This window comes from Teleopsis dalmanni, chromosome 1 (genome assembly GCF_002237135.1).
Source record: "Teleopsis dalmanni isolate 2A chromosome 1, ASM223713v2, whole genome shotgun sequence".
Classification (NCBI taxonomy): domain Eukaryota; kingdom Metazoa; phylum Arthropoda; class Insecta; order Diptera; family Diopsidae; genus Teleopsis; species Teleopsis dalmanni.
The window spans coordinates 195,887,792-195,959,880 of NC_051846.1; the positions used below are offsets into that span (position 1 = coordinate 195,887,792).

The window sequence follows — 72,089 nt, forward strand, 5'->3', positions numbered from 1 at the left end:
TATACAATTTTTTTTTTATGTTAAAGAAGTGTTAAAGTTGCAATCTCGGCGCATAGCATTTGTAACGCTTGAAAAATCCGCCTGTGAAATCTTTTACCCTCGTGTAAGAGTAATTTTTTGTGCAAAGCGTTAGTGTTTATGTAAATTTTATTAAAAGCCATGCTTAATTTACCAAATGCACTTTTAATACATAAAGTGACAGTAGCAAAGAAACAGATGGAAAGTCAATTCGACGAACAAATTGAGTGACAAACATGGGTCAGATCGAAGTTGATTACTTTTTTCTTCAATTTTCTTAAAATTGGTTTTGAATTGTTTTAAATTTTAACTACCAAATCATGCTCGTTTGTCATGCATTCATGTTCTGTAAATGGTGCAGTTATGGCTTGTTTAGTTTGTGGTAATTGTAACAACGTCAGTGCCAATAATAACCATGAAATCAATTCGACGGTGTTTTGTATTCAAGTTCGTGTCTTAAGTCTTTTGTCTGGCATGGTAAAGGCTTCGGTATCGATTCAGTGGAGCTTCTAGGAAATTCGTACATTGTTTGTGAGAAAATGTAAATGAGTTTTTGATAGTTGACATTTCTAATTGTTTCGACTTATGAACATAGACAATCGAACTTTCTTGTTAGAAGCAGTAACAAAGGTGTAAACATGATTTATTGCTTTTGGCAATGATTTCGTTTAGTAAATTTTGAGCGGATTTGTATGTAAGCTAATTTGTAGGAATAATTATTTGTAAGAAGACTTATAAACACTTCTTTGAAATAAAATTCAAGACAAATAGTTCACATAAATATACGTGTATATAAAAAAATTTGTATTTACTTTTATTTACATGAAAAATTAAAAAAGGAAAAGTTCTTTTGTAAATGACTTTAAAAATTAAATTTAATATAGAAAAATTCTTTTTTAATTAAAAATGAACAAAATGCACTCAAATAATCCACACATTATTGATAAAAGGTAAACCTAAAACAATTAAATTAAATAATATATCAGCCCAAATAATAATATAAAATAATAATAACAACAAAATCAAGTAATAAAAAAGTAGTGAACTACAACAACAAAAATTCATTTTTATATCATTTTTATTAATTGAATTTTTGGTCGAGTATTGTCAAATACCCAACATCAATGGTTTTGGATATAATTCTTGTATTTAATTATTCGTAAATAATTATTTGAGACTGCAAGTACCTGAAATCAAACTCCTGCTCTGCTAAATTTGAAGCTCAGAGTCAGCGCTCTTTAACCAACTGACTCAAAGCCATACTTGACTTTTATGTTCGCACATTTTTCTGGAGTTCCGTTCATTTGTTGTGAAAGTTTTTTTAATAAATTCACTTGCTGTGTTTATATTAAAACAAAATTATAAACCAACTGAAAAATAATTGAATTAATTAATTATATTAATAATTAGTTATAATAAAATAATTAAAATTTGTCTGCAAGAAATATGTATTGTGAATGCATGATATTTTAAATGATTGTCATAGTAATAGTTTAGTTATTATAAAATTAATATGTACCAAGAAAATGTTTGAGTTGGAAGTACAAGAAGTATTGTAGAAATAACGTAGAAATAACTTTCTGTTAACACTTCGTTGATGAGAAAATGGGGCAGATTCTACTTCGGCTTCAAACATAATATTATATGTAACGTTTTTCTTGTCCAATTGGGTAGATTATGTTAGGTTAATCTAACTGGTTGTTAGCCACTCATAGACCTATCGGTCTTTAGTGATATCAGAAAGAGTTAGGCCATTATGTAGATTATATAGTAGACTCCATATTATATGGAGTGTCTGTAGCTCTATTTCAGTGATGGAGTCATCAAGCTTGTTCTCTGTATTTTCAATTATGTTTTTAAAATGGACATTTGTGGGATTTGAACACGGAGCCAGTATACCGAAGTTCTATACGTCTCATATACCGACAAAACGGGTCTTTTGTAAAATAATATTCCAAACAAAATTCTTCGAAATCACTCGAATAGTTTTCAAGTTCATGAGCAATAAACCAACACAATATAGAAATTGCAATTTCTATTTAAATAGATATATATCAGTAAACTAAACATCATTAAAAATATATAATATTTAATAGTTTTGGTTACATATAAACATCATTATAAATGCATATAGTTATTGGGAAATAATTTATTAATTTATAGTTCTCATTAGGTTTAAATTACCTTATTTCCACCACTTAACCTTAGTATCACAAGTCTTGTTTAAACAATAACAAAACCCAATTACAATATATATTTGTCTGCTAAATTATTTTTTTTAGTCTATGATTTATTAAAAAAATATTTATTTTGTGAATATTTATAAACTATTTAACAGATCTAAAGTTTTTGTTTGTCTAACACTTCATTAAATGATTCAAGGCACTTCCAACTGAGGTTGTGTGAAACCAACCTTAAGAGCTTCAAAAGTTTTTTGTACGCAGTTCTAAGTAGATTTTATTCTTTTTTTTACTTGAAATTCTTTAAATCACTCAAAGTAAATGAGTTTAAAGTTAAATAAATTAGAAGAAAAAAAAAATAGTATAGAATAAAAATAAAACTAGAGCAAACAATTTACAAATTTGGTTCAAAATGTTTTTTTATCTTAAACAAAAAAAAAAAAGAGTTAATGGTAAATACTGATTTACTTGATCAGTAACGTTAAGTTCTTCCAAGCGGTTTTGGTCTGTGGTTCCAATTATGTGCACTTGTCTGAGATTTTACAGTACATTTTTGACTAATGGCCCATGGCTGGCTGCTGTTTTCGTTATTATTCGTAGCCATGAAATGTCGGTTGAAATATTTAAGTTTGGTATGCGGTAGAAATTAAATTCAAAATAATTTCAGTATAAAAAAATATGGAATAAAATGAATGAAAAATTGGCACAAGGCTAGCGCAGCATAAAAAAATGAATTCATACATAAAAATACATTTTCATAGCCTATCTGAAATAATAAAAGTAATTGCTTCAAGACAACAATTTAATGTTATTTGATTGCGGATTGCAGTAAACACTTGGGTGCCTACATAAAAATAAGTATTTGTCCATATCTGAGGTATAAGAAAGGCCGAAGTCCAGCCAATTGATTATGTAGAGTAAAATAATGTTGTGCCCTGCTGTTATTGTTTGTAATTATTATTAATTTTAGTCGCCTTGTAATTCTTTATAAATTCAATTCTTAAAAGCAGTTAAATTGAAATTTGAAGCGGAAATGTTATATGTAGAATAAGAAAACTTTTATAGAACATTATTTTTCGTGAACTGACTATGCACCCCTGGATGTAAGCGGGTGCATTTATTAACAAATAATTTTTAAATATTATTCAATAAATTTTAGAATTATGTTCTTGATTAAAGTACAATATTCATAATATAGACATGAAATAAAATTAAAAGAAAAAGGAAAAATAATATGATCATAATATATTTTGATATATATTGTGTATTATTTTGATATAAGACACAAAATATCAGAATATGTTGTTCAAAAGGTTGCACTTCTCTTGATCGTGTGGTAAGTATCTCATTTTACTGCGTTTATTCATACTAATTTGCTCCCTTACTTGTTGAATACTTTCGACTAATTCTATATTGGTGATCTTGTCAATCCAAGCTTTGTTAAACAAGCGGCGATAGCACCACAACTTAAAAACGTTTATTTTCTTCAAGGCAAAAGTTTTGATCATCAAAGTACCTACTTAATATAGTAAAACTGCTGATACATACAACCTCATAAACTGCCGTCTTGGTTTCAGATTATATTCTTAGCTAGTGCTCTCTACATTTGTCTTCCCTTCCACAGAACCTTCGAATATTATTTGCACTGCTTTTATTTCGGTATAAGTGCAATGCGTTCTGGGTAAGCCTTTTGTCTGCGTTTAATTATTATTTTTATTTATTTATTTTATTTATTTTTATTTATTTATTATTTGTTTATTTGTTTTTTGCTAAATTCCTTCGAGTAACTATATATTGCTGATCCTGCCTGTTCAACGTTTTTTACACAATTGGCAATATATAGATCTTTACGGTGTTAATGGCTAAATTTTTTAGCTTCCAACTATATCGCAGTTTTAGTTTCGAAATATAAAAACTCACTTCGGGGTATCTCAATTCTGTATATTATTTCCTGATATGGATGGCACGGCTTAAACAGCATCGAATTTTGAAATAAACCATTATTTCAATATCAAGAAATCCGAATATCTTTATAATCGATACCGATAGTAATGATTACATTTCTAAGTTTACAGAATTGTATCTCATCAAAACCTTTTTCATAGTTTATAAAGCATAGGAGCAATGTCTGTTTATATGTCTTCATATTTTCATGACAGAAACTGCAGATTGAGTATCATTTGTTGTGTTCAAATACCATCGTTTAATTCAAAATTTATGCGACTCAAGATTAAATTATTTAACTTCTTCATCTTTCTTAGTATAACAGTCCTGAGTGGACCAGTGCTTCATCAACCAAGTTTTTCCAATCGTTCTGGCATAGGCAGACCTCTTTCTCCCTCTTCTTCTGGTTCCAGTTAGGTTTCTTACAAGTGCTTGTTTTGCTGATCGAATTCGGTTGATATACTGAACATGTCCTAGCCATACAACCATTTTCGTCGTTGTATTACCTTCTGCTTGTCGGTTGAGTTCTCTAATTCGTGTTCGTGGAGAATATGATATGTGTCATCATCTACACGTATTGGGCTTACATTTTTTTCTATTATTGAATTAATTTTTAAACTAATTAAACTAAATTCTGAACATTCCCTGGTATTACTTTTACTTGCTATTGCGTGTATTTTATATAAAAATTTGTATGAAATCTGTGATTTAAAGCAACACCTATTACTAATGTATTTAAGTACAATAATTTATAAGAATTCTCTTAAATAAAAAAAAAAAACTTTAAAATCAAAGCCGTGCGCTGTGCAGTAATCGCGGCGACGGAAGTGTACTTAAGTAAAAGTACAAGAAAAGCTATAAAGTTGGTAAAATCACGGAGAATTGCTCTACTTACAAATGTTAACATATCGAAGACATTATCGAAACGGAAATTGTTGAACATTAGAATTTTGTAAATGAAAGTTGAAAAAAAAAGTGTACTTAGAACGATAAAAGAAATCAATTAGCACGTGACATGCAAGCAACATGGAAAATAAAAATAAAAAAAAACTCTATTAGCTTCGAAACCTTAAAATTCTTTAAGTAAAAAGTAAGAAAGTAATTGTTTTTTGAAAAATAAAAAAAAATATCACTTATGCATTAAATTACATAAAAAAATGGTCTTTTTAAAGTGTACTGAAAGTTACTATAAACAATGAAACAATAATGAATAACATTTGAAAGTATTATATTGATTCAAAAATCGATTGATTTATTCAGTGTGGTCTATTTAATAGCAGTAATACACCCACATATACGCAAGTTTCTAATACACAAAAAAAAAAATGGATAGCCTGCAGCAAAGTTAGTATCATGAAAAGTATCTCAAAAGTATGCTGGTTCCTTAAGCTAACTCTAAACAATACCACAATATTTTATTTTTCAATTCGATTTCATGCTTGGTAACAGTTCTCAGTTGTGCTCCATTTGTTATATACTGGGTTGAGATAATAATATTACATCAGTTGTCATTTGCCCGCAGCTACGAATACAAGTAAACATACCACAAAACAATCTGCTGTTGACAATAATTTCATAAGAGAATCAATTTCTCATTTTTTACTATATTTATTTTTTTAAATATTTCGTAAATCAATTAGAAAGATTTTTTTTCCAAAATTTCTTTGTTTAACTCTGCTCTTGCTGCTTACAGCTTAAAAGATTAAATGCTGCCTTGATTGGGTTTCTTAAAAAGAAAAACAAAAAAAAAAAAGATACTTCTTTATGCCTTAATGTGGATGGATGCCTTCCCTACGTTGCAGTGCGCGTATAACGATTAATCATCCATTTTTTTTTTTTAAATTTTTCCCCAAACCTTTATGCAATCTTACCTTACCTACGTTGGTATATTAATGCGGTCAAAAGCCAATACTGAGAGTGTTAGGAAAGCAATCAAGTGTGTCTGAAGAAAATTTAAGATTTTAATACTTTTTTCTTCTTCGAGTCTTCGAGATAAAAATAATGTATACAGATACGTAACTTTTTTTGGGTCATAGTTTGTATAATTTCAAGTCACTTGGTTGTGTGTCTGTGGTATTAAGTTGACTTAAGTTGCACTGCAAATGGATATTTTGTTATAGTTTGGCTTTTACAGAGTACTTCGACTTATAGGTTTTAGTAACTTAAATTCGTTTTTTATTGTAATAAATTAAATTTTGAATTTTATACGCCCATAAATAAGAATTCTCATAGTCAGAAGTTTTTTTCTTTCTTTATAATTTTATTACTTTTACACATTTTATTGCTAATAAATGGAAAGACTATATATGTAAAGTTATGATTTTGTATGCATTTAGTTCGAAGTGTCGTTGATTATCCACCCTCAGGGTAATAAATTGTTTATCTAATACTAAACTTAAAGATGAATCTATTTGGATTTCAACTTTAAAGTAATTAATAATAGGCTTATGCCATTAATTATATTGGCTAGGTGTATGCTATCCACTTCAGTGCTAACATAAATAGCTTTTGTTTGTGCATATAATGCAATGGTGTATAATATATTATAATGTCATTAATTTTTTACTCCAAAGTAAATAAAATTGTAATCTTTTACCGATAATTCGAGCGAATAGTCGAGAACAGATTGATCAGTGGGATATCCAATACATAAAGGAGTATAACAGTGGCGTCTCATCCAAAACAAATAAAAGAAATATAAGTTATATTAAATTCAAATGGAGTTACATTCAAATGTACTCTATGGGCTTAGTCTGTTATTGGATCTTTTTGAGCTCATCAGCATATATAATAGTTGGAAATTGTTTGGCCATAACTTGGCAGATGTACATCAAAATAGCTTGAAGTATTGACAGTTTGCAGATTTTCCGTATAAAGACGATCATTTATATAAGCCCACTGAATCCTTTTGATATAATTCTTGATGACAATCCTTTACATTAGCCTAGAAAATAAATCTCAGTGTTAACTAAACGGATCTGAGTATCCAATCTATATTGTCAATACATCCGAAAAATGTTTAGTGTAGTAAACATTCCGACAAAATATGACGGGTTGTATGATTTATGGTACTGCCCTTTGCCAGCCATATATATTCCTCTCATTCATATCTACAAATTCATATTAAAAAATTGGTAGCCATACGGCTGTAAAGACAAGAACCCACGATAAGTGTTAGTTTGTGTTATTTTCAAAAAGGGTTGTTCTATAATATTTTCAGACCAAATATCATACCATACAGCGACTGTTTCAACAACTACTTGTATATTTTCACTACCATCAAAGCGACAATTTCGTTTGTAGATATTCCTAATAAAAAAAAAATTAGTCACATTACTGTAGAAGTATCAATCTACCCACAAAAAAATCAGCATTTCTGTAGTAACCTTAAACTAAATATATTTGACGTCTTGGATGATAGTTTTGTTTGATCTATCTCATTGAAGCGGTGCTGTAAATACAAGACAACAAAATAGTAAATCCTTTTTAATGTATATCACATTTAATAGTACCACATATTCGTTTCTTTCCTCCTCCCTTGTAGCATGAGCTTATCATTTTATTTTATTATTTTATCGATTTGCTCTGCCTGGTTTCATAAAAGTCTCTTCATTAAATTATATTGGATGAAAACAATGAAAACAAAAAAATATTTACCAAAACCATACAATTTATATTAAAATATTTACACATACATATACATATGTACTCAACCAAGGTTTCCTTGATTGAGTGACAAGCACCTTAATAAACATAAGCCTTATTCAAAATAATGTTTAGTGTATAAAAAACCACTTCCATATAAAAAATGTAGACAATACATCTTTATATCTATTTCTTTGACTTTCTTTGAAACCATAATGAAGCTAATTTCAAATGCGCAATCATTTAATTACCTATCAATACGAAAGACTCAAGCAACAAACTTAGCATGTATGGGATTAATAGCTTTGAACTTGTACTTTTTACTTTAATGTATTTTAAAACATATGCCTGAATATCATAATGTCTACAGAGTTAGTAATAATTTGCTGATGACTCTTCATAGATTAGGCCACACCTACTGTATGAATAAAACTACACTGATTTAACGGAAATCTAATCAATAAAAATGACTTCCGATTTCGTACACATAATTTTATTTCCGTTCTTCTCCATACGCAATATAACTAATATTAAAAATAATTACATATTGTCTTCGAGTTGAAATTATAATGTATAAATCTCTAAAATACACGCTATACTAGGAAAAGTGCTGTGTTATATTTTCTAAATGAAATAATTATACTAAAGTGTTAACATGTTCTTTCCTGGCTGCCCGAAGATGTGGTAAGTGCAAGTAGAGGAAAATAATTTTCATGTTATTTTATGTTGTGAACTTTGTTTAGAAATAAAAGCATTTATTGGAGCCATTGTCTAAGTAGGCTACATGGTTTAATATTTACATCCGTTAATTTTTAAAATCATTTCACTTAGAAGAATTGTATTATGCATTTCAATAATTATTAAAAGTTATAATTACTAATAAGTGCGACTGAATTGAGAGTGAGGTAATAAGAATTGTGTAATAATGTCATAAGATACTTTTAAAAATATGGAAGATACATTTATAGTCTTAAGTTTTGTGATGTTAAAGCTAATAATAATAATATTCTTGAATTCATTTATGTGTCTACATTAGTAACTTAATATAATTATAACTTCAATCAGAACACAAACTAAAATTTTTTAATATTGGCATTTTAAATTGATGAAATATTCCACAACTTTTAAAGAGGAATATTCGTATTGATGCAATACTTTTTAGAGTAATAAAATTATCTTTCGTTTTTCTTTTGCAAATAATCAAAAACCGATGTGTTGATTAGAAATTTTCTTCCAAAAATCGTTAGGATCGCTAATCTATCATGGATAATCTTATCATCCATGCTTCTAAGGTATGTAATAGGACAGATAAATTGAACGAAAGATAGTTACTTTTTTTTTCGCTAAGAGATGGGTCGACAACTGAACTCTCCAGTAAATCCATAACAAAACTTTTTGACAGGAGTGATTCTTTGCTTGATCTGATATTGAGCTGATATTGTTGTTTGTGTTAATGGTGATTTCAAAATATACAGTGTCCATTACAATTTCAAAGATTCTGTATTGGGTGTTGGATAAAAGATATACTGGTTTGTGTTTTATTACTTCATCTTGTTTCTACATTTAGTTTAACGAACGCAGCGCTAACAGTGTGGACATTATGACAGATGAGATTACTGTCGCAGACCTTTGGGTCTTTTGTTACGCAAATTAATTTATTGTAGCAACTTTCAATTTTACTGTTGAAATAAATAATATGCTAAAGAAAGCATTAAGCTAGCGAACCATGCCAGAAGATTGAATCTTTCTTTCAATTTTACCTATCACAGCTGTAGGAAAGACGATGAGAGTGCCTCTCATTTGCTCTGTCTTTGTCCAGCTCATGCACGTTGGCGACTCAACACTTTAAGAGCTCCCTTTCTTGAGGATCTTGTTCAATTATTAGACTTGCTACTAAACAGCATTTTGAGCTTCGCCAAAGATGGGTTCTAGATAGTTTTAAATCCTGAGTTTTCCACTACATACGGTAACACAATGGGCCTATAGGCCTAAGTGGATCCTTTAGGGATCGTTGGTATAACCCAACCTAACTTAAGACGTCAAATACATATTGAAATATTCGCGAAAAATTAAAACAATATTGTTGTAAATGCTTTTAGCTTATAGCCGATAATTTAGATATTTAATATATAATTGTTAATAGGATCATAATGTCAATATAAGGGTATACAAAATGGTGTTATCTCGCAAGGTTTCAGGATATACTTCAATGTTATGTTAAATAAGTCATAGGTTTAATTCTTTTGTGATCCAAATCATATTTTGGTATAAAAATCAGTTATTTTCAACTTAAATTGAGTTAGGGATGGTTTCGGGTATTGTCTTGCAAAGCGGTATAAGTGTTATAGCGGTACCAAATTTAGACATGGGTATATGAATCACTTTTTAAAGTGCTATCAAAGGTGTTGTTAAACAAAAAGATGTGTCAATTAGTTTTAATGAGGTGAAAATATTATATATAATATAAATAAATATAAAATCAAATTGTAAAAACTTGTTTAAAAGTAAGTAAGTAAATTATGAAATCGAAAAATGAATTATTACTTTAGGTAGGTACGTAAGTAGTGGCGGTCTTGTTTTCAAAAAGCCCACTTGAACTCAAATGTTGTTCTATTGTGTTACCACAGGAATAGCATTGGTACGTTTATAGATTTAAATCAGTATATAGCCAACGCCGAAAAAGTAACGATGCCAACATTAGGTAAAGGAAAACCAACCTAACAGTTCTATAAACTTGGCTAGGTCTCTAACATTAGAGAATGACAGCTCAATCAGATCGGTAAGAAAAAGGGATACGAAGATTTTTAATCTTCTAATAGCTAATGAAGTACACTGACACATAAGATGGAGCACGGTCTCAGGGTCACAACCTCGATAAAAATCATTATAGGTTGGACCCAGTCTCATAGCATATTTTATTATTTTATTACTTATCACTTTATTATTACTTATTGAAAGTATTTGGTAATAGATATGTTTTATAGGTTAGTGTAATTTTTAATGAACGACAATTGTCCACAGTATTATCTAATAATTATGTAAGATATTAAGTAAATGGAGACTCTCCACAGTTATTACTTAAACTAGGTTTTTCATAAAATATATTTCTTAATTGAAAACCTGTACTAAAACAGTTATGGTATTTCAAAAATTTTTCTACCATTAAGTGTATATAATTCATTATTATTTAATAGTTAAATGGCAATTTTGTGGCACATCAAATATTTACAACATTTTTAATTAGCATAAAAACTGAAAAAAGTAATAAAATTAGGTTGACGTCACTGCAAGCAGTTCCAAGCCAAGTACAAAACAAATATTTTGTATCTTAGCACGTGCCAAATAACTTGTCTTCTAACTTGCGGACAAAGATACATTTTGATCCTTTTCATTTACAAATATAAGAAAATACTACAAAAAGAGTAATAAACATTGGCAAAGAGGTAATATACAAGAGAAAAAAAGAAACAGCTACAATGTGGAAAAAAAAGCTCCAAACACGGCAGCTGTGTTTTCAGTGACGCTGCAATTTATTTGAGTTAAGCAGCTTAAAATTTATCTTTGCGCTACCTGAAGTTGAAATTGCATTTGGGCCGGCATTTATTGTGGTCCGAAATAAGTTTTTATTTTCTTCTCTTAGCTAAGCTAAAGTTTTACTACGGTGTCATGGCTTAAAGGCAAAAACAAATAAGCTGCGCCCAGCTTCACTTTGGTTCTGTGAAGCTACAATGAAAGTATCTACGGATAATAAATGTGCTTCAGTTTTGTGTTTTATCTTATTTGGTTTGATTTTTTTTTTGTTTTTGCAGAAGCTGATTTGTGTAAGATAAAAAAGTATTTACAAAGTGCAAATTGGTTAGCTTTTATAAATTCTTTAACTAATGAGTAGTCAAATTGTTTTATGAACTGATAAAGTTCTTCTGATTTCTATACTGAATAAAGCGGCGCTTTCCTATGACTAAGCATTAAGTAGTGTTTTTTATGATGAAATTTTTTTTTTGAACTTTTCTAATTCTAATTTCTTTTTAATTACGGTTTTGTTTGAATTCAAGCTCAAACTCATGCAAAGTTAATATTATAATTATAGTTTTGAGAAGTTAAATTCCTACTCAGTCCTCAGTCAAGCTGTCAACACCAAGTTTCTTGTTAGCAAAGCTAAGACAATGACACTGAAATTACGTCTTCAGATAAATCTTGAGAACAGATTATATTTTTTTTTATTTTATTTTTTTTTCTTTCTTGTTTGTTGCCTAAAGTTGTAACCAACTTGGAGCACAAAATTGTAGGTGTAGTTAACATGAAATCATAAAAGTGTCACACAAAAAATTTTATAAAAAAAATACAATAATAAAGTATCTTTGGCTGTAGAAAAAAAAAAAAAAGAAGCATGAAAAGGTACGCAAAGCGTAGTTAGATGTATGTCTAGATATATACTTGTTTGTATATATTTTATTATTTATAAACACGTTGTCTCCGTAAGACTTTATTTAATAAAGTAAAACCAAAAGCATGGATGCCAAAATTGTAAATAATTTTTTTAATGTTTAGTTGTTTTTTTTCCGTGTATTTGATTTTAACGAAACAGCAATTTTGGTTTGTAGAAAATTAGAAATTACGGTAAAGTTTGTGGTGTGGTGTGTTGTGTTGTGTTATACCAGCATGGATGGATTGCAGTCGTCAGATACATCAGCAGACAATAACTTTTTCATCAATTTGCGCAAATTCAAAAGTTTATTGGCCTTTCTGGCGCTCAAAGCTCAACGCTCAACGCCGAACAATCAGTTAATACGCGAAGTATCTGCTATCTCAACAAGTTTCGCAATAGGCAAATTTCAGTCTAAGCCATAAAAAGTGGTTGTTAGTTCTTATATCTTTTTTTCTATTTTATTTAATTTCATTAATTATTTGATTTTTGTGAAATTTGCTATTTCAGAGTAACAAAACATTTTAACGGCTCTTCCGTGTATCTAAGAGATTTTATAAATTTTGTTGAGTTTTCTTAATGCAATAAAGTAACGTACTTTTTTATAGACACTTTTTAGTTTTATTTTTTGAAATTTTTATTTTTGTTGAAATTCACATTAAATGAAATTAAATTTAATTAATTTCAATGACAAATGTGAGAAAAAAAAACCGTTGAAAACAATAACTTTAAAGAAGTTAAAATGAATGAATTGCAATCAAATTGTTTTTTTTTTGTTGGTTTGGTTTGAATTTAAACTGAAACTAAATCACTTTTGTCTTTCTTTGTAGGAAGAAAAAGCTACTTTTTAGCGCTTCTTAAGAACGATATTAAGTACCAGGAAATAAAATTGCGTAGTGCATTTTCGTTATGCTAAACTGAGTCTCTTTAATTAATGCAGCTGTACGTGCTTAACTAACTGAAGCAGATCAGCAGATCTGCAAGTATTGCAGTTAGGCAATTCACTAAAATGTCATTTCTTTACGAAAAAGTAATTTTTTAAAAATATGTTTAAGAATACTCGGAATTAATTAATTTAATTCACTGGTAAAACCAATTTTTTTAACTCTCATTCATTTTAGCTTGTTTGGGAAGTATTATGTATTATGCGATATATGTCAACGAAAATTGTTACTCAAGTTGAATGCAATATAATCGATGTGAATAGGTATTACTATATATCTATATATCCAACTGACATCTTTGTAGATTACAGTCAAATTTTTTTAAATAATTTGGTATAATATAGATTATGTAATATATATTACACCATGGAGATATGCTGGTGTTCAAAATATACTTCTATATGATCTGATCCAAATAACATATTATCAGAATTCAATGGAAGTCTTATTACAGTGGCTCATCTTATTGATTACAGACACTATTGCGTAAAAGTGATTTATATTCTTCTATAAAATCATCTGAATAACTTATTATCAGAACTTAACGGAGCTCTTATTACAGTGGATCATCTAAATGATCACAGACACTACTGACACTATAAAATCATCTGCATAACTTATTAATAGAATTCAACGGAATTCTTATTACAGTGATACATCTTATTGATCACAGACACTATTGCGTAAAAGTGCTTTAATAATCTTCTGAAAAATCTTCTGAATAATTTATTATCAGAATTCAACAGAACTCTTACGACAATGAATCATCTAAATGATCACAGACACTATTGGGTAAAAATGCTTCAGAGACTAACTCCCGTTTGATCAAGCAAAGAAAGAAAAGTGTATTAAAGAGGAATTATCCAATGAAGCATTAACCAACTAATTACTATACAGAGGATTAGGTAAAATTGTAGTGACATTCTTCATATGCAGAACAGGTGGACCCCTAGAAAGAACGTAGTGGTTAGACAAAGTAGAAAAGGAATGTTTCTACAGCAAAATTGAACCAACCTGCTAATTCTAAAACTTCGTTAGGTCCCTCTTTGCATTATAACAGCTCTGTAAATGAAGAAATTTTATGAAAATTCTTTTAGTTGGCAACGCAGAATAAATTTTTGAAAAATCAAAAAATATCAGCTTATTTATTAAACCTAAATAACTCAGATTTTAATGACTGTTTTAGAGAATGGTTTCATTGGCTCCAAATAAATAGCAAGTAAAGGAAATTATATTGAAAAAATAAAAAAATACTAATAACACTTTTATAACAGGAAATAAAAATAAAAATAAAAAATTGTGTGTTCAGCGAAATTTCAATAAATTAACTAAAATTTTTGTTGTCTTTTCATTTCTATTCGAACCCTTCTAACTTTTAAATGGTATCTTTTTGTCATAAGACGCGTCACTTTCTGTAAGAAAAAATTAATGTTAAAAAAAATTGTTTTACAAAACGTTTATTTATATTTGTTTTTTTTATCTTTCAGGTATGTTTCTGGATTTCACACCCATTACATATAAAAACACAGTATAAAAAGATAAGTACTTCAAACTGTTTATTAATTCGTTTTAAATGAGTACATATATATTGAATTTTATATATTTTAATTATTTTTAAAAAATTTTTTGAAATGTTTAAAGTACGTACTGGTTTGAGGAGTGAGGAAAAACTATTCTTAGCCTCTATTATTAAAGTCAGTAAGGACATCTTCTTTATGAAGCCTCACTCTTTCTAAAATGCAATAGGATATTGTACATTTATTGGATCAGACGCTGGAGAGAATAGTTTAAGATGCAAATTTGGGTAACAGATATGAGGTCGGCTTTTTTTATATGCTATCTTCATGTTACACGATCCCCAGTTCTCTCTTCGTTTATATTTGTGCATCGCATAACGTTTTTAAGCAAATTCTACCAAGTTTTCTGTGGTCTAGCTGCCTCTTCAGCTCTTTCATTTGCAAAACTCACCTCAACGTATAGTCAGTCGTCTACTCTTGTTATTATTTTATAAAATTATTTCTTTAGTTAATTATAACAATTTAAAAATTAAAATAAAATAACTTATTCCACTTTTAATGTCTAACTTGTAAACTTTTCAAAATGATATTGAGATTTTTTTTTCATAGAGAGATTTCGAATAGTTTCTATTAAGTAAAATAGACACTGCCATCATAGCTTATGTTAAAATGCAATTTAATTTTTTTTAAATGAATTTTATTTTTAAAAACTTTTTAAAAGTGATATTGAGATTTTTTTTCAAAAAGAGGTTTTGTATAGTTGCTATAAAGTCACTTCGTCATAACTGACGTTAAAATGCAATTTGACTTTTTTTAATGAATTTTAAAGTTCATATCTCAAGTGTACTCCAAACAAGCTTTATATATTACGGTTGTTAAGATTCACTAAACAAGAATTCATATCGAAATAATCATTAATAAGAAATTCAATCATTGCAATTTTAATGCATTTAATTAAATATGTGAGCATTTAAAAAAAATTGACTTCATTAAAAATTCAATACTTCATTGCATTAAAAGCTGTCTACTGTGAATGATGGCGAAGCTTGAAGTTTGCTGATTTACCTCATTTTGCATCAGTAGCATCGGCATCGGCATCGACATCGGTAACGTCACTGTCACACTGTCACAATAGCAAACTCGTCACTAGAAGATTAAAATAATTAATTCATATATGCGCCGCATACACAAACAGTAACAGCGACAAGCAAAAACACTAAATAAAAGAGTGTAGAGTTAAAAAATGATACGGCATTTATGAAAAATGTATTAAACACGCGTCAAACCGGTTGCTGCACCTAATTGCTGAGCAGGCACATCTAAGCATTGATGTGTCCATTAACGATCGTTTTGATGCTGTGCTGCATTAAATCGAAGCAACATTGCTGTACCGAACATGTGGCTGTCGCTTCGAAACATGTTGCAGCAGTTGTCATTGCATAATAATTAGCTTTACAGTTACTCGCAGTCAGTCAAATGCGATTTTATTAATTATTAATTTTTTAAATGAAGAAAATTAAAAAAAATGCCACTTAATTTGTGGAAATTTATTAACGAGCTGAATTTAGATACATTTACAGTAATATTTCATGTTGTTGGAAGCAGAAATAGTAGATACTTTAATGAAAACTTTTCTATTTTTAAGAGTGTATAGACAAACACAAAATTTGTGATTATTTTCTTTTTTTTTTTTGAAAGCGAACTGAAGAATGTAGTTGTCTTATAATAGTGAACTAATAACGGCAATAAGGGGGGAGGGGGTGTCAAGCTTCTACTGAATATTTTAAATAAATTGAAGTCAGTCAAATGATGTGTAGTATGGCATCAAAGACTTGTTCTCAGTTCTCCTAATTAAGCTAAGGATCCAGAAGTCTAGGGATTGCACTAAGTACTAACTATTCCAACCCACCTAAGTTAAATAGGCTTAAAAAAGTCTTAAAATGTAAAAACCTATGTATATGAAATATACATAAAGGATAGAGCCCTGAAATTATTCACAAAAACTGACAGGTTTACCAATACCACGTTATCGAATCTCAGAATGGTTACAGGTTCCTTGGGGAGTTATGCATATTTGAGGTCAGTTATTGCTTAGTCTGATGAAGTGATAAACAATAATCTAGTTAAGGCGTAAAGAGGCATTATGAAAAAACCTCGCAGTTAATAGAGAGTAAAAGTGCTCAAGTGCACTGACTCCACTAGTCTCAACATAATAATATCAAATATACTATAATTACTTATAAATGAATACACATAACAATTATATAGCATGAAACATTATTTTATATAATTGCATATTAAACAGTAGTTACAATGTTAATATAGTGGTTGGGGCTTATAGTGTACAGGCAGTCCTATCTAGAAATTTGCTTCGTTAATTAATATCAGATAATTTCGAGAAACAAAAAAATCATTTTTATCTTGACACGGTCATAACACATTAATAATGAATCCATAAAAGTCCTTTGATTCGTTTCGGGCCCTGAACTCAGTCGTTCAAACTCTCTCACATCATCTATCACTGGTTACGTGCCTACTTAAATAGGTTCAATACCTAAAACTCGCCACATGCCCTTACAATTGGTTGTAGGTATATATATAGAACATATAGAGCTTTAGTACTTTTAACTTTCTCACACCCTCTTACCTCTGCTTATGTGTTTGTATTCAGGTTAGGATTAGATTTAAGGGCGAGTCGGTGCAAGAACTCGCGTAAACCGCTGCTGGATTCGTTCTGTTCCTGTAACAGAGAGATGATTAATATGTCATCTGTACTGATTTATTTATTACTTACCAATTTTTATGTTAGATGTACGTGTCGTTACACTACCATTTTTGCTTAGTGATGTTCCACATTTTAATGATTGGATTTTTTAGAGAGTTTGTTTGTTTTACATATTTTTGATTCAAAAAGCTACCTTCATTATTTAGCGAATTTATTTTCTTAAGAATTTTGCTACATTCTAAGTATCAGTTTCTGATAGTTGTTTGGGATTTGAGACCTGCACAGTAGATTAGAGTTGGATAATTCACTATTTTTCTCTTGGCAGTTGCGGCAAAAATCAACAGTTAGAACTTCAAGCCTCTATGCAAATTGTTATAAGTATTGTTATTTGTTTATATGTACTATAAACAAATAATATTTAATACTCATATTTTAAATAAATATCATTTATAAATTTTGTTCTAGTTGTTAGTAATTTTAAATAAATATTTTCAAACACATAACTGATATCTAGATCTATATAATACTTAACAATTTATATTATAAAAGAACTTAATGTTGCATTGCTTTTTATTTTCCGCATATTAGTTACTCTTTTATCTCTCGAAAATATCAAAATATTATGTTCGAATAAAAAGTAGTTAAACGAAAAAAAAAAACTAACATGACAACATCATAAATATGAAAAGAGTTCAGTGCAAAAGCAGTCAATACAAGTAGCATTTACAATCAAGGTAAAAAATCATGAAAATGTATCTGAAGTAGTGCGAGAAGTGCAGACAAGATACACAATATAAATGAGTTAGGCGTATTCTGCTTTGTGCATGACAATGACTTTACACTGTTGCAGCGCTGCACCTTTTGCTTTACCTTAAGACCATAAGAGCTTCGCAGATAAAAAATCATCTCATAGCTGCAACGGCTAGCGTAATTTAACTACAACAGCACGAGCTACACAAGATACTTTTACTGTTGCATCTTTCGGATTTTATTGCATGTTCGAAACGTGTGCCTTGCCCGCCGGTCGCTTGTCATTTTGCAGCGCAAAATTTTGCTCAAATCATAGCACGAAACCTCAGGACGGTCTATAAAATGAATTGATACTTGGCTTGCTGAGCCGGTGTACTTTCAGATTGTTGGACTTATCTCAACATATGTCTAATTTGTATATCAGATTTGTTGCAAATTAAGTTGAAAATTTAATTATTTGTTAATTTTTTGTGGAGGTTGACAAAAATTAATGCTATGTGATGCATTCAATGTCTAGTTGTTTTCTATATTTTCAAATTGTAATAAAATAATAAACAAATTTATACGTATGTGTTATGTATAAATAGTAGAATATATATAATTAGATGGAAAGTTTTGAGTTTTTCTTTATAACATCATTTTAATATAATAATTAAATTTTTAAGTCATATAAACTGAAATGGTTGTCATAAATATTTTATGTAGACTCTTAGCTAAGAAGGGAAACTTTCTTAAATTTAATCTTAATCTATATTAAATAAACTTTATCTGCTCGATATTTTTGAAAGTACTTTTCGTTAAAATGATCATAATAAACATAATAGCTTTGGAATCATAATTATATTTTAAGATAAAATTATAAAAAGCATTGTAGTAGCATATTTATAATGCAAAGCAGCACTTATTTCATTTTATATTAGTTGTTCAGTCCACACAATATCTAAACGATAAGTTGTCTTCATTCACGATTTTCTCTATTATGTCAATAAAATTGACGTATCGGAGAGCAATATCTGTTTTGTCTGTAGAATTAATGTCTGAACATGTGATCTGTGGACATTCTCACCCTGAGCGTTGTGGATAATCACTTATTATTCATCCATAATTGTCTCCATAATTATCTCCATTGTTATCTTCATTATTATCACCCAATATTATCTCGACAATATTAGCCTCTCAGAAATCAATATATTTTGTATCCGTAAAATTGATATTGTGACAACTAATGCATGCACTGTGTATGAGATATTTTCATCAAGGGAATAGAAAAGTAGTTCCAAGTAATGTAAAAAATGAAAAATCTTCTCAGGTGCTGATATTCTTTAAAAGTTAAAAGTCTTAGGTCCGGTTAAGACAACTAGGGTAAACATAATAGCCCACATGAGTTACAGTGCTCAGTATATTTCATGCATCAATATATTCGGTCATACAGATTACTTTAGATTACTGTGATATACTAAATAGTTTTTAAAATACAAGGCCTTTGCTATCTGATATATAAAATATGCTACTGTTCTGTTGCAGTGATCATTCGTGTTTAGCGATTAACTATTGATCCAATATCTAATATTCAACCTATTGAATTTGTTTATTTTTTTCGCGAAGTCCATATCCAGAAAATCGTTTCGTTGGGTCCTTAAGGAATTATTATAGTCTTGTTTAGGTCTGTTCTTAAGTTGTGATACCACTACATTCATAGTACATATATCATTTATATAATATATACGTATATATGTGGCATGCTTATAGAAATACGAGATATTCTGATTTCTTTTACATTATGATTAGTTGATCTATGCTTTCCTAATTGTATGAGCAGTGTTATTTCTTCTTTTACTAATTTTAAAAAGAAAACATAAATTCTTACACAATATTTCTGATTTACTATAACAATTCTTAACAAGGTTTGACATGTTGTTCGCTATCAAATTAAAAAGTTGCTCCATCACGTACTACAAAGTCCAGCAACTACTACGGCCGAGTTCAACTAAAGTGAAAAAAAAATGAATTCAACTTTAAATTTTCTGCAATTTTTTCTTATTTTTATGTTGTCAATGTTTGAGATTAACAATCTTCGTAACATAACAAGTCACATTGATTTTAATTTTTAATTTAAGTTTGCGTTTCTTTGGAGCATTTTACGTCTGCCATAGCCAATCTACCTTTAATGGCGCAAAAGTGTGACAACTAACGATGTGCGCTCTGCGTCACAGCACATCTGCTCTAGCTGTGCATCATAATTTCTTACCGTCCTTTGGTGAGATGGCAGGAAAGCATACCATAATTGATTTACTTAAGTAGTGGTAATGCTCGTTCTGGTCCAATCACTGCATCGGGCAATGTTTATTGTGGGCAGTAGCATCCTTACTAAAGTGCATAAACCTGTGCTAAACTGGTTGTGATGATAAATCAGGCAATCTGCAATTTGTGATTTCATTGCTGATAAGTAATTCTTAATTATGACTACTGAATGTATGTGATCATTATCAGTAATAAAACTGTTCCCGCAATATTAATCTTTAAAACTAATTTAAAATATTTCAATTAACCGCATTGGTGTAAGTCAGTACAAGTAAATAACCGTTAATAAATGATATGTTTAATGTGATATTGTGATATTCCAGATTCAATCAATTTTATATGAATTAGTACAAATGTATAGCCCCGGTATATTGGGGTTATTCACCTCAATTTTAAGTTGAGTTATATTTAGCTCAACTTATGGCAATAACACAAATTGAAATTATTTAATATAGTTTTTATTTTAGTAGCTAGAAAGCTTAAATAAATATTTTGCTACAAAATAATTGCTTATTATATTTAATTATTTCAATATTTCATTAAAAGTATAATAAACGTTTATTGTTCATTTAATAAATATTTGTTATGAAAATATGCAATACACTAGGGCAGTTAAATTAGTTAAAGGAGGGGGTTTCCGAAATATTTTGAAAGTCATTAATATCATTTAAATGATTCCCAGAATAATAGCTAAAATTAATTTTTAAGTTTTATTAAGCAATTAATATTTTTAAAAAATTATTACATTTCCTATTACAATATAACTATTGCTCTATCCCTTAAATTTTTATGTTATTTAAAGCTATTATATATAGATAAGTTATACTAATAGTAACTATGTTTATTGTATTTAAATATTAACAATTTTTTAACAATAAGTTTAATACTCCAAGAAAAAAATAAACGACTGCATATGCACACTCTTATGTATATAGATTTTTCTTCATATTTATATAACCGCATATATCCATATGTCCATGTACTATAACTACATAATACCAACTATATAATCATTAATTTATGTGCACAAATTAACAGCAAAAAATAAAATTGAGGTAAGAAAAAAAAAATTATAATAATAAAGACGAGTTGAATCCATAATAAAAAACGCTTTCCAAAAGCAATCAAAACTGAATCTTATTTATGAGCACAGCGAAGATCCAGCGCATAGCGAAGATCCAGCGCACAGCCTCACACCATATGACGTTTGAAAATTTATTAAAGGTTTACTGTCTTTTTCTGAACCCAACCGTGCTATGCCAGTTAAAGGACGCACGTGTGTCTTCCAGACTTATGCTGCGAAGTCATGCCGTACTAAATTGGCATTAGTCGTAAAATCTTTAAAACTGAAATATTATGAAAAAAAAGCAAATTAAATAAAATTAAACGAAAATAAGGAAAGACAAGGAAGAGTTTCTATAAAATTAACTTGGAGTTGTAAAATTATCACAGGGGCAGGAATAGCAGCGAGAAATAGGGATTGAGTACTTATTTCATATTTATTTTGCTGAGATGAGTTAAAGTCATGCGTGACGTTGGGCCATATTACTGAGATCGTGGTTTGCATTTTTGTTTTGTATTCCTGATGACATCATTCAAGTACTATTTTAGGGGTCCACAGAAATGCTCAGGATCACATTCAGGTGCTTTCATGATTATCGTATCTATAATGTCCTGAAACCCATTCTTAAATTACAGTATCAAAGTATCTTAGCATATAGAGTAGGTTTATGCAATCTTCTATTATTTTTAAGGTTACAGTTACAGAGTGAAGGTCTTATGATTTGTTTTACATCTTACTTACTTTTATATGGCAGCAAAAATATTTACTGACATAATTTTCGTAGTTCTCGTCTTAAACATTTCCATATGTTCAAAATGGAATAAGTCCATAATAACTAAACTTTTTAAGATATTATTTCGAAATCATGTATAGTACATCATTCACGGCTGATATTCTGGCTTTTATTTGAAAGGCAGAATATCTTCTGTTCGGTTAGGGTCTGTTGCAGCACAAAAGATCAACCATGGTCGCAGTGCTCCGCTCCGTTGGGAGCCGGTATCCCGTTTATTCCTATTCCCATGATTATAGCACATACCGAAGAAACTATGTCTGCACTCATATACTTCTGAGTTATTTTTCAAACTCAAAGTATAACACCCTTCAAAACAACATCCTCAACTACTTCACTGTGTACGATTTATTATTAATTTTTTCTGCTAGAACTCTTCCTGAAAACCAATTTTGTTTACCTTTATAGAGGCTTGCTAAAAAAAAGTATGGAACGAAGATAAAAGTAGCTAAACTTGTTTCTGCGCTAAAGAGAACTCATCAAAAGGGCTCGTACAGCGGCTCGACAGATCAGCAACATTAACAACAACATCAACATTAACACAACAATGGCAGCAACATAATACGTTGGCATCTTTTGCAGCTGTGCAAGCATAAGACTAAATTGTTGTTGTTTTTGCAGTTTATGCAGCAAAAATTAGTTGCGTCCTAAGTTCTGAGTTGATGGCTTGCGGAGTGCATCTATGTCAAGTTCTACGCGCCATTTTCGCTTCTAGTAGATATTTTCCAAAAATAGTAACATTGGACTTTGTACCGCAACATTTTTATCTTTGTGTCTTGATTTATTTTAGATTTTTTCTATTTTTTTTTATATATTTTTTCCATATTGGCAATTGTTGTTGGGGTTATGTTTATATTTAAGTTAGCAATTTGCGCGCAATTTTCTTGCAACATAAGAGATTGTTTTTTGTTTTTGTTGTTTTTGTTGTTTTGGTTTATTTTTGCCTTGTTAAGCACTTATTTTTGCTGTTAAAAATGTTTTTTGTAAGCCTTGATTTTACACTCCTTGAATTGGAGCACGTTTATGGCGCGTGTGTTGCATTAGTATGCTTTTGAAGGCTTAGAAGGCAAAAAAAAAATTATATATAATATATATGTGTGTATATATAAAATTAAATGTAGGTAAACTGTTGAAAAACTGATAATGTCCATAATTACCACAAAGTTGTTTATTGTTACGTTTAGACGGTATAACGTTTTGTCCCCAGGTTTGTTTAGCATATTTACAGACAATTTTGCGCGCAAGTCATTGATTTGGCTCATTAGAAATACAATCGTTAAATATTAAAATAAATTTGGTTTGATTTAGTATTCAATTTTTTATTTTCATGTAAAAGCCTTTTTAATAATCAGCCATTTTAGTGGTTTATCTTAAGTCGTAATATTTCAAACTATATTCTTAAGAATTCAATGGACGTAAGCAACTTTATATATAAAAATTCTGATATGTTTCTTACCGAAAGTTCTCATCAATAATGGCTCCACACTTCGTTTTGTATTTTAAATCTTCTATAAAAATCTTTCTATCGTCTTTTATTTGATTTTATCATATGTATATTATATATACTGTGGGACTTCGGGGCAGCATACCATCCAACGCTGTAGACCACGAAACAACTTAAGTCCTTCAATTCTTGGATGTCGTCTTGGATAACTTCATCGCTTGTTAATGCAAGCAGCTTATTTAGCTTGAGGTTGCCTGCCAAGTCGTCAACAACCCAATGGTGTCCCGAGACAGTCTTTCTCCTGCTTGCTAGTGCTGGACATTGGCACAATATATACAACGCTATTTCCTTTTCTTGTAGACATAGTTTGCAAGTGTCTACCTCAGTAATGATTATACCATACTATAATCCCTAAGAGATAACTTCTTCATACATTAAAGATACTTTCAACAAATATGTGCTGCTTAGTCTCTCAAGTTTCTTGCTTTAATATCGCTTCAATATTTTCTGTCGATAATTTTTGTTGATATATTTCTATAAATTTATCAAATACAAAATTAAACTTAAATACTAAATCAAACGTAACAATAATCTTAAGCCTATTGCTTTAGCTAGCAGTTGAATAAAATCTCCAATATGATTTAATACCACTCCCAACTAGTTTCTAATAAAAAAGACTTGAGCAATGTGAGTAGAATATTAATTTTTTCACTTTTGATTCTACGTTAACCAATAAAAGTGACCACTATAATTTCATACCTAAGCATTTCAATAAGTGAGCAATTATTTTTCAACGCACAAACGTCAAAAATTCCATTGTAATTATGCGAAATTGTTGTAAAATCATAATTAAAATAATTGCCAACAAATAACCGCAACAACACCTTAGCAACTTTCGGCCACGACAAGTGCAGCCGATACACTTAACAGTGTATGTTGCGGCAACATGTTTATTTGTGTTTGGAAAATAATTTATGCAAAATGTAGTAAAAAAATACATGTTTTAGGAATTCTGAATTTTTAAAAGATCATAAAAACTAAAAACAAATAAAAAAATGTTTTGTAAACAAATGAAAATAAAATAAAATAATTTTAATGTAAATAATAATTTACATAAATTTACTTTTAAATTAAATTAATATTCAATGATTTTCAAAAAATTGAAGGAATATGGGACTCTTTGCTATACAAACATTCTTTATATCTGAAAAAGGAATTTATATATAATTATTGAAACTTTTTAAAACACTGTGAGCTTAAGTTTCATTCCTTCCCCTTCACGGTCTAAGTGTGATATTCTCTATGGAACTTTCTTAATAGATTATAGCACCCATATTTTTCTAATTTTATCTGGTTCTATTTTTTTTCAGTAGGTAGAAAACATCGAAAGCTACCGTGTGATACTAAAACTCACCAAAATCACTTTTTGGGAATGCTTTGTAGAAAGAATCATAGCATTCAGACTGTAAAGGCCTATTTTACTATTAAACTGATGGTCTCACAACAGATTTAGGCAAGCCAAGAAGTGGTTGTGGTGCCGTATGAGTACTAGAATCGGTTCTTGCAACTTCATTTGTAACCTCGATTCCTAGAGACTGGTTTTAGTTAGTTAGATGTTATATAGTTGTTGAGGAATATCTTTTAAATATGTATTAGAGCTGAGAATGTAGTTATCCAAGTGTTTCGGACAACTATTAACTATGTCTCGGTGATAACCACCTCTCCAGCAAGCGCTTAGCGGCTTTTTTATATATCATTAGCAACAATTCAAAATTTATTTAAGTGTTTGTCCCATTATAGTTTCTGTTATATGGTATTTCTAATTGCTTGTGTAATTGGGGATATGTAAAGTTGTAATCGAATTTTTTTAAGAACTTTATTCAACACTCTAATATAATATATTTAAAAATAGCATCGATAAATCAAAAAATTTTTAATAAAAATTATATTTATTTACAAATATTAATATATTAATAATATTATATTAAGATTTATAGAGAAGAATATTAAATTACCTCTTGCATATTTGAGTTGTTTAGTTTTGGCACAAACCTTCTTCGCCTATCATAAAATTCATAGAAAATCTAATGGTCTTGTTAAGCTCGCGATGTTAAGCGATGTTTTGTGCGTATAAAATCGAAGCCGTCTTGCCAATTCTGCTAGTGAAACTCTTGACTGTTACTATTTTTGTTACTCTTATTTTTAATGTGGTTCTTGCTCCATTTCGTTCCAATTGCTTGTATTTTGCCATCACCATTTGCCATTGTACTAAAGTTGTTATGCTGCCATAATCGTGCTGTCGCTACGCTGTTGACGTTACTGTTATTATTGCTGTTCTTTATTTTGATACTGCTGGGTTGATGCTGCTATTGTGCTGCTGCTTATATGCTGTCGCTATTGTTCTGACGTTGCTGTGCTACTGTTATTGTGCCGTCGTTTTTATTCTGTGTCTGCTCTGCAGCTGCTATCGTTCTGTAACTATTTTGCTGCTGCTGTCGCTATTGTTTAGACGTAGCTCTGCTGCGTTTATTGTGCTGCCGCTAATAAGTTTCTGGCATAGTTCTGCGACAGTGGCAATATGCTGTTGCCATTCTGCTGCTGTTGTAGTTCTGCTGTTAACATATTTACAGCTTTGTTTACCTATTTTGATTGTTGTTGTTATTGTTGTTTGAGTGATCATTAGCACTTCGTTTGTGTTTCATATGAAGATGCTCGTCGGTTCTTGCCTATCATATTTTCGCTAATAAGAATTATTATTCTGTCTGCTTCAATATATCTTTTTTGCACAAAATGTCAGGGCTAAGCGTCTGTCTAATAGTTAATTTAATAATTATGCGCAGCTTAAATTAAAAAGCTTAAAGCTAAATTTTTTTGTTTATTATATTTTGAATTAAAAAAAATAAAAAAGCAATCGTCTCTTGAATTTTATTTAAGAGGATTTAAATGTCGCTGGAATCGTCGGCTACTGTTTTTCATGTTCTGGTATCAACTGTGGGTGCCATAGTCGAAATTTGCATAAGTGAAGATCTGAAATAAAAAACACATTAATTAGCAGTGACGTTGTAAATTAATCAACTGTCACTATTAAGCTTTGATTAGGTTTTCGTTTGTTTGAATTTCGCCTTTGGCACTTTAAAGGGTTAATAATATTCTATTAATGCGGTATATCATTACGACGAAATATCAAAAATGCAAAAAAAAATTTATTTATTTAGTATAAAAAAAAAGAATTTAAAATATTTATATGTGAATCAAAATATATTTATAGATATAGCAATATTTATATGGTAAATGTAGTAGTAGTACTATTCTTCTTTATTATGTACAGATCATTCAAATTTACAAATTTAGGTTTATACATTAACTATAAATAAGTAAAATCTTACTAAATTGACATAAATAGTTTTTAATTATTCCTCAAACGATTATGGCTTTTCCTGTCAATCAGAATATGATAAATGTTAAGGGAAAAATTAAACTAATAATTTTTGTTATTGCTTGCATGATTGATTTTACTGGCCGCAGAGTGTCCAAATAATATATGAGTGCCGTTTTTCACCCCTGCCGCGGTTATAAACTATTAGTAGTAAGAGCCGACCAGTGAATTTTGTAGAAGCTGCAACGATGCAGAAGATCAGAAGAACGCAAGCCATTTGTTTTGTTACTCTAACTACTTCCAGCTCAAATAATTGAGTTTAGCTTAGGATTAACATAATAACTTGTCGAGTTTTATCAATACTTTAATGCAAAACTGAGTAAAATTTATAAACAAACCAAAATGTTTTTCAAAATATAGATGGGTAAATGAAATCGTTTATAATGGGTTCTATGAATGACCTCAGTGTTCCATTATTGAGCGTAAGATGGTTTTGGGCACAAGGCCACCACGCCCCGTTAACCTAATCTAATCTAACCTAACCTAACCTAACCTAACCTAACTTAACCTAACCTAACCTAACTTAACCTAACCTAACCTAACCTAACCTAACCTAACCTGACTTAACCTAACCTTACCTAACCTAACCTATCCTAACCTAACCTAACATAATCTCATCTAACCTTACCAATATAATAGCCAGATGTTTTATATAAAACCATATAAGAGCTTCCTAACTATACTTTGGACAAAATCAAATTAACAATAGTTAAAGTTCTTTTCACATTAATCCAATTATCTGTATTTTTTTGGTAATTTATACTCAACTATCAATTTAATTGCCTCATACATCAACTATAATCTTTCCACTTAAAAAATTTGATGCTTAGCAGTTGTAGTAGCGAAAGGATTCACTTTTGATTACTCTTCGAATCTGCCACAGCCTTGATCCGTGCAATTATAAAACAAAAAATATGAAAAGAAATACCCTAAAAACTTGAATTTGCGCGCGTTTTTATAAGCTTGGCTTTTCAAAAGTGCAGAGAGCAAACAAAAAAAAAAAATAAAATAAAATCTGAACTTATAAAGCAGAAGCGCAATATAAATTCAGCTGTGATGCTGTGTTCAGTGAAACGGTTAAAATCGCAACAACGCAAAAACAGTGCCACAAAAACATAATGCAGCCAAGTAAATAACAACTGCAAAAAAAATGTATAATAATATATGAACATAAAAACATAATAATAATTATAATAAAAGAAGACAATAATCAACGGGTAGTGCCAGCGAAAGAAGAACGCAAGCTCACAGCATCTTCAGATTTGAGCGCATCTTACATTTCCAGAACAAACATAAATGCAATCGCAATAAAAAACAGTTGAAAAAAAAAATACAAGAAAAACAACACAACATAAAAACACAACAAATAAAAACAACAATCAAAAAACCAACAAAAACATAAACCCAATAAAAAACACACCACACTCTAGCACAACCCAGCCACCAAGCTAAGTTCGAACTATGCTATTAGCTTTTTCGCTTCACCACAATTTCTACAATTTTTAGTACTCGTACTCGTATTCGCAATTGTACTCGTTGCTTCCTTCTTGCATTTAAACGTAACGAAATATACACACATACGTTCGTATATTTCATACACAACTCCATACAAACACTAACTCCGTTTACCATACATTTTACCACAAACACACATACATTAATGTAGGTACAACTCCATACAAATATTTACGTTGTTTACTACACATTTTACTACAAACTATTCTTTGCCTCTTTGCTTCTTTGACACCGCTTGCTTGCACAATAAAACGAACCCAAACAAACACAAAAACAATCACACGACAAACGAACGCACGAACGACCGAACGAACGAACGACCGAACGAATGATCGACCGAACGAAACAGTCGAAGTTGCTGTCTGTCTATTTGTGTGTCTTGTAATTTTATATTTCGAGTACCAACGACTGCAGACTCGAGGCGCGCAAAAAACGTGTTTGTTTAATTTTTGTTATTGTTTGTTACTTTTGTTGTTTTTGTTGTTGTTGTTGATTTTCTTCATCCTCTCTTTAAGCCTTTCATATATAAACAACATAAAAATATAAAAGTTTTAACAAACGATAGTCGCCATTTTGTTTAGCGCGCTGACTTCTTGGTTTGCGTTTCTTGGTTTGTTGGTAAGCAAACTCCGTTGTCCGTTCAATTTACTTTATGCCGTGCGTCGTTGTTGTTTGTGTTGTTTTTGTTATTTTCTTTGTTAAGATAAGATTTCTGGTTTTTAACCTCTTTAAGCCTGTGATATTGTCATTATTTTCTATATATAATTTTTTGAGCCAACAAACTGGCATTGATTGTTTTTTCTTTTCATTGTGTTTATTGTGTTTGATTCGCGTTGTTTTTGTTTTGCTTAGAGCGGGAAATTTTTTAAAAATTTCTGTTAAAAACTTAAGAGTTGATTTTGATAAGATTTTTTCAAAGGAAATTTTTTAATTGGATTTTGATGAAAATTATTATATGTACTGCTTCATATAAGATACTTATGAATTTGAAATGAATAAATAAATATTAATAATTAACTATTAATATTAGAGAAATTTTTTTAAATAAATTTAAATCAATCAAACAATAATAAAATAAATATTTAATATAAAAAAATTTATTCATTATAATATTAATTAATTAATATTAAATTTAATATTAATTTTTATAATAATTAATTATTTTTAAATTTTATATTCAATTTAATTCAATGAATTATTTAATACTAAAACTTAACTTGATCAATTTTCAAGTTATTGATTTTGATTATTGATTATTATTTTTATTAAAATCCATATTAATATATTTTGTATGAATTTTTTTATATAGGTAAATAAAAAAACCACAATAAATAAAAAAATAATTAAGTAATATCTTAATTAATTGCAAAATAATAATTTATTTATTTCTTTATTTTGTTAAGAGTAGGACAGTATAATAAACAAGGCACTCAGTCAGTAGCACATTGTGCCCGAACTCAATTTAATGCTTAATTTATTTGTTACCAAAAGCATTGGCATATTTAAATGCATCAATATAATTTTCTATTATTACATATTTTAAAGGAATATCATTCAATTTATCCATGGCCCATATACTATATAAGCGAACATAAACATTTTGTAACATTAAAATGAGAAATATTAAACGGGAATATTAAATTTCTTTTTTTTATTTTATCGTCTTTATCCACAAGAAGCCAAGGCTGCACAAACATTCAATGCTCAAGTTCCAGGTTTTATTGACACTTATTTTTATTTAATTAGTGACACCAACCAAAGCACTTGCCGTGCTTTAAATTAGAACGAGCTTATAAACTACAGCTTTATTTGGAAACACAAGTTCAACAATTTGAAAGTTAATCTTTGAGCTTGCCTATTTTTGTTTCAAAGCTATTCTTTTTGTAGAGACATCTGATATGCATATTTTTTTAACTTACTATATGTAAAGCGCCTTTTTTGGGTGCAATTTTACAAAGAAGCTATGCAAATGTTTCTCTACAAGTTCGCTAATCGCGTTAAGGAAAAGCTGAACAATATTATTGTTCATATTTCCTATAATTCTAATTTTTAAGGTAAATTTTTTTTCTTTTTTTTGCCGATAATGGCGTGTCTTTTTATGACGAAAGAAACTATTTAAAAGTTAGACCGATTCGAATAGCAAAGAAAGGCAAAACAAAAATTTTTTATTTAATTTATTGAAATTTGGCTGACCATACAACGCTGTTTCGAGTATTGCCAAGTACTCTTCATCAGTGGTCTTTGGAAATAATCGAATTTTATTTAATTAGTTTATAGTCCGTATATAATTTGTTGGACTAATTTATTTATTTCTTTATTTTCTTAAGAGTAGGACAGTATAATAAACAAGGCACTCAGTCAGTAGCACATTGTGCCCGAACTCAATTTAATGCTTAATTTATTTGTTACCAAAAGCATTGGCATATTTAAATGCAACAATATAATTATCTATTATTACATATTTTAAAGGAATATCATTCAATTTATCCATGGCCCATATACTATATAAGCGAACATAAACATTTTGTAACATTAAAATGAGAAATATTAAAGGGGAATATTAAATTTCATTTTCTTATTTTATTTTTATATTCTATTATATTACATTTATATTATACAGTATTTGATTATATTTTAAAGTAACATTATTTTATTGATTTTATTTATGATTTATATACTTATAAATTTATTTTTACTATCTAATTTTTACTATTGTACTATTTCTATTAATTTACTACTATTATTTGGTTCATTTGCTACAAAATCATGAATCATATGAGTAGACTGACTGACAGAATAACAAGTTTACACATTAAGTTTCTCCACAATAATCTCTTAAATCACTGGAATATAATATTTTTTTTATCATAAAAAATAAAATTTAAATAAAATATCCTGTCCTGATCGTCTCTTCGAAATAATTAACCTAAAAGATTTAAGTCACAAACTCTTTGGAAATTCAATAACATTGCATATTTTAAGGTTTTCGCTAACATTAACATTAGTTTGCCTTAACAGTAGCTCTCAATTTAAAGATTTCCTTTAACATAAACACTGGCTTACATTAACAGCAGTTCGTGATTTTGAAGAAAAACAACAGAAATGTTATGTCAAAAATATTAAAGTATGTGTGTTTATTTATTTATTTTATTTCATTTATTTATATTGATATTTTTATTTTATTTATTTTATTTATTTTATTTATTTTATTTATTTTATTTATTCGATTTACTTTACTTCATTTATTTATTTTATTTATCTTACATCTTTTATTTTTTATTTATTTTGTGTAATTACTTTATATATTTTATTTATTTATTCATTTTATTTTAAGCCTGCCATGCCTTAACAGTTTAACATAACAATTTTAAAATTATAGGAAATTTCGCTTTATAGTTGATACTTTAGTTATTTCTGTTACAACAATTAAACAACGCCACAGAGTATGCAACATAATTTTCCGTTTATAAGTCAACTTAATATTTCCCTAGTACAGTGCATGAACAACCAGCATAAGAGATGACTAAACAATGCATATGAAAAGAGTGTATTTCTTAGTGTAAATTATGCGCTCTTAATTTCCCTCACACATGTACTTGTGCTGGGTTTTTTTCTGGCTTAAACAACAGGTAATATAACATTTTATAGCGAAGCACTAACTGCTCTCGCTCTCTACTCTTTCAAGCCACATTGCTTACTTGGCATTGTTTGTATACAACGCACATGCTTGGCTTGTATATAAATTTTTTTGTTGCTTTTGGGAGATTCTTACCTGTGCACGCTTCAGTTTAGTTGTGAATTCGCTCTTAACAATTGAAGACGTTTTGGCGCAAGAAATCATCCATACAAAAATTATTCCTTACTTTTGTTGGTGTGAAAATAGAAAAATAAAACAAAAACAAAAATTGTGCATATAAAAAGTGATAAAACAATTAACAGTAAAATCAAGAAGAAGAAGTTTAATTGTCTAGCATTTTTAGCAACATTGCAATTGCATTGAGTTAAACTCCAGCAACAATTAGTATTGACGCGTTTTTGTTGCTAAAGATCAAAAGTGCTTACGAAGTGATTTGAATGTCTCTCAACAAAAAGTGGTGACGTCAAATTTTGAAGAAAAAAATCAAAGCGCGACATTTAGTTGACGGCTTAGTAAGCTTAGTAAGCGACTAAAGTATAACTGTTTTTTTTTTGTTATAAAAATTATTAATTGAACAGTAAATTGTGAACTTGGCTTTTTGTGTGAAGACAAAAGCAAAAGCAAAAATAAAAACACAAAAACAAAATATGTAATTTAATATAAATTAAAATAAAATAAAAATTCAAAATAGAAGCTTTTAGCATAGCGAAGCTAAAATTTTAACTAAAGAAACTACAATCTAAGCATTTTATGTGAGAAAATACTAAAGTAGTGACATATAGATACGTGTGTATGTATGTGTAAAGATAGACCTGCGATCATAACACCGAAAGAAGAAAATAAATTAAAATTCATATATTAATTTTAATGGTTAATAATTTTAATAGGAACAATAAAATATATTGTTGAAACCACTTATCCTATAAATTATAAAATAGTTCTTGAGTATATATATAACAAAAATTAATAATAAAATTAGTGACAAAATATAGCACTATTCCATACATAAACTTTGAATGTTTAATAAATAAATAAAAATAAAAAAACCACATATCACATAAATGGGTACATAAAAAAAATTTTTATAATAAAATTAGTGACAAAATATAGCACTATTGCATACATAAATAAAAAAAAAATTAAAGTCATATATAAAAGTTTTATTTTAAACTAAAACTGAGCAAATATACTATATATACCATAATAAAAAAAACTTATGACGTCTTCGATTAATTTTAACCCTTTCTCAAGAACAGGTGTATTGTCTTAAGTAAACTAAATGCTAAAAAAAAAATTGATTGCCAAAAAGCATTTAAAACAACTGTCGTAAATTTATATCTTTGTTTGCAAAAATTTCCAGTACAAAAATAAAAAAAATTTTTGAAACACTTGTTTCACAAATGTTAACCCTTATCAATCGCGCAGAACATTAAAGAGGGTGTCTTCTTCTGCATTTTTTTTGTGTTACTTCTGCTTTTTTTTTTGTATTTGAAAACGCGCTAATACAATGCACCAGGCACGCCATGTGTCCACTGAAGCATTTAATGAGCAAATAATAATACCGCTTTATTGTGCTAGAAAATAAATTCTACACATTAAAAATAAAAATAATATAAAAAATAAAATAAATAAAAAAAAATTAAAAAGTTCTCGATTTGTTTGTTAATAATTCTCACAAATGGATACGGTGGCTATTAAGACGGCGCCACCACATGCGCCATTATCCAGTACACAACATCAACAACAACAGCAACAGCAGCAGCAACAGCAACATAAATCTCTAAAAAATGCTGCTGCAGAGCACTATCCAAAGACAAGTATTGGCGCTTTTTTCCAAACTTGCAAGGTAAGCCATTAAAAAAGACTGTTAAATTATTGAAGTATACAGAAAGTTGATTTATACAATTTTTAAATAATGATAAATATTACTATCAATATAATATATTACTATAAATAATAAAAATATATAATATAATATAAATATATGATATAAATACACAGATATATTTATGAAAGAAGCAACTATAAAAGTATGTGGCGGTTAGCAACTCATAGAATTGAGTTGTTACTTACTCTAGAATTCTAGAATGGTAGCAAAATTCTCTACCTCAGGTATCTAGCTTTATGGGGTTCTTAGTTACAATATTAGTAAGTTTTCGTCCTCATTACCCCGCCACGATTTTAGTTGGTAATGGGGTAGTTTGCTGTTTAATATTTTATTAAAAAATGTTTAAGAGTTCAACTTTATTAGCCCAATATAGAATTAGATAAAGGCTTTATTAGCCCTTAGCGTTGTTTTAGGGGTGAAAAGACCCCTAAAACGTTAAGCTGATAAGAAGTGAAGAAAAAAACATAAACATAATAATGCCAAGTTGCAGTAACAGACGATAACTCTGTAGTAAACACGGAAAATCACTGCATAGTATACCAGTAACGACTATAGCATACGGCAAAGTATTCAACGCCGCTGTCTAGCCGTAAAGAGAGGAATATATATTCTTCAGTTCAGTTGACTTTATGGCCTTCACTAACCTTCACTAACCTCTACATATGACTTAAATATATATTGATTATAAACGGCACAAGAATTTCAATTTTTCTTACGCATTAAATATGTATGACCAGTAGATTTTGCAAGAATTCAAAAAAGAAAGAATATTTTGAAGCTATTAACTTCTATACGGATTGTTCAAAATATAATCAAACAATTTTGTGTAAATTTATATTTTAGATTTTCTGTTTTTTGCTCTGTCTTCCAAGTCGAAGTCCTATGCGGGAAACAGTCGAATCACAGTAAAAAATGTCGTTACGTCTATAACTGCACTAATATGCTCGGATAGGTAGACATGCAGTCAGTCAGTGCTCATTTAAACCTTAGCGAATCACTAGCATTGCCAATAAGCGAGTATGTGATCATTTTAGTAGCATACTTTCAGGTCTAGATTTTTGAAGTGTTATCGAAGAATGATTTGAAGACTTTAAATTGGAATTAAATTTTATCTTCTTTAGAGTTAAGTTAATGCCATAATTTATTTATGGTCTTTTAATTGGTATATAAATATTTGTATAATTTATGTATGTGCTTCTATACAATTTATATTTAATATACAAATTTTTTTCCTCTCAAAGTTTGCATGCATCTCTCATAATTCCTATCTGTGTCGATCGATTTACTGATATATTGGTCGATTGATTTAAGTATTTCTTAAACACTTACTTTAATTAGATTTGTTTACTAATTCAACCATATTTAAAACTAATAAAATATAATGTAGTCACTTTTATATAAAAATTAATTTACGGTTTTTGTTGTTAAACATAAAAAGTCTTTAATAGTTAATTTATTTCTTCATTTGAGTAGAGTAACTCGTTTTAAGTTGCCGTTAGGAAGAAAATATTATTTGCATTTTTATATACAACTAAAGTTGATGTTTTATGTTCTTTTTGATGTCTTGTAGTATAAAGATTCCGTAATTCCATAACAATATTAGTATGAAGATTATTTAGATAAAACCTACTTTTTCTTTTTACAGGCATTAGGTGCGAAATGATTACAGCGCTCAAAAAAAATATATTTACACATATAAAAAAACTACAAAATATAATTAAAATAAAATAATATAAAAATGTAATAAAATAAAATAATAACTACTTAGGATGTTATTTTTATGGTAGCAAAAACTCGATTTTTTAACTCTTAGTTCTTGTTAGTACTCGAAAGTAAAATAAATGTGAAGTTGTTGATATAACACACTACTCACTGTACTTACCGAACTCATAGCACTCTTTAACAGATCGGATATAATACTCCATAATACCTACTTCTGATGTAATGCTTTAAAGTAGTTCCAGAAAGGACTTTCCGTTCGGACATGAGCGAACGGAATTATTTTTAGTGGGTTAAAGTCCCGCACTGCCTTGGGCTTTTGTTGCTTTTGAGTGCTCGTTAAAAAAAATAATATAAAGCTCTATAATGCCCACATCTGTTAGAGGATATGATAGACTATTATACCTCATACTCAAATATTCGTAAAAAAATTATGGATTATTAACATATCTCACCATTAAAATCAAATGTGTACAAGGAATTGGGAGGCTTTTGATTGACCGTAACTAGACATCCCATGAGAATTATAAATTCAAAATATCCCCATATACAATCTATGTTAAAAACGTATAATTCTCACATGGTTTCTACTTGAAAACGTATAAAGACGCTTTACGAGTGTTTATGTGGTATAAATATATTAATACAAAATTTAAACTTATTCCTACTTTTTATAAATTTAAATTAATTAAATCATTAACTTATAATAATATTATTATTATAGTATAAACATTCTATAGAACTGAACATAGTTATAAATTGAAAGTATGTAACGTAAAAATGAGTGCTATGTAAGGATATAAAATATAAAAATTAATGTATAAGTCTGTTCTGGATCCTTACATATGTTATAGAAGACGTTCGTTAACACATATATTTTAATGTTTATCGTATTTTTATTTATGTTTAGATATATGTAATCTTGTACCTGAGAGTGTATTTTTTTAAACAATTTTTTATAACGTTTTTCTTTTGTGGAGAAGTTTGTAACAGTAGTGAGCTACAACAACAAAAATTATTTTTATATTATTTTAATTATTTGAATTTTTGGCTGTTTCGAGTATTACCAAATACTCAACATAGGTGGTGTTGGAATTATTTCTTATATATAATCATTTGTAAACAATTTTTTTACACTGTAAGTACTAGGAATCGAACTCGTGTCCTGCCAAATTTGAAGCTCAGAATCAGTGCTTCTTAATCAATTGATCCAAAGCCGTATTTAACTTTTATGTTCGCACATTTTTCTGGAATTTTGCTAATTTGCTGTGAAAGTCTTATTAAAAAATTCAGTTGATTTGTTTTTATTAGAATGAAATCATAAACCAGCTGTAGAATAATTTATTTAACTAATTATATTTTTATTTTTAATTGTTAAATTTCAATATTATTCTTTGGTAGATATATTATTTTTTGCATAAGTTTTTCTGTTGTCATATAAAACTTCTTAAAAATTCCCTAAAAAAATTTTGTCAAAAGAGTGATTAAAAATTACTCTTCCCCACCACAAATGAAAACATTTGTTATGCTTAATAATTACTCAAAGTAACATTTAACTTAAATACTAATTCATTCGAAATAATTGCTCTCCTATCAAATTGACATCAAAAACACAATATATATACTATATAGCTACCTACCTTTTGCAGTAGCTTTAGTTTTACATGGGTCACAAATCATACGGACTCAGACGACATAAGTGACTTGACAATATTTAAATATGAAAATGTGAATAAAGTTAATAGATAGCAAATATAATTTCTTCATTTTTGTGGGGTCGTCACAAGAACCAAGAACCACGAATGCAGAAAAAGTGAAAAATATTAAATCGCGTTTTAATTTCGAGCATTTCACCAAGTCAACGAAGCAAACAGCCCAACAGTCCAACAAAAATAATAATTCAGAGCTACGTGTACGTGTTTGTATGAATGTAAGTAAATATGGGTAAACAACACCAATAGACGTGTAAGCAACAACCCATAAACAATCGTAAAACAACAAGTAAACAACAAATAAACAACATTTGTTGCAAGTGGCAACACACAAAAATTAAAATTCTGTACTTGTTGACAACACAAAAAAAAAAAAAATATTGACAAAATTAAGAATTTAAGAAAAATCACTTTAGGTAGAAATCATAAAATTATTGTCAATAAAAAAAAATATTGTCTTATAAAAATTCATAAGAAATGAGCATAAATACTTAATGTTGTTTAATTATGTGAAGCACGTGAGTTTATTTATGTCGGCAATTTGTTGTGCCTTCACGCTTTATTGCAACTTCAATTGACCAATAATTTTATTTAAATTTTGCTTTATTTTTGCGTTATTTTTGCTGCCACTTCACAGCATTGACGTGCTATTTAAAGCAATAAAATTACTTCACTACTTCTTCACTTTACTACTTCATCATTTGGCTACTTCACTGCGGCTAACACTTGGACTTGGACCTACGCCGACCGTTTTAGATAAGTTACCGTTTCATATGCTGTGCTTGTGCCAACCTTTGGACATTTCTTCAGCTCGCAGAACACACATTTTATGCTCTACGATGGCGTGGAAATTTCTAAGAATTTTCTAGTTTTTTTTCTCTTTTTATATTTCAACGCATCTTTTTTGCACTTTTACGCAAACTTCACACTTTGAATTGTAAATGCGAAATGTGGGGAGCGCCAGTTTAAAGTGCTAAGTCTACTACTATTAAGGGCTATAAGCTTAGCCACTTGGCTCAATTGTCTAACTTATTAAATTAATTTTTTTCTTATTTAGAAAAGTCTTTATTAAGCACGGCTGTAGAATTTTACGAATTTTAATTGTTACCTTTTTTTTTCGATTTTATTTTTATAATTACTTTTTTTTATTAAATAATAAAACTATGTGCGCCATTTTAAGGTTAATGACTTAATTAACCTTATTTCTACTTAAATATTTTTATCTATCACAATCTGTACTTTAAAGTTACACTTGGAATCTGTCTTGAATGCTTGAAAAGATTTATTGGATGATTTAAAGGGTGTTGCTTTGAAAATGTTTTCATTTAGTCATAGCAATAAATTTGCGAGTCTATGAAGAGATTATATTTATTAAATGAAGTATTTTAGTGTTAATTAAGTTAATTTAATTAAATTTGAAAAACATAGAAATGAAGGAAAATGAACCAAAAGTGAAAATCGTGCCTTTTAAATATTATTTAAAACTTAATTTAAAAATATTTAATAAAGACCTCTGAAGCGGATTTATCTTTTTATGAGGGCTAATCTAGAAAACAAAACCTCAGAGAATTTCGAAAAGCATATATTGCATGTACCAAGTAACATCACACATCTTTTTCTATCAATCACAAAATTTTATATAAGAAATAATAAACAAGACTAGCCCGAAAGTTCTGTTTTAGTTTCCTTGTGTATAAAAACATTTCTCCAAATGCCTTACACTCAATAAATTGTTATATTGAACATACTACTCTGAGTCCAATTTATTTAAAATAATGCAATATTGAACCAACTTTATCGAAAATATCAACCGATATTAGTTCTCTTATCCACGATATCTGCAATTTCCTTTAGTTTAAATTAATAGTTTTGAAGGTGATAATTAAACCTACGATATCCTGTCAGACTTTATCTCTAATAATGCTTCAGTTGCTTTACAATCCCTAAATCCATTTAGGTTAAAAGCCAGTACAAGTTCCGGATTTGCGGTTTCATTTTGTTATGTATAAAATTTAAGTAATTTTAGAGTAAACATCCAGTTTCGAAGCTGATTATTGAACCTATAGTGACCGTTGAATTCTGGTAATAAGTTATTCAGATGATTTTATAGTTATATCAACCGTCAGTCAGTGGGTGGATCAATCACAACCTTCGATCGAACAACATGTTCGATAATGTATAATAAGTCATGTATTTATAAAATGTTAAGAGCAAAGGATTGAGAAGGAAGGATCGCTTCTGATAGATTGTTAGACGCATACACCGACTCTTTTTTCAGTAAGGGAACCGTTCGTATATCATATCATAGTTTGTGTTGTGTACTTTATATATATCATCCTGTGATTAGTTAAATTGAACAAAATTTACTTGACTTGCTTAACAAAGAACGGAAGAATAATAAAATTTTTATTTTTATTTTCTCATATTAGGTTATTCATGACTAATTAAATTTAATAACATCCTTTGGTTTAGGCTTAGCTACAGAATATATTAAAATCTTCCTCGAATTTCTTTACATAATTCTAAATGCCATCATAAGTCTTCCATACGAGCATTTGTAGATATTCTAACATTTCTCAGATTAAAATGAATAAATATGTATACATTTTAGAAGTTAGAAAAAATATCTCACGCTAACTAGCAAACTAGCAATTATAATAGATATCATATCCTGTTTTTATTTGAAATCAGAATTCTACTTGATTGTTTGTGAGTTAAAAAATTTTTGTGTCCCTCAAAAAACAACAATAACTACACAAGCGTGACGTAATAATACCTTACCTGTCCTTAAAAAATTCAAACAAATTTTTTTTGTATCTGGGTAAGGTTCAATAGTTTCGGAATTTTTTTTCTTTTTTTTGTTTTTGTTAAAAGGAAACCACAAAAATTAATGCCTAAACTGGGAAAAGAATTGTTGTTAAAACGTTTTTAGGAGAAAAAGTTTAAAAGAAAAATTAAACAAAAAAAATAAGTTTGAAAAAATAAAGTGTACAGATGTTCATTGATTGGTACTGAGAGATACGCATATTGGATTTGGACAGATAGAAAAAAATGTATTGCTTTATGGACAAAATGATTCTTCACATTTGATAGATTAGTCAGTTCAAAAAGATACTCATGATTATAAGTTATTTGAATTTAAATATATTTCCTAGCATAAATAGTTCCTAATTTTTATCAAATAAGAAACATTCTTTTATTATTTTATATTTATTTGCCAACATATGGATGCATATACCAATAAAATGCATTATAATCCATCAACTGTAAAATTACGCAGAAATAATTTAAAAACCTCTAAAGCTATCATTATATTAAATTTAAAATCAAAACTGTGTAGGCAAATATAAGTCTCTTTTATTCATCCCTAACTACAAACCCGATGAGAATTATAAATTCAAAATTTCCGTATTACTCGTACAACATTTACGAGTTAGCATACTCACATGATCTATCCTTGCGAGCTTTAATGTGAAATTAAACCTTCCGATTATTAGTATTCTCCAACGTTAGAAGCATTTTATTCTTTTATAAATATTCTACATTAATATTAATAGTTTTTCTTGATTCCGGTACAAGAAAAACTATTTAGAAAATCAGAATTCAAAGCAGCACCTCAAATCTGAAATAAAATAGCATATTAACCTGATAGAGAGTATTAGGTTGCAAACCAATTCCACAACAAACTTTTAGGTTGTAGTGTAAGTTCTCCGCAATATAATAATATTGGTAATTAAAGAGGTTGTGAGTTGATGCCCCTCAACCTTCTTTACATTATAATAATATTAATTTATTGATCTGATACGAGTAGAGAGTGCTAGTTCAAAAACCTGTTCTCTAAATAAGAAACAATAGATCTATAATAGTTAACTATTAACGTGATAGAGAGTACTAGGGAGAAAACCCATTCTAAAAATAAGAAACAAAAGATCTACAACAGTAATCTATTAACGTGATAGATAGTGCTAGGTCAAAAACCTGTTATATAAATAAGAAACAATAGATCTATAACAGTAAACTATTAATGTGATAGAGAGTGCTAGGACAAAAACCTGTTATATAAATAAGGAACAATAGATCTACAACAGTGATCTATTAACGTGATAGAGAGTGCTAGGACAAAAACCTGTTATATATATAAGGAACAATTGATCTACAACAGTGATCTATTAACGTGATAGAGAGTGCTAGTTCAAAAACCTGTTATATAAATAAGAAACAATAGATCTATAATAGTAATTTATTAACGTGATAGAGAGTGCTAGGTCAAAAATCTGTTATGTAAATAAGGAATAATAGATCTATAATAGTAATATCTAAATGTGATAGAGAGTGTTAGATCGAAAATGCATTCTATAAACAGAAAACTATAGATCTGTGGTTGGTATTGCGAACTCAGACCAAATTAATGATAATAATAATCTAGATTGGGAGTTGCCACTTCCGCTTATCTCTATTTTATAATAATAATAATCTATAATAGTGATAGAGAGTGATAGTTAGAAAAGTCATTTTATAAATGGGGCACATAAGTGATTACTGTAAAATTACAGATTACAGTATGAATTTCCTCGTACTTAATCAATTATTATTATCAAAAGGTAGGGATGGGTAAAGAAATTAAAATATCTATAAAACCATGAAAAGTTAATGTATTGTCGTACAATGTACAAACTAATGATATATGTGTTAGCTATTATGACAGTCGACTACTGTATTATTTAACTATTCATCTATTGAAGCGATAGAAATAGTTTTTAATTACAGTTCTTATGTATATGTTAAGTGGACTGGTAGCAATATGCCCATTCAATATATTGGCTCATTTCTGCTAACCCATTCAATAAATATGGTATATATTATTTACAATTTACAATAATTTACAATTTTCTATAATTGAAAGATAGTTGAAAAATAAATAGTTTGAAAGATATAATTGAGATATAAGAAAATCCATATACACAGTTATATGCTAGTCTTCGAAACCGTTTAGATGTAGCCGCCGAGTCACCTAACAGGGTGATAGTTCCAAATGCTCAATTCAAATCGATTTCAATTTTTAAGCATTTGAACTTAAATTGTAAATATTACAGTATTATTTCAATTTAAACATTTCATCGTATGAAGTTAATAACTTACTTCAATTAACTTTTTGCAGTAGCAGTAGTAAGTAGTAGCCAGACTTTGGTAAAGCCCTTAAGCTGCTGTAAGTTTTATAGGAAAAAAAACATAAACGAACATCCGGGATTGCAAAATTTTTCACATAAAATAGGCGTATAGCGGAAAATTATCTCACTTACCACTGAATTAAGTTAAATTATGCAATTAAGCGCATTTACCATAAATTCGCCTATGAATTCATGAAGTACAAATGTTGACAAGCAAAAGTAAAACACCGGCAACAAAATTTGTTGCAAGTCACTAAAATTGTTGCTAAGCTTTGAGCAATAGCACACCGCAGTGGGAATATGTGGTGATTTAATAATTTAATTATTTATTACTCAAAGTGTCTTTATTTTGCAATAATTACAACAATTTTATTTAGTTATAGTATTTATTTTTTAATTTTTTTTTGTTAATTTCTGCTGAGCTGTGTTTAACCAACTTGTTGACAGTTACAAACAACAGTTAAGAGAAATGTTAACTATGACGTCCACAAATAATCAGTTGTCGCAATTGTCAGTTTAAAATAAACGGATATATTGTCTAGAGTTTGCTATAAAGTAAAAGAAAGTGAAAAAAGTAAATAAAACGTAGTTAAATGATGTAAAGAAAATAGAAAATTTAGTTTGAATAAATAAAAAAATAACTTTTAGTAAGTAAAAAAAATTTACTTAAAGCAAATAATAAAATTTAACTAATTTTTCAATTGTTGCTGGCACAATTGTTAGCACAAGAGAATTTATTATTACATAGTAAAGCTAGCAAGTCTGAATGAGTTTTATGTAGTCTATTTTATGTAGTCTTCCTCTTAGACTTTTGCGAAAGCAGACTCATTGCGGCAATACCGAGGTAGTGCGGCTACACCGTCTTGGTGCCCCTAAGAGACGCATAAAGTCACTCATGTGCAACTACAAAATTCAACAAAAATCTATTGGAGCGTATTGGTGTGATAATTTCTGTGGAACCATAGCTTTCTGTCTATCCAACTGTCTATAAAACTCGCTGTCTTTCTGTTTGTGTTTATGTTTTTTTATTTTTTTTATTTTTTTTTAAACATATTTTTTTACGAGACCACTTTTCTCAGGGGTGTAACAATAGTAACTAGATTAGATATGTAACAGTGCCGAAATTGTGTTAACAAATTTTCAACCAGACTTGGTAACAAGAAACTCGTTAAATCTGTAAAATTTTACACTTCTAAAGTTAATAAAAAAAAATAAAATAAAAAAGAATTAATAATTAGAATAGTTTTAATGGCTGAGAAAATAAGATACATACATTTCATTTAAGCACTTAAGATTAATGAAGTAGAAGAAAATTTGTAAACCAAATACAAAAAAGAAAAATGTGGAAAATTGTAAGAAAATAATGAATCATACTAGAAACAATGAAAAATAAATTAAATATACAGAAATACAATAAGATTCCAATATGATTAACTTCATATATACTTAATATATTATATATATGCAATTATATTAATATGTTGTTACACAGATTTCTTTTCTCTCATGCTTTAGGCAACACAAAATCATTATATCCTTAATTGATATATAAATAATTAATACTGAATTTATAATTCATAATACATTTTCCCAAGTTAAAACCTTGTAGAATAATCGTAGTATATTGAAAGTGGAAGTGCCCTACCTTAGAGCTCCTCGCGCAAACTTCAAAGAATTTGTTTCAAGCACTAAAATGTTGAGAAAGTTGAAAAATGTTGCTGAAGCAGTGCTTACGGCAACTTTAAACATTTAATTAAATTATGAAGTAATTAAGGCTTTAGAGGTTAAAGTATTAATAATATTATGAACTGTTACATTTAAAAAAATAATTTATAATAAATAAATAACAGTTAAAAGTTCGATTAATTTAAATAATATAAAAAATGCTTTTTGTTGTTGTAGTGCACTACTCTTCGAAACCTGTCTTTTAAATAAATACGTTAATAAAAAATGATTCAAAAAATAACAGAATATAAATTTGAAGGCTATTTTAAAAAGTAGTTAATGAAAAGATAATTTTAAATATTATGAAATACTTAAAAAAAATTTTTTTTTTTAAAAATTATTCAAAAACTAAAGAAAAAAGAATCTATTTACTGCAGTAATTAAGGCAGAGTTTGAAAAACTTAATATATAAATACAAAAGCTATTTAAAACCTCTTTTTTTAAAGAGGTTTTTGGAACAGTGGTGAACTACAACAACAAAAATTCATTTTATATTATTTTAATTAATTGTTTTTTTGGCTGAACATACAGCCGTTTCGAGTATTGCCAAATACCCATCATCAGTGGTCTTTGAAATAATTCTTGTATTTAATTATTCTGAAATCATTTTTTGCGACTGAAAGTACCAGGGATTGAACTGGTGCCCTGTCAAATTTGAAGTTCAGAGTCAGTGCTCCTTAACCAACTGACACAAAGCCGTACTTGACTTTTATGTTCGCACATTTTTTGGAGTTTTTTTGTTAATTTGCTGTGAAAGTTTTATTAACAAATTCTCTTGTTGTATTTATATTAGAACGAAATCAATATCCAGCTTTAGAATAATTGAATTAATTAATTATGTTTTTATTTTAATTATTAATTATTAAATTTAATTATTAAATACTATTCTGTTTGTAGAGGCATTATTTGTTGCATGATTTATATATTCCTTCTTATGTGTAAAACCTAATCTAGAAACGAAGTACTGAGAAAGTCATGCTAATGTTACTCCACAAGTCGCATGGGCGAGACCAATATTTTGTGTATATCTAATCTTTTTTGATATATAACATAGCAATATTATTTAAAAAAACATATTTTAACGTATAAAACAGCTTTATTGTAAATATATATTATAAATTATATACATAATTAAATTAAGAGGTATTATTAATTTATAATTTTTTATAAATATAATTTAAAAGTTTTCTTTCTCTTATAATAATTTAGTCTACTTATAATATGCCTATCATTCTAATACTATTTAAATTAATTATTAATATATTTTTATGAACATTTTTTTGATTATAAATAATCACCTGCTTCAACATATAAATTTTTAATTTTGAAACCTTTTTAACCTGTTGTAGTAAGTTAAAAATTATTTAAATTACTCCAAAAATATTCAAAATTTCAGGAACTTATATATTTTTTAAATTCATTAATATTTATAGAAATTAAAAAAAAAAAAATAATAATCTGTATAAATTTGTAATATGTATTTTATAATTTTTTTTATGTTTACATTAAAAATAGATTTTCGACAAATCTTTTGTATTTTTGTTCAAAAACATTACAAAAATCTTTCTTAATCTTCCAATTTTTTTTTTTGTTCAAATCTACAACAAATTATGTTAATTCCATACAACAACAAAAGAGATAAGAAAATCTGTCATTTGCATATCGGTAAAATATAAGTCACACAACAGTTAAGGTTTATTAACTTGGCTCAAATGAAATTTTCTTTTTAGTATGCAATTTGTTTGATCGAAGCTGTTTTTTTTGTGGATAGTTTTTCTATTGATTTTGGCCTCATCTTTTAGCGTCCAATTTAGTTGAAAAGCCGCACTGGCAATGCGGTCTCACATACCAGGTGTACAGCGGTTCACAGTGGCGTATGGCTTATGGCTTACGGTTGACGGCTTACGGCTTGCAACTTGCGACTTGCGGCTTTTGGAGACGTTTAGCATTTAAGGGAAATTATATTTTGAATTTAATTTTTTTTTTGTGTCGATATAAATTATTTTTTCATTGATTACACAAATGTGAAAAACTTTCACAAAAAAGTTTGAAATTTATTTGGTTTTAAAATTATTTTTGTTTCATCAGTCCAGTGTTGGTAATTTGGAGGGAGTCGATTTTTGGCTTGAGCAGGTTTTTTAAGCTTTTGTTTATTGACTTGATAATTTTTTATTTAAATTTATAGAAATCTATTTTTAAAACTAATATTTAATTAAGTAAAATGCTAGAAAGTAATTGATTTATTGGTGCATTTAATTTTTAAATAAATATGAATTACTTAAGTTTGCTTCTTACGTAGTAAATGGAGTGCAGATAATTGAAATTATTAATTATTAAAAATTATTTTGTTTAATTATTTTGAGGTGGCTAATTTTAACTTTAATAATTAATAAGTAATTAAGTTAAATCTAATAATATTTAATATAAGATTGATAGCTATTATTTATAATTAACAATATCACAATATCAAATCATAGAATAATAATTATAATAAATAAAAAAAAAGTTAGCAAAATCTAATCAAATAAAGTAGATAATATATTTTATATATTATTTACAAAAATTCGATATATTTTAAGTTCCTTTAAACCAGGGTTGTCAAGACTAGATAAGTTTCCGGGCCAATATAAATTACTGTGCAGATTGCATAGCCGCAGAAACAAATACATAAGTCCTTGATTTTTTTTGGAGAAAAATAAAAAAACGGTGGACTGATAAATTTAGTTTTATTAATTTATTCATTTGAATTCAGTTTTTTGAGATACCATAAGAATAAAGTAGTGTAATTCACCGAAATATGTCAAGGGAAAATTTGGGAAATTGTTGTAGATTAGAATCATGTCGCGGGCCGCACATATATTAGCCGCGGGCCACATCTGGCCTGTGGGCCGTGTTTAGGTAGCTATGCTTTAGACTATGTCAAATTGACTAAATTAATGAAATATTTGCAAATGGCATTGCATAGGTGTCCAAAATACATGATCCATATTTAGTCACAGAAGAATAAAGCAACTGATTGAGGTTGTTCTGTTCTCGCTACCTAACACAATTGTTGAGTTAGATTAGATTTAGTGTTAGGTGCGTTAGGTTAAAGTTAGTATTATACAAAAATAAGTATAAATACAATAAACAAATAAGCCAATCGGGTAAAGATTCATTTAAATGTCTACAGTCGAAGTTGTGGTTCAGGTTTGGCATTTGATCATTATGGGTCTCCCCAATGTTTGGATTGAAGAAATTCCATTAAGGTCAGAAAAAAAAAACAAACACAAAAATGTCGAACCAAATATGAAGGGCCAAATAAAGAAGAATAAAGTTACTCATTGGACCTGACGTTATGTCCAATTCATGTTTCAAAAGTTTTCAGTGGTATTAAGATGAGGTCATTTCTCTTCAGCCAATCTTTTTCCCTTCCTCTTCTTATCCTCTTCAGTCACCAAATATCTTTGACATGATCTAACCACAATCATATAAGAACAGACTAATTGATTGGTTTCGATTATTTTTCGCTCTCTAACACCTACAACTGCTGTACTATTACCAGACTGTTTTCTTGAATTCCTACAGTGTCTACTTGCTGTATGAGAGTCTGCCTGCCAGATAGAGACTGTCTTTCAAAGATACTGTCCAAATTGTGGGCTAGAGTTGTTAATCCATTAGGGACTTATTTAGGTTCTTACACTTTTAAAAATGTCTTTTCGACATGCTTAACATGTACATTAAAGATATTAGTAGATTTAAAAGAGGATGGTGGTTTTGTGACCCCAAATAGAAATTTTCGTATACAAAAAAGACGGTGTAAAAATAATTTACCAACAAAACATCTAAACTAAAGTCACTGAAAATAAGAAAAGAAATTATAAAAATTAATTTAAGAAAAAAATTGAAATTCACAGTAACAGTTCAATAAGCAGCAAATAATCACGTTACAAAATCGTCTCGTGTATAATTTTTAATGAAAAAAAAAGAAAAAAAATTAAAAAGTCATTGCTGTAATCCCCCAAACGTATTGCTACTGTTTATTTAATTGAAATTATTAATTTGTTAGTTCATTTGTAGAGAAAAAATTAAATGTCATTTAATATTAAAAACACACAAATTTAGTTCCACTAAAAAAAGTCTCAACTTCCGGCTTTATCTGTCGTATAAACTCTGGTTAAAGGGAATAGTTAGTTACCTTAACGAATCTCAGATACATGTATCTCTGTTACTTATATCTTTCTTTATGTGCGTGTAATTTTGAATTAATTATTTATTTAATTAATCTTTATTGATGTTAATTCGACATGTGCCGACAATGCGTTTTTCCTTTAATATTATTTTTGTGCATGGAGGCAAGTACATTAATAGTTCCTTTCTTTGAGGAAAGATAGTCACTTCCATGTCTAGAACGGAAGTCAAGGATTTTATCGACATTTCTATTTTTGATTTTTATTTATAGTTTTTCTTATATATTTTTGTTTTTTTTTGAGTTTTTATCTATTGAGTTTTTTTTTGTTAGAGACTGAAACGTGCATTAAATACTTAAAATAAAATCGAAAATAAATTTTTCATAAATCACATTTCCATTTTAGACATTTAACACGTGGTTAGTCACGCTTCGAGGCGCATAAAGCCGCATGTGGGCTTCTGTTTACCTTTTGGAATTGATGCTATTTGGCTTAAAAAACAAATATACAGAAACTTAAACATAGTTATGCAAACATATTATATTTTATAATATATAAGCCGCCTTTGCTAATGAGCAATATTTTGCATAAATTATAAAAAAATATTTGTTTTGAAAAAATTGATTTAAATTAAATCAAACATTTAATAAATAAAATTCATTATTTTTTAAGTATTTATTAGTTATTTTAATTAATTGAATTGAATTTAATTTTAACGTCAATATGAGGGAAGTGACTATCTTCTTCTTCTTCTTCATTCCATTGTGTTCCCAGGGGAACGTTGGGCCATGTGGTTACAGTTGTACCTAACGAAGAAATGTTGTTTAAACATGAGTTTCGCACCTCCAAAACCGTTGTGCGTACGGGTACGGGTACGGGTAGTGGTACGGGTACCACTTGGAGACTATAATTCGATCGGGTTTAGATTCATATTTTATTTTAAGAAAATAGTTAAAGAAGGGAGCAAAGCCCTGACGATGGGTTACAAGCGCAATGTCAGTCCTGTAAGCTATGCACGTAGTGATAGGTCAGTTTTAAATAGGCCGCTCCCAACCTGGAGAACAGACGTTTTTTACATTCGCTCATTATGAGTATCGACGCTACGCTGTGGATTGCGCTTAGCTTCATGACTTCTCATTCGACCTTACCGGCAAGGGAGGCTTTACCAGTACATCACCACGTCAAGGTGGCAGTCCCGAGGAAGTATTTTACTTAATAGAAACTATTGTATTTGTTGCATTTGTAGTTTCAAAAAATTATTTACGAATAATTAAATATAAGAAATAATATCAATATCACTGATGATGGGTATTTGGCAATACTCGAAACAGCTGTATGTTTAGTCAAATATACAATTAATTAAAATAATATAAAATGAATTTTTGTTGTTGTAGTTCACTACTGTACGAAAAATCTCTTTAATTATAATAATATTAATATATTTCTTAACAGAATTTTTAATTTTGAAATCATTATGAGTCAACATACATGCACTTCTTCTGTCCTCCTTACTACTTGAATTAATTGTACCTTGGCTTTTCACTAAATATTTAAAGAAAATTAATAATAAATTTAGAAAATCAGTAATAGATTTAATTGTCATTTTCTGAGCCCACATTTACTTAATTAAAATACAAGACAAATAGGTGTTCAACAAATAAAAAACTAAAATAATGTATTGGTCATTTACCTTCCGGTGGCGTAGCATTTTCCTTTTAAGTGTTTTATGTGTGTACGGAAAACTGTTTATAAACAATGTTTATAGACATTTGAGGAACCTTTTTTTAACTTTATATTTTAAGTTAACATTTCTATTTGTTTTTCGAGTTTTGTATGGGCGGAAGTGCGTGCATCACTAAAATGAGACAACCCACGTTTATTTTTTATTATATTATTTTTATTTTTTTTTTGTTGTACTCAACGTCACTTAATACAGCTAAAATGCATATTATTAGTAAAAAATCGTTCTGTTTTGTCATGATATCATTTGCCGGTTTTCTAAATAAATTGTTTATGTGGACGTTAAAATGCATTTTTTACAGCAGCTCAATAAAGTTATATTAGCTTTTCATATATAAAAAAAAATCATTTGGAACAGAAAAGGAAAAAAATTGATTGGATTAAAAGCATAAATTAGAGCTACTGTGAGGGCAGTTTATGTGGGTGTGGTGTTGGGTAGTGTGGCGTGGTAGTCTTATATATAACACATATGTATATAGCTTCACACACAGCTTCATTTTGTATTATACTTTCATAGCACTCCATTAGCAATTCTTTATTATGATTTTCTGTCTCTTTTAATGTTAGTTATTTAATTTATGGCAATTTGTTTTTGTTTTTGTTGAAAATTTTAAAATTCATTGAACAAATGCAGGTTACTGTGCCATTTACTGTGTACATTTGGAATGATAAATTTGCTCGTACTTCGTATGTTATTACTGTTGGTAAAAGTTACTATAATTTAGCTCAATTACTTGTGCGAGATCTAGTTTCTTATGACAGTAGAATGATCAGCTGCCTAGACTTTGTGAAAACATTAAGTTTTATATTCATTGCTGCTTCAGTACAATTATTTTTTGCTTGCTTACATCACGAATTCTTTTGCTAAAGGTAGTAATAATAATTATTAAACTGGTAATTGGCAATACTATCATCAATAATGTAAATAAAACTATGAATTATGTGGTTAGTAAAAGATTATTTGAAGTTGAGTTAAGAGATCTTATCTATACGTTTCGGCAGAGCATAGTATACTCCTATGCAACTTGGAATCACTTCATTAATAGTGTTACGATGAGAAGGTAGTAATAATAATTATTAACCAAACAATTGGTAATACCATCATCAATAATCAAAATAAGACTATGATTTATATAGTCAGTAAATTTTTATTTAAAGTTAAGTTACGAGATCTTATTTATAACAGGAATATGATGTATCAGGAATCATTTGATTAATATTTATGATGAGATGGAATAGTAAATTCCATTGATGGAGAGCCAAGGGGGATTATGGATCATCACTTCATTCTTCTGCATATGCATGTGAAGGAATATTTCATTATAAAAAGTGGGCTTGTTGATAGTTTTCCCTACCATTTCTGTGTTAGATCTATAATAAAGGTATGGACAATTGTATTCGCGGTTAGTCGTGTTTGAAATCAGATTACTCTCAATTTGTTGACTTTTTATAGTTCTGTTTAATATCTATTTCATTTTGTTTTAATAGTAGAGAATCATTGAAATGTTTAATGCAATAAATTAAATAATGATTGTGGTAAAGCATTAACAGCTCGAATATTTTTCTCATCCAAAAAACTTTATGCAATAAACTCTAGAACGGAACTTGCTCCAGAAAAATATAACTCATTTTTAAGGCTAATTATTTAAATTCATTAAAGCACTTTTTGAAGTTTTTATAATCGTGGGTATTTTTGGACCATCTATAACGATCTTCATGAACTATGCTGTTATTCACATGTTTAAAGTCAACCACATTTTATTTTCTTAATTGGTTGATTTGGCTAAAATAATATTTTTGTACATTGATTCAAACGAATACTAATAGTCGGTTAATGAAAAAAATTATTAAAAAAAAAAATTGACAACTAAAAATAGTTAATAATTTTTGGAATTGTAATTTAAAGTATTGTATATACAACCGTAAAGGTATTTTCAAAACACATTTGATTTATTTAAAAATATTAACAGAGTTAATATATAATTTACTATAATTACTATTTACTAGTAATAATAAAATATTTATTATTTTAATACAAATTAATTTATTGAGTTTTTTTTTGATATTTATTGTAATAAAACACAATTTTATTAAACCGGGCTTAAAATTTATTATTTAAGACTCAGGTTCAATTTCAAGACTAAGTTTTTATAAGAATTTTTAGGGTTGATTTTTTTTCATCGAATGTGAAGTGTTTTATGACGCAAAGAAAACAGTTGAAAAACGGTACTGAAGAAACAAAAACAAAAATTTTATTAATTTTTTAAAATTTAGTTCACCATTCAACGCTGTTTCGAGTTCAGTAATAAAAAAATTTTCTGTTTTATTTATGGTATATATTTTTTTGGAACAATAGGACTCTTCTGGCCGTAGTACCGGCTGCTGGGAGATTTTACGTTAAAGTTTTAATAATAATAAATATATATTTTTTGTACAAATACTTCAGACTACTTCGTAGACCATCTTCAATATATTTTATTTTATTATTAAAATATATAAAAAAAACATATATATGTGCATATAGTATAATAAAATATAAAATCATTTAACTCATTATATTGCCACTCTGTATCAATTTTAGTCACAAAAACCAACTGACACCAAAAATGGGTTGACGCAAAAAAGGTGTTAACAAAATGTTTTAATTAAAAAAAAAATTGAAAAAAAAATATTGTATATATTAATTTACACTAATTTTAAATCAATTAATAATAAAATGAATCACACTTAATAATAACGTTATTACAAAAAAAAATTGAATTTAGTTTTGGTCTCTCGATTCCAGTAATTTTGCCATATTTGCAATGTTGTCTTTTGAGTAAAAAACACAGCCATTGAACAAATATTTGTTAAAAAACATATTAGCCATCAACAATTAACACTGTAGTGTATAATCGCATTTTCTATTATTGGTTTTTTGAATGAATTTAATTATTATAAAATATACAATGAAGTCCAAATAACTGTTAGGAAGATTAATAGAAGAAGAAGAAAAATGTGTACGTACCATAATATAGCTATGCCAAGGCTTCTTAAAGTCATTACTTTTATGTTTTAGAAAAAAAAAGACAATGGATAAATTAGTTTCGTTTGTATCTCCTTTCAACTGAATAATAGCTACAATGTTCACTCGCTATTTGCATAGGTAATATTATACGTAATTGCAGAGATACATTTACTTACGGTGTGTGTACATAAAATATAATACATGTAATACATATAGATGATATATAACTGCATGTGTATCACGTACTAGATATTAGTACTCCCGCGTTGCAAGTGAAAGGTTTTTCACAGCAATTTTAAAATTAAATCGGAATGAGAAATAGAGTTGAAATAAGACAATTATAATAAATAAATAAATAAAAAATTAAGAAACTAATATTATCAAAAAAGCAAAACAAATATGAAAAACAAATAAATGGATTGAAGAAAAAAAAAAATAAAAAATATATTAAAAATTATAAAAAGAAAATAAATAAAATTAAAATTAATTTGATAAAAAAAAATTAATGTCAAATTTAATACAATAAAAATATATATAAAAATAATATAATAAATATATTATTATAAACATATAATATTTTATAAATACTATATATAATATACATAATAAATAGTTATAAATAATAATATTAATAAATAGTATTATTAACAAATAATCTTTTAACAATAATAAAAGAATGCATGTATTGTTAATGTGATTAAATAATGGTCAGCAAAAAAATTCTATTAAATAAAAATAATAAAAAATTGTTGTTGTTGCTATTTTACTATAATAAAAACCTCTGTATTGAAAACAATAGTTTAAACATATTGTGAATACAGTTTCACTCTGTCAAAACGGACGTTAAAAATTAATGTAACTATATAAGAAAATATAACAAAAATATAGATATATATACGTGTATATTAATAATATTACAATAATACAACTGTAATAATGCTATTATAACCTATAATACCTATCAGTAAAATTTCCGTCTTTCTATTTTGAACCGCAGCTATTAGAGTGATCGCTAACAGAACCTTCAAACTGGAAAGGTTTTTGTGGTGAATAGTTTTGTTCTTTTCTGAATTCAGATAATGATTATGGCATATGTGGAGTTTAATATGTTTGCTCTACCATCTTTGAGCGACCTATTTGAACTACATGTATAGGTAGTCCATGTGTGACAAAGGAAGATACCCACATCTAATTATGTTATGAGGAACTAATAACGTTAAAGCTAACTTCCCTGTGATTGAGGGGCTGTTTTCAACACAAATGATATAGTGGGGAAATTGTGTCGTTCAGTGTATAATGATCAGTGTCTAATGATTTAATGATATAATGCAAATTTTTATACCATTTCCAGCCAATTCTTCAGCCCAACAGTTGCCAAGAATGGTTTTTATGTTATGTTTTGATTGAAGAAAAATAAATCTGCTTACTTTAGGTCAATGCTTAAACCATTTTCATTAATAAATACGGCAAGCCTTCTCAGACTTGTACGATAATAGCTATGAACTTACTAGCAACCTGAATAGTCACATTACATATCTTAAACATTATATTATAAAACTATTTAAATAATATACATATATAATAAATTACAGTATGAATAAATAATATTAGAAAAATTTAAATAAAGTAATTAAATACTAGCTTTTGTTTAAAATGTTAATAGTTTTTAGTTACATTAACTATAATGTGGTCACATATAAAACGTTATGCATTTGATTTTATATAAAAGAAATTATTTAATTACAAACTTGTAAAAAGTTTCATATTAAATGTCTAGGGAATTGCAGTGTTTTTGTAAAAAAACGTTGAACTGCTTTTGTAAATAGCATCAAAAAAAAAAAAAAAGAAAATTAAATAAATAAATTAATAATAAATAGAAAGAAAAGATTAAAAAAAATAAATAAATAAAGGATAAAAAATAATATATAACAGATTGTAATACCAACCGCTTGTAGGCGTTCATTTGCTTTACCACTGACTTCGGCTTAAATTAATTAATTTATTTAAAAAAAAATATTACTTTAATTTTATAAAATTTGTATATAAAACAAAAATTTATATAATATTATTTTATGCAAAATAAAAATAATTATTTAAATTTTAACATTAAAGCTCGTTGTTGCAAATAACAATAAATGTCAAAAAATAACAAAAACTTCTGCCACAACTCAAAAGACTTAAGCAACAAACTTGTTAGCAGTTTCTGCATAAATTATTTCTCGAGTCGAAATGCACACATGGGAGAGACTTTTAATAAATTCCAATAAATACATATTAAAAATATATTTTTCTAATTAAATTTGATGAGTAATATTGTTATTTTTGCATTCTTGGAATATTTTTGTAATAAGAATAAATTTTAGTTTTTATTGTTTAATTTTAATTAAATCATTTTGTTGAGTTTTAAGTAGCAAAATTGCTGCTTGCAGTTTTTAACTATTTTTGCTATCATTTTTTAAATTTTTCTAGTCGAAAATAAAGCCGAACAGTTCAATTATTTTATGTATACAACACTATTTTTTTTTTATTTTGTGATCAAAATCTTAAACTAGTTTCTGTCGTTGGACTGAATACATAAATGTTGATTTTGCTCTGATTTTTCGCTAACCAAATTGCATTGCAGATTAAGTTGTTTTTGGTTTTATTGAATTAAAAAAAAATATTTGGTGGTTTATATATCTCAAAATAAAATGTAAGGGTTTTAAGTTTTAGAAACAAACTCAAAGGAAATTAAACAACTTTTGCAAGTAATATATATGTTTTAGTTGAAACAGCTATAAAAAAAATAATTAAAAAAATAATAAAATTTAATAAAAATCAACTTTAAACAATAATAAGTTGATATTTTAATAAAAAAAAAAAATTTTTGAGACTATATAGCCTGCAATCTATTGAGGTTTATTTGTATCCTTTTTAACTCAGTTTGGATATTGCGTTAATCTTAAAGATCAAGTTTGTCTCTATCTTTAAAAAACCAGGAAGATGGTTTTATAAAACACATATAGCAGTCTATAATTTGTATCTTACGTTATAGTCGACCTGCTAGCCTATTATGTGAATTTTTTTGAAGTTAGAATATTAATCCATAATATATGGATTATGTGGATATGTGCCCATTATGTGTATATATTTAAAGTTAGAATAATTATATTAATAAGTACTTGGAATAGTTGTGTATTGATATTAGCTTATCTTGTGGCAATAATTCCAGACATCAACTTTGGCCTACTGGTCTATTTTGTTAACCCTTCTTAAATCAGAATGTTAATGTTGTTAAATGCATATCAAACATATATGTTTATATGCTCATTTCCTAATTAGCTGAGGTAACTATTGTAATGCTAGAGAACCATTTCCTTCGGTTGATGCATTGTAATGTTCTTTCTCAGATAATATTGTTAAATTTTTTTAAATAATTTGTCGCAGCCGTATTTTTCTTAGCTTACCACGAGTACTTCTCTTGGAATTCTTTATTCCTTTATTCCGATTAAGCACTTTATTGCGCTATTTTGTTTGATCTAACGCTTAATATAGGTTCTAAACCTATATTCGCTGAAGGTTCTAGGTGTTTTCAAATCTTGAGAGTTTCTACATATACAGTAACACAATGGACCAATAGGCCTAAGTGGATCTACTAGGAAACGCCGGTATATCCTAACCTGACCTAACGCTAATTGTATACATGGATAGACAGTTGGAACAATTGCAGCGTTTCCTCGGAAAACCCATAAACAAAGCAGTACATTAATATATATATTAAGATATGTAAGATATATAGAACAAAAATAGTTTTTAATTAGAAAAGTTTTTTATAAGAACGACAACAAACTCTAAGGTTTTTAACTTTGCGATATTTATATATGTATTTCTAAAACTAAAAAATCTTTATAAAAATATTAAATGTTGACCCCCATTCTTTTCAAAAAAAAAGGTGCCGAAAAAAATTAATTTTCGAGAGGAAAATTATAAATCTTAAAATTTGTGCTAATGAAGGTTAATTTTTTTTCCACTAAAATTCATTAAAAAATGGCAAAAACAATTATAGTTTCATTTTGCTTTGTCTAAGGTACATTATGAGTAATAAAAAATAGTAAAATGGTATGATAAAGTAGCATATAAGAAAATAAAAAACAGAAATTTATGAAGCTTTGAATATAATTTGAATAAAAAAGTGTTAAAAAATCTCAACTGGTAAAATGTAAGCAACCCAAACAAAGTTGAACTCTGCACCTAAGAGAGTGTGTTAAAAAAATGATCAAAAAATCGTAAAACATCGTACGCAGTTGCGCTTATTTTTCTGTTTGAAAAATCTCAAAAATATTTTAAAAATAACTTAAGGTTAATCAGCTAAAAAACAGAACAGAAATCAAACAAAAAGTCAAAAATCAAAGCCACAAAATGGTGGCAAAAAGTCGCGGGTCTCCATCGTCTTAGAAGCGACACCAGCTTCGCAGCGACTGGTGGCGGGGGATGTAGGAGAAGCAACGAAACTTAGTTTTGGCGCAAAATGCTACAGATTGACTGGCTACAACCTACAATCAAGGCAAATAACGAGTAACGAGTAAAAGACAAAACTTATCAGTCAAATATGAAAAATTTAAAAATAGAAAGGAAAACATGAGTCTAACTGCTTGTTTGAATTTCTTGTGTGGCAAGCAGCGACAACTAAAGTAAATAAAAAAGTAAATACATTACAAAAGAAAAAAAAAACTTAAAAGTATCTTTTTTTCTGTCAATCACAGTCAACACGATTAACACAGCCAGATAAGCACTAAATACAAGCAAACAAGATACACGCCACAACAACTACACACACCACAACAGCACAGTTCATTGCTGTTATTTGCATTTTCGAATGTTGCTATAAAAGCTTCAAACCAATTCAGCAACATTTAGCAACAAAACCACAAAACTGTACCTATTCCGATACCCCAAGTAGCCAGCCAACTGCACAAGTGCCTAAGCAAAGTTGCTTGACTTATCCGCAAGACAAACAACAATGCTGCAGCAGCTTAAAGTATGTATACCTACAATGTGCCCAGTCACAAAGTTTCTTTTTTCAAAGCAAGGCAAGAAACCAGTTTTTTATATTTCATTTCCCCACAAAAACTTTACACGCACACAAGTAAACTGAGTCGGTCGTTATACTGTGTTTTGTTGGGTTGTGCTGTATTGGGTTGTGTTGTGTGTGGGTAAGTTTTCTAGCACTTAGTTTTCTTGAGGTTCTCCGCTTTAAGTCTGTATAACAAATATGGCCGCTACCATATAAAAAATAATAATTTTTTTTTTTTGTATGAAATAAAACTCGTTTGAGTGACTTGATTTTAATGCTGCTTTCGTTTTGCTTTTTGTCTTTATTCTTGCAGGTCTTGTGGCACTTAGACGCTTTTAGACGTTCGTTTCGTGCGCTAAACCAACATGTTTGCAGTGGACAAGACTGTATATTCTGCGCTTTAAAGGTAAGTTTTTTCACTTTTTGGAGTTTTGTTAATAAAGTTATGTTGTTGGTTAATTGTTAGTGGCAACTGAAAGTATGCAATGATATTTTATTTGAGAAAATATTAATTATTTGTTTAATGACGTATAGAAGTTTAAATTTGTTAAGAATTAAATTTAAATAAAAATTTATTATTTTTTAATATTTTTTAATAATTAATTTTCAATTATTGTTTAATAAAATATATAAAAATTTATTCCTTTTTTTATAATTTTTTATAATTTAAAATTGTTGTTTAATAAAAAAAATATTTTTAATAATATAATAATAAATTTTTAGTGAAATTTGTATAAATTGATCAATTTAGGTATTATTTCATCTTGGTAACTGATTTATTTTTTGTTTTACTGGTCTTATTGAATTAAACTAACTATCAAAAAAAAAGAAAATTAGCTTTTATTTAATTGAAACAGTTTATACACCTAAATTAAATTTTGAACTTTTAAGTGTGATGTCTTTTGCTGGTCTTATTGGTTATTAAGTTATTTAAAAAAAATAAAAACAATTTGCTTTGATTAATGATTACAAATAGGCTTTAGTGAATAAAATATTTTATATTAAAATATAAGAGTTGTTATGTTTAATACATAGTATTTAGTGATGCGGTATTAATTTACTTATTTAGACGATAGTACATAAAAAAATTAAGTATTAAATATTATAACTTTACAGCATCATTTTTTGCAGTCAGTCTACGTTTGCTTTGATTGAAAACTAACAAAATCGAACTTTTTTTTATATAAAAGATTATATCTTTAAGTTTAATATATAATTGCGGTCTTTTATTCACACAAACGATCTCTGACAATATTATACCGTAGCAAAGATGATGGAAAATTTTTAAAATAATTTCATTGCATACTTTCAGTGCTAAAATTTTTTTAAATGCATTGCAAATGATTATTTTTATATATAATTTAATATTATTATACACATATAATTTTTAACATATAATTTACAAAAAAACGTAAGTATTTGTTTAAATAAAATTTAATAATTAAGTTTTTAAAATTATAAAGACATGTGATCAATTCTTACACATGTTTTTTATATTGGGCGTTCATTATCAACTGCCAAGTAAGAGAGTGTCTTGCAGTCAGAGATCCACAGTCGTCATAAATCGCAGACATATGATTGAAAAATATGCATTGTGTTTTAAATTTTTTAAATATTAAATTTCCGATTAGAAGCTTCGCTATTGTTGCCGCAAAAGAATCAGCTGTAATTAGAGAACATGATGCCTATCTACAGAATATTAACTGCTATTATTCTGTAATTGCGGTAATATTATTGTTAATAACGGGCCTAACAAAACAGTGGAATACAGAAAGACGTGGAACCAGGTTAGGTTTACCCTGTTGAATCTCCAGTAGTACATGTTTATCGGCACTTGGGGCACCGGCACACTTGTTGTATCTATGTCCAAAAAATTCTAGAACCGGACTTATAGTTTTTGGCAAAATCAATACTCATTTTATTACTCTCTGAGATCATTATTATATTCTGATATTAGTTTCATAAAGTAATTAGGTAGAGTTCTATATTCCTTCTACTTTACCTACCCACCCACTTAAGTGTTATCTTGTTAACTATTATTTTTTTATTGACACAATTAGATTACTATGAAACTATTTTATTATGGCTTCGCTGGTCATAATGGAAAAAAAATCTATGTATTCACAAATACAGTTCATTGTACCACAAAACTTTTTTGAAGAACATATGAGGTCTGCGTTATAAAGTTTAAGTTTAAGTCATCTTAATAGGAACATGATGTTACTTATATCTATAATTTATAATGCAAAACTCAGAATACTTTTTTATTTTGTTTACTTTAAAATCTTTGAAAAAAATTTTCATATTATCAGCTAAGACTGATTGAATAATCCAGAATCTCACTTTTGGGGAGCTATTGTTACTCCTCCTTCTCACCTACTGATTCTCCTGATTCTTTCATGGCAGCAACAATTTTAAGATATTATAATGAACTAATAATCTGAATCTAATATCTAAATAGTACTTTTTCACCTTACCAAAATCCTTTCAATTAAAATTGTATATGTTGGCCTTAAATATAATCATTAAAATTGAATACATCAATGATCAGGGATATCCCATCTGCTCCTGTTCTTACCGTTTTCTCATTTGTTTCGGTTGTTCGACTTATAATATTCTCACACGAAAATTTTCCCAAAATCTTTGCCAACAAATGTTGACAAGGTTTTGGGAAAATTTCTGAAAACGATTTTCAGCGCTGAACTCAACTGCAACAGATTTTTATGTTTTATTTTTATGTTAAGAATTATATAGAAATAAAAATAAGAATAAGGTTATTAAACTGAAAGAAAAAGTGGACACAATTGCGTTACCTACCATAAACAAAAAAAAAAACTAAATAAAAATTATTTTTTCACTGTCCGTCTGTCAATTGCTTAAGATGTACGCAATTGTAATTACCCAAAAAAAAAAATTTATTCAAGTGCGTGAATTTAATTTTCCTCCTCAAGAAAACTACCTTCTCTATCTTCCGTTCAGGTGAGTTTAGGCATCTCACTTTTGTGTAAATAAGAGTTTCATAATTTTATTTTTTTTTGTTCAACATGTGCGTGTTTTTATTATTTATTGCAAGAAAATAATGACAATACTACTTAGAGGTACTCACTGACAATTTAAGGAAAAATATATATTCCCACACCTCACACTGTGCAGGGATTTTCTTCGTTCATCTTCGATTGAGAGTTGAGGCGCACATATGTTTTCCATTTTGCTGAATCGCAGGTTTGTGGCTTGAGTCTTTTGTTTTGTTTGATTACTGTTCCATTTGTTATGGAAGCTGCTTATTTGACATTAAATCCCGTTTGATATGAAAACTAAAATTATTTAAAACTGCAAAACTTTAACTAAATTTTGTATTTATTTATTTTTTTTTTATATAATTTTTTGCTCATCGCTAAAAATAACTGCACTTTGCCCTTTCAATTTTTTTGCGCTTCGTGTGGCGTTAGTATCTTCACTTTTTAACAGTTTTACTTTGAAAACTGCTTGTGTTTTATAAATAGAATTTACGTTTTTAAGTACATAAAGTTCATTTGAGCTTTAAATTTTAATTTGCATTAAACTTAAACCATCATGAAATCGTTAAGTTTGACTTAAAATTTATTAAAGTCACGTTTAAGCTTGGCTGAGAAAGTATTTTAGGCAATAGCTCGGTTGTAAGTTTATCAATCGCCTGAGACGATTACACATAAAAAGACCCTAGCTGATTTAGTTAACTGATACTCTGTCTTAGATTAAATAAAAGAAATGAATAAAAAAAATTTTTAAAGGTAGATTTGTTTCTCGAAATCCATCTTCATGGTAGATACTTATTAATAAAATCAAAATTAAAGATCAAAAGTTAGTCATAACTATATTGGGCAATTTGTATTTTGGAAAAAATGTAGATTGAATTATTTTAGAGAAGGCAATGTTTAATCAGGAATAGCTGGTCTTAATTACCATTAACTGATATGAAAATGTCAGCGACATAATATAGTATAATTTCAATTATATATACATTTTAATTAGTAGGACTATAGCCTCTTTAACTTCAATGCATACCTGATTATAAATAGCAGGGTGAAGTAAAATAAGGATTGAATCCTTCTCAATTAATTTACAAAGCTGTTTTGTTTCCACACACCTTTAAATTTTGGATGGAAGATTGTGCAATATAAAATCTGATAGATGTATTGATAAATGCAAATATTTGGCTAATGTCAGTGTTAAATATATTACTGAATAAATTGAGGAATGAGGCGAACACCAGCAGGTATTCTGGTGACTCCTATTAGATACCCGGTAGACATGCTTTACAAAGATTTACAGAGTTGTCTCAGTTTAGCTCTATCGCATTTAAATATATCTCTATCGGTTCTATCATATATCTACAGGGTTGTTTCAGCCTAGATCTATGTCGACGATAGAGCGAAAAATACTGGTATGTTATACTCCAATATCGTGTAAAAACACTATTATATTAGGAGCTTCCAAGTCGATCATGTGAATCACGCCAGAGATTTTATCTCTGAAGTATTTAAGCCAGCTCTTTAAGTATGTAGGCTTGGTTATCGATGAAATAATAGATCAGAATGTCACAAAAAATTATCATGCTTCAACCTTCGGCTGCGTCTGATAGGATTAGGATTAATTTCTAATCCGAAGGTTTTATGTTAACTCAAGTATTCTATCTAACCGCTTGTATTCTTCGCTCGTACTTTGCTATATTTGTATTCCTAGGAACTGAAACTGGAGTTGCTTTGGAGCTGCTACTTAAGAGGTTAGGTTAGGCAGTGATGACGTGTGTTCATATAATTGTCAGAAGGCCACTTGGATACAGCGCTTGATCTACTTAATAAGATTAGAGTAAGTTTTTAGTTAGACATTATTTTTTGAGCCAGGGCAGTTTTATCATATTTTTAAAAGAACTTTTCAATATAAGTATTTTTTTCTTTTTTCATGGAGATTTATTTATAGTTCTATTGTTATTGTGATGATAGTCTCCTTGGGTAATAACGCTCATTTAGTATTCTTTTATATATTAACGCTGAATATTATTTGATTACTTGCAGTTTTCTTTCACAATATTGAAAATAATAACCCAATATTTATATATTTTCTCAAAGTACTTTCCCATTCATTGCATATTTCACACTTCTCATTTCTACTTGACCATGAACGATTTCGTGACTATTTAGTGTTCAGAAAGCCATTAAAATGTATCTGGTAGAAAGTCCTTGTACAAATGAAATATTTTAAATATTATTTTATTGTGTGAAATACTTAAAATATGAATATTCTTTTCTTTTAACATTAAACTGTTTGTTTTAAACATACAATTCACTCAGCGTACCAGCACAGTCTGATTCTAATTGCATATGCATTAGAACAAAAATTCAGCGTTCTCATGAGATCCTTAATAAATAGCCGTAAAGATCGTTAAACCCGAAGTGCTTTTCAATGACAAAGATAACCCAACCCATAATGCTAGTTAAATATAATACGTAATTACTCTGCTTACCCTTTTCACTGGATAATTGAAGGTTCCAGTCACTTTTCGTAACTACTTTGCATAATCATGCAGCCACCAAACGAATAGAAATATCATTTAACTACTTTGATTAATGGCTTTTCTAAAAAACATAATTTTTTCCATATAAAAGTCGACCATAAAAGTATCTCAATTGAGTGCTAAATATGTAAATTTCGAAGTTAATGCAACTGAATTATTATTAGTGCAGTTTAGCCATAAGAGCAACAGTAATTCCAGTAATTGAAATACGTTAGAATTAATGTGAAATGTCTGTGAATTTTTTTATGTGGGAAAATGCACTTAATGTGCTTAACTTTATTAGTCTCAAATGAAGTGCAAGCACTAGTTATTATATCAGATCTAATAAAGTGCATATATTAACAATTTCATCTTGATTTTGCATTTCATTCTGAACTCGTATGCCCACTTCTAGCTGAGCCAGATATTAAATTTCTTATTTATTGCCAGAATTAATTAACAATTAATTTCAATTAATCTATTTTTGCCATATTAAAGACGTAATTTGATAGCTTTTTCAATTTATTATTATATAAATTTTAATTAGAAAATTAAAAAGTGCCTTAAGGCCTTTAACATTGTTGGAAGGTGTTTTCATTTAATAATTTTATTATGATATTCGAGCGGTTGGTGGTTTACATGACAGATAACCATGCCCTTCGTTATCACGCATAAAAAAAGTTATTATAAAAATAGATACTTAATATATATAATGAATGCTTAAATGTAGTCATCTTTGGCTGCGACCAGTAGTAGCCTCTTGTAGTCTTGTAATAATCTTGCTGTCGGCAATTGGAATTACCGGCTACGTTCATATTATTGGGAGAAAATGTTGCAAGCTGTTTGATTTGGTACCCGCTGTCAGAAAACGAGTTAGAGGACGGCTGTATCTTTAGTGGTACACCACGTCTACTATATTGAGACACGGTATTTTCACGGATGATCCGGATTAGATCTTCTATGTGGTGTTCTGTTCGGACATGGCCCATTGATAGAAGATGCGAACGTCTTCTAACCCGTTTCCCTCCAGCTTCAACTTTTAAATATATATTTTATGTTTGTGCTTCAACTAGTTTTTGTATCTTATGCGATATATTTTACAGTTTTTTAAAACGATTTAGATAACATATATTTGCAAAGTATGAGCTTTTCAGTACATACATATATAACGATCCAGACAACGTATGTTTTCCATAACAACACTTATATAACGATTAAGAAGACGTGTCTGTTTGCCAAGAAGGCACTTTTCAACACTTAAACATACATATGTACATCGCTTAAGTGATGATTCCTTTTTGAGATATCAAAGCTTTCAAGACGGAAACTCCTTTCTTGTACACTTTTCTGCAATACCACACAACTCAGTTGTGTTTAATCTTTCACACTCCCAATACAGCTCTTATCCTTTCTGGTTTTATATAGAAGACTTTGTATACATTGTATAACTGATATATATAGTTTAAAATAATATTATATTACTTGGATTTCTTTTTATAAATCTAATAAAAAGGTTTCCTAAAAGTAGTGAACTAAATACCTATCATCAGTGGTCTTGGAAATAGTTCTTGTATTTGATTATTTTTTGAGACTGCAAGTACCAGGAATCGAACTCGTACCCTACCAAATTTGAATAAGATTAATATTTAATATTATACATTAACCTTTCTCACTTCCAATTCAGTTTTCATCATATCTCTTTTTATATAGAAGACTCTTGGATTTATTTTTATACATCTACTAAGTTAATATTATACCTTTATACCTCACTTTTTGCACTTCCGATTCAGTTTTTTTCATATCTGTTTTTATAAAGAAGAGTCTACATATATTGTATAACTCACATAAAGTACAAAATAATATAATATTATTTCGACTTTACTTTTAAATCTTTTTTTTTACAATTTTACTACAACTAAGATCCTCTCAAAATAATGAAATTAGAAATCATTTGCCTTACAAATACAAAATACAACTACAAAATAATAAGTCAATAAACTGCAGTTAATCCTCGAATTTCCACCTAATCTTTTTAATCTACAAATGTGAAAGTGCTGTACAAATAAAAAACAGTTCACTAAAAAAAGGAATCACCCTCAAGCCTCTTAGCTACGACGAAGGCACTACTTAAAAACTTAAATAAAGGTAGGACAGACATTCAATCCGCGATCGGTAAAAAAATCATGCATAAAAGAAATCCAAGTGGAAGAACACGGCATACAATTATGAATATAAGAGCCAACACACAGTCATAACCGTCAACAAAGCCATCATCAGCAACAACAACCCAGCCATCCTCAAAACTGTTGGTAGTTTCTATGATGATCAGCACGAGATCATTATGATCAACGTCATCATGTTGATCATTAACAGCAAACCTAATCATTACTCGTAGTTGTAGACACAAGCCTTACTTGTTTGTAGAGAACACGTAAATGAAAAGATTGCGCGACTGTACTTTTCTGCTTTATGTATATACCAAAGAATTGGGAACAAGTTCGCAAACGAAACAATGACGACACAGAAATGATGGTAAAGCAGTCGACGGTGTGGACGTCGCAACTACAAATTTAAGAGTGCCAAAGCAGCAGCACAAGACACGAACAAGACAAGAAACACACGAAATAAAAAACAAAAAAATACGAAACACATAAAAGGTTGAAAATTGCCTTTGAGAGGCAAAACCAGACAAGCCATAAACTGTAAGAAAGAAAGAAAGACAGACGAAAAAGGAAGACAGACGTTTGCTGCTGAGCGGACTTGGCCAAAACATATCCACAAAGGCTTAAATACAGTGTTTAAGTAAATCAGAGGAGAATTATACATGCAGCGTTTTTATGTTCCATGCTGCTTCTTTACCAAAACTTTTCCACTTGGAAAAGTGAAGTACATATAATATTGTGTAGTATTGTGGCACCGGGTTTTCGTTATTATTATTACTGTTGTAGTTGTTGTTGTTGTTGTTTTATACTCCATACGATTGTCTACTTTTTTTATAGCGCAACTAACTTAAGGCAAAGAAAATGTGTTCTTTCAGTGTATTTGGAGGGTTTTGTACGTGGGTTGCCCTTGGTTTTTACATTTACCACTTTTTATTTACAATATATTTACTTACAAATGTTAAAACCATAAAATTGAAAATAAAAACAAAAACAATTGTTACAAAAAAGAGTAAGAGGCAAACAACCCTTTTTTGTTTGGTTAAAAGATACTTTTTATTTCAAGACGCAAAAGATACTTTACTTACTTACTTAACTTACCAAGTAATGGTGACTTTTGTTAGACTTGTGTTCTTAGTCGGTTGACTAAAGAACGACTTGGGCCGTATAAATGTATTACTGAACTCGCTCGCTCTGCTTTCAGCTACTGAATTAATTAGAATTTCTTACGCCGGTGTCTGTCCGCTGCCGCACTAACTATTAGAACTTTGTAAAAATTAATTACTGAAAGACAAAAACAATACTAAATTATACAGATTGGCATAGGTTTTGGTGAGAAACTCCCACGCAACTTGTTCTAGACTATATATTATAATTATTTAATTTTTTTCAGGTTTTTTTTTCGTATGTTTTTTTTTTCAAGAAGTTTCATTGATTTATCTTTTAGTGTGACTAAATAAAATTTGTAGTGAGAATGAAAAGATTTTTTTGGTAAGTCTTTTTAACTTGAAATCGTTTTATGATTTTCGGAAATTAAACTTCAATAAAAAGAAAAGATAAACATTTAAGTAATTAATTACTTTTATAAAATTGATTAATAAATTTATAGTGACAATGTTTGAAAATAGAAAATTATCCGAGTAATTGCTATAAAAAAAATTGTTTTATTACTTATGTTAAGTTCCTGGGAATGGAAGAGGCAATAAAATTCTGTAAAGTAGGTTTTATACTACTTTTTATTGACAAAAGAGCTCTTACAGACTTTCTCTAAACCCAGAAGGGAGCACAACAGACCCGACGGTCACAATGACACATCTCCTAACAATAATAATAATATGTTAAGTTAATAGAGATTTTGTATTCAAAAATAGCACAATAGATCTTTTGTGTTAATAATACTGCAGGTATTAAATCTCAAACTTTTTTCAAAGTATTAATCTTTTTTTTGAAACAAATTTTTTGCGTATTCAAACATTTTTCAATAAAAGTTTTGAAGCTTAAAAGTATGTAGGAAATATATATATTTTAAGCTTAAAAATAGCCTAGGACTATGTGACCTTTTATATTACTACCAGAACTTTACGTAATATTATACTTTCATACAGTTGCTGGTGGAATATTTAGCGGGTTACCATGGACTGTCCGAAAAGATAGATTGTCGATTCTGTTTAGAAGTAGACGAGACTTCAAGCCACATTCTCTGTGACTGTCCAGCATTGATTTAGGCCAGGAGGAGGTCGCTGGTTCGAAAACTATTCTCCCCTTCTGACATTAGGAAGTCCTCAACGGCCGACAATCAGGCTTTCATTCGAAAGGCGGAATCTCTTTTGTTCGGTTATAGTCTGTTGCAGCACAAAAAATTAACCATGGTCGCAGTGCTAAGCTCCGTTGGGAGCTGGTACCCTGTTTATTCTTATTCCTATTCCTATTGTATTACTATCATACTATTATACTGTATTAGAACATGTACAGTGAAGGTTATATTTGTAAACTTGTAATATAGTATATTGCTTTAAATTACCTTAATAAGCACGAATGCATTTATGTTCTACTGGTGAGCGAATTTCTTTTGAAATACTGCAATATATCCAATTAAGTTCTTCTTATTTGTATACATTTGATACATTTTGCTGTAATATACTTTTCTATATAAATAAGATTCCATTAAATTCCGTTGGTAAGGGAATAACTTCTAACTATATTACAATATGTTGAGAGCACAGATTGCTGTACACTGTACACTTTTATAGAGGAACTATCTAATTTTAATACCTCCGGTTTGCAGTTAGTACTTAATTCCGCTCTATTTCTTATCTTGACGTTATTAAAAAACCTTTTGAAGTTCTTTCCCTTATTTCTATTTACAATACTATTACATTCATTAACAAAAAATATGTAATGTATAAATGAATTTCTAAGAATTATTGATATTTTTAGAATGCATATCTAAAAATATATACAATGATATTTATTTGAAATATTTAAGGTCATACAATTTTATAACTCTTCAAAAATTTTAACTATCATTAATATTCCTTTCAATTATTGACAATAGCTAACAAAATCACTTTGTACTACACTCCCTATACCCTAAGGACAAAGTCATTAAGGGTTATGAGTAGTTTCAATATCCTTTACAAATCCACTTCAGTCGAATTGATTTAAAGAATTGTAAATGATTTTGTAAAATTAATTAAAATTATAAAGTCGTTTGATTTGAGAAATGAAATCATATTTTTTTTTAATTTATTATTTTTTTCTTTAATTATACTTACAATCAAATAACGCATTAACATGACAAACAGTTTTCTTGCAAGTTGTGAGCAATTCAAACAAAAAATGACAAGACTTTTTGTAATTAATAAAATAAGACAGGTAGTCAGAGATACTTGGTAAGAGTGTAGTGTCATTATAATACCGCTGTCTATAAAAATCTAAAAAAAAACAATTTATTACAGACTTCAGACACACTTAATTAGGTGGGCAGTTAAGCGGCTAAAGTTGTTATTACACGTGACAAAAAAAAAAACTATGAAAAATTTATTTATATTTATAGAAGAGATATCTATCATAAAATTTTTTGGTGTACAAAAAATATAGACAAAAAATATATTAATTATGTGACACATGTCAAGAACATAATACCAGATTGTAATATTGAGTAGTGATTATATTAGAAGAGTAGCGAAGCTATTTGAGAATTTCGAACAGCGCTAACCTGCTAACTCTATATTAGCATCTATATCTGCTAAGTTATGTAGAGTAGGTCAAGTTAGATTTTTGTGATAGTGGGTCTCTCACTTCAATCGATCAACTCATTTAGACCCATGTAAGCTAAGAGATAAGTTATTAAACAACTAATATTATTATAATATTAGATAACTTATCTAATAAAATATTATTAAGAGATAAATAGCTCTTAGTCAGCTAAGAAATAAATATCTCTCAGCTAAGAGATAAATGTGGTATATTATTTTGTTTTACGTAAAACTTGTTATTAAATAAAAATTAATTTATTTGAAAATATTTAATTTAATAATATTTGAAAATTAAATTTATAATATTCCTATTAAATTGTAAGAGTTAATATATTTACAAGACTTGATATTTTCACAATGAAAGGGTTAAAATAAAATATATGCTAAGTTGAGACTCAAATCTACTGTCAGTTTCTCATGCGTGTGGCATGCCATAGTGAGATATATCCATCTGTCATTTACTTACAAAACTAACTGTGATAAACAAATTCTCTTACATATATCATCTTTATTACAATAAAATACAAATTTTCTTATCAGTACTAAAACAAAACGCATGTTATTAAGTTCATTGCACTTTCCGTAATAACAGAGTACTAAGTATCTAATCCATTTTATCAAAGCAGTATTTTTCATATCTATTTAAATTGCATTTTACTCTTAACCATTATAATATTTATTATACTCTATGAGATATACTACCAAGTAAAATCACATTGCCGATAAGCTAAAGGACACTGTCATAAAATATGAAATCCTTAGTATACACACCTACGCCTGTCATGTTCAGTTTGCTCCTATGTTTTTAAACGATCCATCAAATATTATCTGTTGTGCAATGGATTTACAAATTGAACATGTTGAGTCCTCAGCACGTGCCCGATTTTTTGTTTAAATATTTATTTATTTTTTTATTTTTATATCTAATTTATATTTATCTATTGTCAGTACAAATTATCAAAATACATAAAAGTCCCTTTATATACAAGTAAGGTTCCATATTGCTACAAGTTTTGTGCGTTATTTAAATAAAATTTTGCTTATCTGTCAAATAAATTAACGAAATAAACAAAAATAATGCAGTTGATGTTGCACTTTTGAATTTAAATAGACAGTGAGATATAATTAAGAAGTATACTCGTAGTATCTGCCACTATCTGGTTAGATACTCAATTCAAGAACGCTACAATCTGCATTAAAGTTTGTGATTTGTATAAAAGGTTCGTATAGATAAAGAACGGTATATAGTAACTGGGTAGTTGGTAGTACTTCTATCGTCTAAGCCTATATAGATGAGAATAATACTCGTAATTATATATACAGGGTTATAGAATAGTAGGTAACCTACTATTAATTACGCTTGTGATATCTGTGGCAGTAAGTGAAGCAGCACTCCTATAAAGTGGATCTAGATTTCTTTTAAGTTTGTTAAAACTTTAATAAATATGCAGTCTTTGTCTTTTTTTATGCAATGTCCACACAAAATTCATATATACTAGATGTGCTGAAGAGATTGATAAGTCTAATAGTAATGTATTATTATAAATTTTATAATATACGAGTACTTCAATAATATTTTTCATTTAGATTTATAGTTGATATAATATAAATTTAAATTGTATTATGTGGACATACTTTTTTAAGTATTAAGATTCAAAAAAAAAATTTCCTAATTATTGAATGGTTCTAACTATTATTAGCTCTCGTATACATAATATATTCAATTTTATATAAGTCGTAATTAATGACTGGCAATATCAGTTTTACAGATAATTCTGTGTGTTATTGGTAACACTTCAATCGCTTAGCACTGTACTGGAATCATTCGATTTGTTGTAATTCTCATGTAGTTAGCTTATTATAGATGAACTAAAGAGGAGCAAAATTAGTTTATAATATAAGTTCCATTTGTATGTTTATTTTAATTTTTAATTCAGATCTCTAAGGATCTTAGTTTTTGGTTAAAGTTGGCAATGGATTCACAATTATTACATTTTTTTTAATAATTATAATTCTCATGTACTTAAATTTTTATTTATCATATAACAATACACATGTTCTTTCAAAATTGACTTTAATTTTAATATATGTTTTCTTAAACTATGTTGTTTCAATATTCACGCTTG

The 72,089-nt window shown here is 28.5% G+C and overlaps 1 protein-coding gene across 1 annotated transcript; it reads left to right on the forward strand.

The window, feature by feature from the left end:
- The first annotated feature begins 33,659 nt into the window (after positions 1-33,659).
- LOC119667007 lies at positions 33,660-58,979 on the forward strand. Its single transcript, XM_038076286.1, has 2 exons — positions 33,660-34,178; positions 58,827-58,979. The coding sequence occupies exons 1-2, from the start codon at positions 34,011-34,013 to the stop codon at positions 58,977-58,979; spliced, it is 321 nt and encodes a 106-aa protein (XP_037932214.1). The 5' UTR covers positions 33,660-34,010.
- The last annotated feature ends 13,110 nt before the right edge of the window (positions 58,980-72,089 follow it).

What these genes read in the sequence shown, in the direction of transcription:
- LOC119667007 (XM_038076286.1), top strand. Translation starts at nt 34,011, where the DNA reads ATGGATACGGTGGCTATTAAGACGGCGCCACCACATGCGCCATTATCC. An exon ending in CTTTTTTCCAAACTTGCAAG is followed by an intron (nt 34,179 to 58,826) that starts GTAAGCCATTAA and finishes TTATTCTTGCAG; the next exon opens with GTCTTGTGGCACTTAGACGC.